Genomic DNA, 72,089 nt, shown 5'->3' on the forward strand with positions numbered 1-72,089 from the left:
ATTCTTATCGTCCTCTTTCCTTTGTGCTAACTGATTTATTCTTTGTTTCTGCAGTTGAAATCATGTGGCGTGCCAAGGCTACCGAGCAGCTTAAGTTGAGAGCTACTGAGATTGAGGCGGCGAAGAATAAGGAGGTCGCCGAACGAGGGTTGGTCCTGGCTGGCTCGGCAACTGGAGGGGGTGAGGGGACTCAGATTGTCCCCGAAGCCCTAACCGCTTCTGTTTCTCTCGACGAGGCTGGGGGAGATATCGCATCCTCTGCTCAAGCCGAGGTAGAGGGCCGCTCGGCGGATGAGGCTCCTCTAGCGACTCGAAAGCGCAGACGACAAGAGCAAGTCTCTCAGCCGACCCCATCTGATGAGCAGCGTTCCGAGCGGGGTGATGATGCTCCCATGATCTCTGGGGCGATTTCCACCGAGAGCACCCCCACGCCGCTCGGCTCTCCCCGGGCTACCTCCGATGTGCCACCTACCAGTCCTCCTCGGACCCTGCGTCGCTTTAGACGATTGGGCGACCGTCCTTCCTCACTGGCGAGCCGTCTGGCGAAGCAGCTGCGCCTCAAGATGATCCGAGCGGCCCGCGGGTAATAAAAACTGTCCTGCGATTTCCGTCAGAGGAATACTTATTGGCTGCTGATCGGCCCACGGTTCCCGAACAGCAAATCACTCTCACAGGTCCCCTCGCCAAAGCCTGGGAGGATGCTCGACTCCGCATTGCGCTTATGACCCCCAGCCAACTAGACGACAACAATTTGCAGCAGGCGACTGGGGTATATCCTTTGTCTTGTTGGTTAATTTGGTTTAGCTTTTAACTTGATCACATCTATTCACAGAACTGGGTGGAGCAGATCACCATCAGCAACCGCCTGGCCGAGCTGGAGGATGAGCTGAAAAAGCTCAAAACCTCGGGGGAAAGCAGAGGACCATCCACAGTTGCTTTGGAGAAAGCCAAGAAGCTCTTGGAAGCCGAACGGAATAGATCTTCTGACTTGACGAGTGAAGTGGCTCAGCTCGAGGCTCTGGTCAAGCAGCGCGATAAGGAAATAAAGCTCGCGACTAGCCGGAAGCTCAAGGCCATCGACGATATGGACTTGATGAAGGTGGAAAACCGGGGGTTGGAACAGCGCGTGAAGGACTTGGACGCCACACTGACCACCGAACGGGAGAGCCGCTCAGCTGATCAGGCTAAATTTGAAGCAGATTTGAAAGGTCTCCAGGCTGCCCTTGACGCTTCCTGAGCCACGTTCAAAGAATATCAAGACGGGGAGCCTGGCCGGTCTGCTGAAGTGCGAAAAGCTTTCGTCCGCTCTGATGAATTCGGTGAAAAGTTCAGCGATAAGCTGTCCCTGACCTTTGAAGAGGATATAAAGGTGGCGGTTGATTACTTGAAGACTAAGGGCCACCTACCATCCGAGCTGTCCGTCCGCCCCTAGAAGATCTGGCTGTCATGATGGGCTCTATCCCTTACGCCCTTTTTAATTTCGATGAGTGAGGAGTATTTGAACTGCTTTTTGTATGCCCGTTATTCGGTGTGAACACTCTTGTTATTACTACTTTTGTTTGGCCGCCGTTCGGCGCAAATGAACTCTGTTTTTGCATGTTATTTGCTCGCTAGACTAATATTCATCCTTAGCCTTTGTTTCGATCATAATAATTTTTTTCACGCTAAGTATTGTTTATAAGGGAGCCGCTCGTCTGTATGATGGCCTTATCCTCGCCTTAATAGCAGGACCTATTACAGGGGGGTAATCACAACCGGGTCGTACCATGCGAAAAGATATCTGGCCGGGGGGGTTTATAGACGGCGGTTCGTCGCTCGATTTTTAACGTCGGAGCTCGACGGTCTTCCGCTCAGAAGATTTATAGACGCCGGCTCGTCTCTCGATTTTTAACGTCGGTGCTCGACGGTCTTCCGTTCGGAAGATTTATAGACGCCGGCTCGTCTCTCGATTTTTAACGTCGACGCTCGACAGTCTTCCGCTCGGAAGATTTATAGACGTCGGCTCGTCTCTCGATTTTTAACGTTGGAGCTCGACGGTCTTCCTCTCGGAAGATTTATAGACGCTGGCTCGTCTCTAGATTTTTAATGTCGGCGCTCGACGTTCTTCCGCTCGGAAGATTTATAGATGTCGGCTCGTCTCTCGATTTTTAACGTCGGAGCTCGACGGTCTTTCGCTCGGAAGATTTATAGACGCCGGCTCGTCACTCGATTTTTAATGTCGGAGCTCGACGACCTTCCGCTCGGAAGATTTATAGACGCCGGCTCGTCTCTCGATTTTTAACGTCGGAGCTCGACGGCCTTCCGCTCAGAAGATTTATAGACGCCGGCTCATCTCTCAATTTTTAACGTCGGAGATCGACGGCCTTCCGCTCGGAAGATTTATAGATGCCGGCTCGTCTCTCGATTTTTAACGTCGGAGCTCGACGGTCTTCCGCTCGGAAGATTTATAGACGCCGGCTCGTCTCTCGATTTTTAACGTCGGAGCTCGACGGCCTTCCGCTCGGAAGATTTATAGACGCCGGCTCGTCTCTCGAATTTTAATGTCGGAGCTCGATGGTCTTCCGCTCGGAAGATTTATAGACGCCGGCTCGTCTCTCGATTTTTAATGTCGGAGCTCTATGGCCTTCGACTTGGAAGATTTATAGACGCCGGCTCGTCTCTCGATTTTTAACGTCGGAGCTCGACGGTCTTCCGCTCGGAAGATTTATAGACGCCGGCTCGTCTCTCGATTTTTAACGTCGGAGCTCGACAATCTTCCGCTCGGAAGATTTATAGACGCCGGCTCGTCTCCCGATTTTTTACGTCGGAGCTCGACGGTCTTCCGCTCGGAAGATTTATAGACGCCGGCTCGTCTCTCAATTTTTAACGTCGGAGCTTGACGGCCTTCCGCTCGGAAGATTTATAGACGCCGGCTCGTCTCTTGATTTTTAACGTCGGAGCTCGACGGCCTTCCGCTCGGAAGATTTATAGACGCCGGCTCGTCTCTCAATTTTTAACGTCGGAGCTCGACGGTCTTCCGCTCGGAAGATTTATAGACGCCGGCTCGTCTCTCGATTTTTAACGTTGGAGCTCGACGGCCTTCCGCTCGGAAGATTTATAGACGCCGGCTCGTCTCTCAATTTTTAACGTCGGAGCTCGACGGTCTTTAAGGCTAATTTTGACCCTGCCGTTCGGCGAAGCTATTTGCCATGATTTAATTATTTCTGCTTCCTGCATTACAAGGACATAGGCGACCAAAACATATATAAAATTACATCAGCGCACCTATCACCCAGCTCGGTACGGCTGGAGATGATTCGCGCTCCATGGTCGATCTAGCCGCCGTCCGTCTTCATCCTCCAAATAATAAGCGCCCGAGCGGAGCTTTTCAATGACTTTGAAGGGGCCCGCCCAAGGAGCCTCCAGCTTGCCGACGTCGCCGACCGGCTTAACTTTTTTCCAGACAAGGTCGCCTACTTGGAATGCTCTGGGGATTACGCGCCGGTTGTAGTTTTGCTTCATCCGTTGCCGGTACGCCATCAGCCGGACGGACGCCTTGGCTCGCTCTTCCTCGACCAAATCCAGCTCCATGTTCCTCCGCTCGGCGTTATCATCATCATAATTCTGGATCCGGACGGACTCGACGCCGACTTCGACAGGAATAACCGCTTCGCCGCCATACACCAAATGGAAAGACGTGACGGTCGTTCCTTCCTTTGGGGTCGTGCGGATGGCCCATAAGACACCTGACACTTCATCCACCCAGCTTCCTCCCAAATGGTCGAGCCGAGCACGCAGAATAAAAAGAATTTCCCGGTTGACCACTTCGGCTTGACCATTGCTTTGGGGATACACCACGGACGTGAAGTGTTGCTCGATGCCGTAGCTTTTGCACCAATCTTCGAGCAACTTTCCCGCGAACTGCCGCCCATTATCGGAAACAAGTTAGCGGGGGATGCCGAAGTGGCAGATGATATGTTGCCATATAAACTTTTTGACCATCTGCTCGGTGATCTTGGCCAGTGGCTCGGCCTCCACCCATTTGGAAAAATAATCGACAGCCACCAGTAGAAACTTCCGCTGACGGGTGGCCATAGGAAATGGGCCACAATATCCATCCCCCACTGGTCGAACGGACATGAGACGGTAGCTGCTTTCATTTCCTCCGCCGGTCGGTGGGAGAAGTTGTGATACTTCTGGCATGAAAGGCACGTCGCGAAGGTCCGAGCGGCATCCGCTTGCAGGGTTGGCCAAAAGTATCCGGCCAGCAGGATCTTCTTAGCCAGCGATCGTCCGCCTGGATGCCCTCCGCAAGATCCTTGATGCACTTCTTGGAGGATGTACACTGCGTCTTTCGAGCTCACGCATTTCAACAGTGGGCGAGAGAAAGCCTTCTTGTAGAGTTGGTCTCCAATAAGCGTGAACCGACCGGCTCTCCTTCTTAACAGCTGGGCTTCATCCCGATCGGACGGTGTAGCGCCCGAGCGGAGAAACTCCATGATGGGTGTCCTCCAATCGCTTGGAAACACGAGGCCTTCCATCCGGTCGACGTGCGCCATCAAAGATACTTCTTCAATTGGCTGCTGGATGACGACTAGCGTTATTGAACTTGCGAGTTTGGCTAACTCATCTGCCGCCTGATTTTCCGCTCGGGGTATCTTCTGGATAATGACTTCTCTGAAATTGGCTTTAAGCTTTTCGAAGGCTTCAGTGTAGAGTTTGAGCCGAGCGTTGTTAATCTCAAAAGTACCAGATAGCTGCTGAGCGGCCAACTGAGAGTCTGAATGCAGTGTCACCCGTCTGGCCCCCACATGCAGGGCGGCCTGTAAGCCGGCTATAAGGGCCTCATATTCTGCTTCATTGTTTGTAGCTCTGTAGTCCAGTCGGACGGATAGGTGCATCTTTTCTTCTTGGGGAGAGAGCAATAATACACCAATCCCGCTCCCGAGTCGAGTGGACGATCCATCAACAAATATTCTCCACATGACTTCGAGCTCTGGCCTTTGTACTTCTGTGATAAAATCTGCCAAGGACTGCACCTTTATCCCCGAGCGGGGTTGATATTGAATGTCGAATTCGCTCAACTCCATAGTCCATTTGATGAGCCGTCAAGACGCTTCTGGGTTCAACAGCACTCTTCCCAAAGGGCTATTCGTCCGGACGATGATAGTATGCGCCAAGTAATAGGGGCGAAGGCGCCGAGCAGCGAGGACCAAAGAAAAAAACAGCTTCTCGAGCCCAGTGTAGCGAGATTCAGCATCTTTTAAAATATGGCTTAGAAAATATACAGGTTCTTCTCCGCTCGCCCTCACTAGTGCCGAGCCGACTGCTTGCTCAGTTGAAGATAAATATATACAAAGTGGCTCACCCATAGCTGGCTTGGCTAGCACAGGCAGAGAGTTCAAGTATGTTTTCAGATCTTTGAACGCCCGATCGCATTCTTCGTCCCAGTGAAACTTAGTGGCTTTGCGCAAGATTTTGAAAAAAGGTAGGCTCCGGTCGGCAGTCTTGGAGATGAATTTGGACAAAGCAGTTATCCGATCGGTCAAACTCTGCACTTCCCTCAGATTTCTTGGGGGCGGCATATCTTGCAGTGCTTTCACTTTACTGGGATTTGCCTCGATACCCCGCTCGGTCACTATGTATCCCAAGAAACGCCCGCCTTTTGCTCCGAACAGACACTTCTGGGGGTTCAGCTTAACTCCATACTGCCGCAACGTTCGGAAAGTCTCCTCCATGTCTCTTAAGAGATCGACCGCTCGGACAGACTTGATCAGAATATCATCCACGTATACTTCCAAATTTCGTCCGATCTGCTCCTTGAACACTTTGTTCATCAAACGCTGGTAAGTTGCTCCAGCGTTCTTTAGTCCGAACGGCATCACATTGTAGCAATACGTACCGTCGGCTGTAACAAAGCTAACTTTCTCCTGATCTTCTCGAGCGAGCGGCACTTGATGGTAGCCCTGATAAGCGTCGAGCATGCATATCAACTCGCAGTCAGCTGTGGAGTCCACCAGTTGATCGATCCGAGGCAGAGGATAAAAATCCTTTGGGCACGCCTTGTTAAGATCCCAGAAATCGATGCACACTCTCCACTTGTTGCCCGGCTTGGAGACTAGTACCACGTTCGCCAACCAGCACGGGAACTGGACCTCGTGTATGTGGTCGGCCTCCAGGAGTTTTTTGACCTCCGCTCGGATGATGGCATTTTATTCGGCGCTGAAGTCCCTCTTTCTTTGCTTCACCGGCCGAGCGTCCGGTCAGACGTGGAGCTCATGCTGTGCTATACTCGGTGAAATTCCGGGCAGCTCATGCGTCGACCAGACGAAGACATCACAGTTTCTCTGGAGGCATTTGACCACTTCCTCTTTCTGGCTTGCCTCCAGATCAGCCGCAATGAATGTGGTAGCCTCCGATCGGGTCGGATGGATCTGTACTTCCTCTTTTTCTTCATACACCAAAGAGGGAGGTTTTTCAGTTATGGCATTTACCTCAATCCGGGGTGCCTTCCGAGCAGAATTGGCTTCTGCTCGTACCATCTTGACGTAGCATCGCCGAGCTGCCAGTTGATCTCCTCGTACTTCTCCCACTTTGTCTTCGACTGGGAACTTGATCTTTTGGTGGAAAGTGGAAACGACCGCTCGGAATTCACTGAGAGCCGGTCGTCCCAATATTACGTTGTATGCCAACGGAGAGTCCACCACGACAAAGTTTGCAGTCCGCGGCCTTCTGAGCGGCTCCTCTCCCAGCGAAATGGCCAGCCGGATATGTCCGACCGGCAAAACTTCGTTGCCCGTAAACCCATAGAGGGGGGTTATCATGGGCAGTAGCTCGGCTCGATCAATTTGTAGTTTGTCGAAGACCTTTTTAAATATGATATTGACCGAGCTTCCTGTATCAATAAAAACGTGGTGAATAGTGTAGTTGGCTATTACCGCTTTGATGAGGAGAGCGTCATCATGCGGCACTTCGACTCCCTCCAAGCCTTTGGGCCCGAAACTGATTTCGGGTTCATTCGCCCTTTCTTGGCTGCAGCCGACCGCATGGATCTGGAGCTGCCTGACGCTAGCCTTCCTTGCTCGGTTAGAGTCTCCTCCGGTCGGCCCACCAGCTATAATGTTGATTTCACCTCGGGAAGTGTTGTTTCTATTTTCTTCTTCCTGAGCGGATGACCTAGGCTGCTCCCTAGACCTCCGAGGATTGTCCTCACGCCTCGGAGTGCCGCTCGGGAGTCTGTCTTTGTCGCCTGTCGGACATCATCCGATCGACTTCCCGAGGTCTCTGTCGCCTGTCTGATGATGGCGATCGACGGCCGACACTCCGGGGAATGGGGTGGGCGATTACAGGAAGACTCCGGTAATCTCTGGTGTTATGCGTGTCCATCCGGTGGAATGAACAGAACATTGGGGTCCATTTCTTCTTTGGCTTAGGCCGCTCGACAGCTACCTCTTGCACATGTGACCTAGTATGGGGGGAGCGGATTGCTTCGGCCCTCAGTCCTCTGGGCGGGTGATGAGCAGTGTGAGGCTTCCGCTCGGCAGGTGTAGCCCACTCGGTTGGAATTTTTTTTCTTCGGGCCGCTTGGCTTCCTCCACATTGATGTATTCATTGGCCCGGTGTAGCATATGGTCGTAGTCTCGGGGCGGCTTCCGAATGAGCGATCGGAAGAAGTCCCCGTCCACGAGGCTTTGTGTGAAGGCATTCATCATGGTTTCCGAGGTGGCCGTAGGAATATCCATGGCCACCCTGTTGAACCGCTGGATATAGGCTCGGAGCGATTCGCGGGCTTCTTGTTTGATGGCAAACAGACTGACACTAGTCTTCTGATAGCACCGACTGCTTGCAAAGTGGTGAAGGAAGGCCGTGCGGAAGTCTTTAAAACTTGTGATGGATCCGTCCGGCAACCTCCGAAACCACCGTTGAGCCGATCCCGAGAGGGTGGTTAAAAAAACTCGACACTTCACTCCATCTGTGTATTAATGAAGGGTAGCTGTGTTATCGAACTTACCCAAATGATCGTCCGGGTCGGTGGTTCCATTGTATTCACCGATCGCCGGGGGCACATAGTGCTTTGGCAGAGGGTCTCGTACGATGGCTTCTGAAAACTGATGGTTGATCTGCTCGGGAGAAGCGTCCGCTCGGGGGGCCTTGCATTTTCTGTTGTCTCGTATTGGCACTTCGTCCGATGAAGATCCTCGATCATGATTAACAGCTGCTGCTTCCAGAGGCGTGCGGAATAGGGCCCGATGAAACGGAACCGTGGCCTGAGGTGCTTCCGCTCGGCCCCCTGATACTGATGTCGCTTGCTGCTCAATCCGCTCAGCTTGTGCCTTCTATTTTTGTTCCACAAGCTTAGCTGCCCTCGACTCGATCAGAGCGTCGAGTTTTTCCGTGGAGAGCGTCACCGTATGCGGTCGTCCAGCTTCGTCCATTACTTCCGATCATATGCAGGAGCGTTCCCACAGACGGCGCCAAATTGATCCTGTCCGAGTCACTGAATCAACGGACGCTGGGTACGGGGCGTTCTCCAACTGCTGACGTAGATCTCTGACCACTTGTCCCGACTTCTGGCGAACCTGCAAAGAAGTCGAGCTGGGAAGGGGTTCCCGGCAACGACCCTCCGACGCTCAAGTCAGGCAAACAAAAAACAAGAAGGTGGCTTCCAGGATCAGAGATTTTCATACCTCCGGTGAAGTATAAGGGCTCTTATATAGAGCTATGGGAGCTTGGTGCACATAAACCGAGGTGTACACGTGTCATACACCATACCGCAACATGGGCTTATCAGAAGAGCATGTCTAACGCCATACTGCTACAGTCTAAGCGTTGCCTTGATGGGACAGTAGAACCTTTTGTCGTACGATACTGAGTATGGCCTGGACTTCGAACATGCCTGTTGTCAGCAACAGAGGTTACTAAGATGATGTCCCCACTGTCCCATACTCTTTGACTTCCTCTTCCCGGATCGACCATCAAGCCGCTTGGCCAGAATATTCGCCTTTGGTCTAGCGTAGTTGGTCGTCCGTCCGGGAGGGTTCAGAGTCGTCACCTGCTCGGCTCTCATAGCCTGACACCCTGGCCGAGCAGGCAGACTGCTCGGCCCTTACTCTTGCTTTGCACTGCGGCCGAGCGGTCTATCCGCTTGGCCATATGATCTTCTTTCCTTCATTGGAAATCTGGGCTCACGGCAAGATGGTTGTTCTCTCGGATGAAGGTCATTGCCTAGTGATCGGCATGTCCCGCCCACTCGTCGAGCCCATGGGGTTGACCCCCCTTTGACTGTTGACCACCACGTGTAGTTGACATTGCCCTCATGAGGGCCCTCCGGCCTTATCACCGGATCAGTAAACACTTAGACGCATTCAATAGTATCCTCCCCAACGGAGTTACTGCTATTGTTTTACGTGACCAAAGGAATACCAACTATTAATTTGTCATAAAACCCCCTCTTATAAATGTCTGAATTTGTATACGTCCACACTAACGTGGCATACAAAATTCATAGTGTTTGAGGTAATTTTATTTGTCATAAAATTAGGTTGACAAAATAAAATAGGTAATACCTCCTCTTACAAATATTTGAATTTGTATACGTCCACACTAACATGGCATACAAAATTCATGGTGTTTGAGGTAATTTAAGGTTGACAAGATAATTAATGAGTAAGACCCTCCTCTAACAAATGTTTGAATTTGTATATATCCACACTAACGTGGCATGCATAATTCCCGGTGTTTGAGGTGTTGGTGAATTTAAATAATATTGTTTGAGGAATTAATGTTATTTTAAATTCAAAGTTTCGACCAAATATTTGATCAAAGAAATACCAACTATTAATTTTATTTGTCATAAAAATAGGTTGATAAGATAATAAAATTAATGGATAAAAGTGTTGGTGCGATTAGCACTAACGGTCTAACCCAAGTTTTGATAAATGACAAAATAGGTTAAGTTAGTTTTATTGTTGATCTAACACTCTGATCGAGTGTGCAGGAGAAGCCCAGACAGGTCGACGGGCTGACCGGATGTCTGGCACGAAGCCCAGCTAGGTCAACGGGCCGACCGGATAGCTGGTACGAAGTCCAAACTGGTCGATGGGCTGACCAGACGTTTGGCATGAAGTCCAGCCAGGTCGACAAGCTGACCGGATAGCTAGCGCGAAGTCCAGATGGGTCGAAGGGATGACCGGACATCTGGCAGGTAATTGAAGGTAAGTCACTGGAGTTGAGTGGCTGGGAGGACGCGTTCCCTAGAAGGGAACTTAGGTGTTGATCCGACTTAGAACCATTTCGGAACTCTAAGTCGAGATCGTGACTAGATTCCGGTCTCGAAAAGATAGAATCTAAGTCATACTCTTTCCATTGAATTATGAACTGTGCTAATGATCTATTTTGCAGGAAATATAATTGCCTCGGACTAAAGTTTTTCTTGCGGGAAGGAGTCTGCTGGAAACTTGGGTCCGGGCGCCCGGGAGGTACCCAGGCGCCCGGAGGTTTGGGCGCCCGAGAGGTACCCGGGCGCCCTGAGGCGGAATTTTATCCCCAACGTCGCTATGCCACATGGAGCTTGCTGGTTGGGTCAGCTACGTCATGGTCGAGGCACCTTAAAGGTTCCAGGTGCCCCGAACCCTCCTATATAAGGAGAGTCAAAGCTAAAGCTCCAACAACTCACAACTCAGAATTCTCTCTCCTGTGCTCCTGCGATGCTGTGAAGCTCCGACAAACACGCTGCTCTTTTAGTTTCTTACTTTATCGGTATTGCTTTAATTTTTCATTAGCATTGGCTGAGTTTATTTCTGGTATAGAAAAGACTTTATAGGATTGCAAGCGATTATTGAAATCTCAAGCAATGGACAAGCAAAACTTAGAGCTTCTGTTGCAAAGAAGTGAGTCCAAGCTCCAAGTGGAGAGAGCAATGAAAGAGAAAGTCCTTTCAGATCTAGCTCACAAGACTACTTTACTAGAAGAGCTGAGGCTTAGACATGAATCCCATTCTCTTGAGATAACTCAATAGCTATCTGCTAAGAATTTCATGCTACTGTTGGTTGCTACTCGGAATATCGTACTAGTTCCTCTGTACAAAAATTTTGTACAAGTCATGAACCATACCTAACAACCTATTGTGTTCTTTAGAAATTAAATATGGAACCGCAAACAAAATTTAACATAATTGATTCCAAATTTAACTTATCTGTTCTTAGAGGTTTAGACTTTGATCGCAAACAATACTTAACATTATAGATCCAAATTCACCCATGTTACAAATTTAATTAAATATTTATTTCAGAGATCGGCTCCTAGGTCAAACATGGCGAGACACTTGGCCTTCTTGGGTATGGGAACATCCACCACTACCTCGACAATGCCTCTCAACGAAAATCAATATTTAATTTCCTTATAGTAACTCTAGGTTTAACCAAAAAGAACAATCGAATCACAAGATTGAAAAAAAAACAAAAGAAACACAACTTTGAATCACAAATCCAAAAATCTAGAATCACTAGCCTCTTATGTTTGGTATTTCAAAATCCATACAAAGAAAACTAGTATGATGAAGAATAGAATTACTAGTTATACCTTTTTTTGCAAGCAACAACCTCTTGATCTTCTATCGTATTCCTCTTCTTATCTCGGACGTTGTGTGGGCAACAATCTACTGAGATGAGAACCACCAAGACACCTTCCATCTTGCAAGTTTCGGCCACCAACCTTCAAGCTCCAAGGGATGCAAGAGCAAAGCCTCCTTTCTCTTCTTCTTCTGCTAGCAAGAACCAGCCACCACAAGAACTCCAAGAGAGGGATGCACCAACCACTAAAGAAGAAGAGAAGAGAAGAAGTATAGGGTCGGCCACACCAAGGAAGAGAGGAGAGGAATACTAGATGATATGTTGTGAGGTGAAGCACTCTACCCTTTCTTTTATATTCCTTAGTCTTGGCAAATAAGGAAATTTAATTATTATTAAAATTCCCTTATTTTCCTTGCCATTGGTTAATAAGGAAAATTTAATTAAAAATTCCTTTTAACCCTTCTCATGGTCAGCCCCTTCAATTGCTCCAAATGAGGCAAGTTTTAAATACAAAATTAAAACTTCCTTATTTGTTTCTGGAATTTTTTAAAATAAAAATTTCTCTATTAATTTTCCCTTCATGGTCGGTTATAAAAGGAAATTTTATAAATTAAAATATCTCTATTAAAACATGTGGATGATTTTCAAAAAGGAAAGTTTTCTTCAAAATTAAAATATTCCTTTTAACTACAAATAAAGAAAGATATCAAACCTTTCTCTTAATCCTTTGTAGAAACTATAAAAGGAAATATTTAATTTTTAAAATCTCTTTTAAATCATGGCTTCCACATAAGGAAATATTTTTAAAAATAAAATCCTTTTAATTTTATATGGTCGGCCACACCAAGCTTGGGCTCCAAGCTATGGTCGGCCACCGTACTTGGCTCAAGCCTTTGGCTTGGCCGGCCCAAGCTTAGGCTCCAAGCTTGCTTGGACAACCACCTAAGGGTGGGTAGGAAGTGGGTATTTGATGGATATAATTCTCTATATATAAGAGGCTACAATAGGGACTGAGAGGAGGAATTGGTCTTGGTCTCCCGATGAAATTAAGCTTCCCGTGTTCGCCCCGAACACCCAACTTAATTTCATCAATAATAATTCATACCACTAAAGAATTATTATTGAACTATCGCACCAATCCCAAATTACATTTTGGGCTCCTTATCATGAGTGTATTAATCTACCTGTGTTTAAGATGTCGAATGTCCACTAATTAAATGAGTTACTGACAACTCTCTTTAATTAATATCTTAGTCCAAGAGTAGTACCACTCAACCTTATCATCATGTTGGACTAAGTCCACCTGCAGGGTTTACATGACAATCTTTATGAGCTCCTCTTGGGGACATTATCAACCTAGATTACTATGACACAGTTTCATTCTATAATCAACAACACGCCATATAAATAATATCATTTATCAACTTATCGGGCCTATTGATTTATCAAACTAAATCACACCCTTTGATAAATTAAAGAAATGAATATTAAATATATGTGCTTGTTATTATATCATGATTAAGACCATACACTTCCATAATAACAAAGGTCTTGTTCTTTTATTTAGTCAGTATAAAAAGAACTTACCTTAAATGGTCTAGCTCAATACACTTTGAGTGTACTAGTGTAATTTTATAGTCAAGATAAACTAATACCAAATTACATTATGATTATTCCAATAGTTTGTTCCTATCCATCTTAGTCGTGAGCAACTGTTTATAATTTATAAAAAACTGATAACATTATCTTCTGTGTGTGACACCACACACCATGTTATCTACAATATAAATTAATTGAACAACTACACTTAGCATAAATGTAGACATTTGACCAATGTGATTCTTTATTTCAAAATAAATATTTACAAAAGGATAGACTTTTAATATACACTCTAACAGCTACTACAGTAACAAACGGAGTTAGATCCACGAGAATCCCATATAGAATCCCTACAAGCCTAGTTGGACACTGTAATGACTGAAATAAACACCTCTCGGGTTGAATTATCCACTTATAAAGCTAGGGAGGATGAACATATAGATGCAAGGAGGAGAGCTTATATAAACTCTATTGATTTTAAAAGAAAATTATCTAAGAGATTTTTCAGGACACTCAACCATGCTATGGGGGGAGTGATTCGACAACTATAGGAGAGCAGTCATCTATCCTCAGAACCTTCTCACCAATCTATATACCAATACTGACTCCATAGAGAGCTCCCAAGGGATCTTTTGAGTAAGTTTTATTGAAGTATTTCATGCGGGGACATGCAACTGTGTAATTATTAAAAGAAAATCACAATTAAATATTGAGCTATGTATGAAGTAGTATTGGGTGATACCTATTCTTCTTGTGTATCTTTAAAACCACTGATATTGCTGATAAGATTAGATCCAATGTGTGTTCCTTGTGTAGTATATATACATTAATCTTCAAAAAATACTAAGCAAGACAATAACAACGAGTAGAATAACCTAGCTTCCATATATCGCCAAGTAGTTTTCATAATGAAATCTCGGACGGAATAATAAGTCGGCTAAACATATAGTGTCGAGCGACATAAACCAACCAGACTTATATAAGTAATTTTCATAAAGAATTCCTAGACTGAATAATGAACTGGATAAACATATATGCTGAGCGAAATAACCAACCCAGCTAATTATAAGTAGTTTTCATAAAGAATTCCTAGACTAAATAATGAACCAGACAGACATATATTGCTTAGTGAAATAAATGACCCAGCTAGTTATAAGCAATTTTCATAATGAATTCTCAGACTGAATAATGAACTGGATAGACATAATTGCTGAGTGAAATAAATAGCCCAACTAGTTATAAGCAGTTTGTTGGTGCAATATCCTTAGGTCAAGGTTGACCTGGTTGACTGAGCTTGAGTTGGCTCAAGCTTGAGTCTTGATATTTAGGTTTTGATGTTTGACAATACATGGAGATTGTAGATGCAATCGTTTGATTGGGGAGATTGTTGATACAATTCCCCTTTGGTCAAGGACTGACCAGTTATATATGAAGAAGAGTCAAGTAGGTCAAAGGGTTGGCCGAATACTTGACTGGGAAAGTCCTAACTGGAGGTTAGGCAGGTGAAAGTCCTGGTGAGTAAAGCTAGGTAGTTGGGAGATCCTGGTGAGTGAAGCCAGGAGAAAGACCTAGTGAGTGAAGCTAGGCAGTTGGAAAATCCTGGTGAGGGAAGCCAGGTGAAAGACCTAGTGAGTGAAGTTAGGCAGGTGAAAGTCCCGATGAGTGAAGCCGGGCAGTGAGAAAATCTTGGTGAGTGAAGCCAGGTGAAAACCCTAGTGAGTGAAGCTAGGTGAAAGTCCTGGTAAGTGAAGCTAGGTAGATGAAAAGTCCTAGTGAGTGAAGCTAGGCTGATGGAAAGACCTGGTGAGTGAAGCCAGGCATGTAGAGATCCAGGTGGGACAAGATTGAGCAGACACCTGGTGTTGGGAAGCCCGAATAGGTCAAAGGATTGACCAAATACTTAGCACGAGGAAATCCAGATAGGTCAAGGGTGACCGGACATCTTGTAACGACCCGACCCTTTGGCCTCTTGGGAGGCCCTTGTGGTCGCCTAACTGGCGACCCTTATGTCATCGACCCATTTGACGACCTCTCATGTCATCGACCGATGACCTTTTGGCCGTGCTGTTACTCACTAGGACTTTCCACCCCTAGCAGTGGATTTTTGCCTCCCCCGGGATTCGAACTCTAGACCTCCAGGCATAAGTACTAGAGTTTATGAATCCTGGTAACCAAGTGAGATGCTCACTTGGTTACCAAGATTCATAAACTCTAGTACTTAAGCCTGGAGGTTTAGAGTTCGAATCCTGGGGGAGGAAAAAAATTCGCTGGCCAGGGGTGGAAAGTCCTAGTGAGTAACGGCACGGCCAAGGATCATCGGTCGACGACATTAGAGGTCGCCAAATGGGTCGACGACATAAGGGCCGACGGTCGACGACATGAGAGGTCGCCAAATGGGCCGCCAAATGGGCCGCCAAATGGGCCAAGAGGACCGGGTCGTTACACATCTGGTGGAAGTCCATGTGGGTTATGGAGGATCGGACACTTGGCATGAGACGGTAAGTCTGAGTGGGTCAAGGTTGATCGAACACTTGGCATGATGGGAAAAGTCCAAGTGGATCAAAGGATTGACTGGACACTTAGTGAAGAAGTCCCAGTAGGTCAAGGTTGATTGAATGCTAGGCACAAGGAGTTCCAACAGGTCATGGTTGACCGGATATTAGGTTTGGGAGCCCTAGACTTGACTCGTACAAGCTAGGGTTGGTAAATTTGATTAAGTGATAAAATTAGACCAAGCCCAATCGATTGGCTGATCGATTGGGCACAGTGCTGTTGTAATGACCTAATTTTCCTCATTAGGAGTTCTAAAAGTTCTTAAAAATATTTAGAAATATTCTAGAGATTTTTAGAGTATTTTTATGTAATTATTGGAGGTCGTTTGGTATTTTTACTAAATGAAGGAAGTTTCGACAAAAAAATGTCCAAGCCGAGAATTGAACCCACGATCTTTGACTCGGTCAAAACCCAGCTGACCAGGTGGGCAAACAGATTTTTCTATTTAGAAAAGGTAGCGAATTTATTTAAGATAGTTAACAGAATATTGGATTATAAAAGGGATAAGTTGGTCTTGGATTTGTCTGTTTAGAAAAGGTAGCGAATTTATTTAAGATAGTTAACAGAATATTATAAAAGGGATAAGTTGATGTTGAATTTGTCTATTTAGAAAAGGTAGCGAATTTATCTAAGATAGTTAACAGAATATTGGATTATAAAAGGGATAAATTGATCTTGGATTTGTCTGTTTAGAAAAGGTAGCGAATTTATTTAAGATAGTTAACAGAATATTATAAAAGGGATAAGTTGATCTTGGATTTGTCTGTTTAGAAAAGGTAGCGAATTTATTTAAGATAGTTAGCATAATATTGGATTATAAAAGGAATAAGTTGATGTTGGATTTGTCTGTTTAGAAAATGTAGCGAATTTATTTAAGGAGTTAACAGAAATATTAAGTTATAAAAAGGGATAAGTTGATGCTCTATTTTCCCGTGACTTAAACTATTCTCTCCTTCTCTTCTACATACGATGGCGGAGCTCGGGCAGAAAACGAAAGGGAGTTAGGGCATCATCTCCGGCGGTCGGCCAAGGTCCTAGAAGCCCTTTTTGTTCGGTTGTGAGTCCAAGAATCAAGGTAAGTGCTTCTCACCTGCAGTAGGAGTAGTTTCAGACCTTTGTTCTTCTTGAATTCGAAGCATAAGAAGCGCTTATAGTGCAGATTTTTAATTAAGCCTATAGTGCAGATTTTAATTAAGCTTATAATGCAGATTTTTATGTAGAGCTTATATTGCAGATTTTAATTAAGCGCTTATAGTGCAAATTTTTAATTAAGCCTATAGTGTAGATTTTAATTAAGCTTATAAAGTAGATTTTTATGTAGAGCTTATATTGCAGATTTTAATTAAGCGCTTATAGTGCAGATTTTTAATTAAGCCTATAGTATAGATTTTAATTAAGCTTATAGTGAAGATTTTTATGTAGGCTTATAGTGCAGCTTTAATTAAGCTTATAGTGCAGATTTTATGTTTGCATAGTATGCAGAAATAGTGTAGCATAGAATGTAGAATCTTGATTAGAATAGTATGTAGAATTTTGATTAGCATAGTATGCAGATTTTTGTTTATGCATTTCGAAGTTAGAATTTGTTTAAACATTTCAGTTTTTAAAGAAGCATTCTTTTATTAGAGGTATTAACAAGTATAAGAAAGATAAAGAAAAGAAAGAAAAAGGACAAGGCCTTAAGTAGATCCTAAAGTCAAGACTTTAGGGATTTTGGCACACAAGGTGCTCGTTAAAATGCCGAGGCATTATATATTAGAAGTATTAAAAGATAACAAGTATTTTACTTTTATCAGTGGCACTGTACTGGACTCTCAGTTGTCCTTGGGTTGTGCTCCCATAGTCATCCCTAGGTTTAGATAACCTAGTATGCAGGACTCTCAGTTGTCCTTGGGCTGGGCTCCCATAGTCGTCCCTAGGTTTAGATAACCTAGTAAACCCTACTAGATTCGGGACCAGCTATCTCGGGTCTAGTTAGGGATGCGCGCATAGCAAGTACAGTTGTTGGGCCCAAGAAGAAAGTTGATTATTATTTTGAAGTATTAAAGTATAAGTTTTCAAACAAAAGAAATAAGCTTCACATAAGTTTAAAATTCAGCAAGTTTAGCTTTCTTATATACTGACATGTTGTTTAGATTTGCTTACATGTTTAGTATTTCAGTATGCTATGTTTCATTTGCTAATAGATGAGCATTTAGTTTCTAGATTTCTTCCAGCTTACATGCATACTCGAGTTTTGTGAGTTAGATAGCGCTTACTAAGCAATTTTGCTTATAGATGCATTTCCTCTTACTGCAGATAAGGGAAAGGAAAAGCTATAGTAAAGGAAGGTGACAAGGAGGTGCAGATGGATGTGTGATGCCTGGACTATAGAAGCCTTGGGATTTAGCATAAGAATTTATTAACAAAGAGTTGAGTAGAATGTATTAGATGAGTCATTTAGTCTTCTGCTGCTAGTTAATTATATGTTTTGAGTTCTTCGAGAGTTTTAGGAATTACTATCAACATGTGTGCAATGTTAGTTAAGTAAAGTTAGTAATCCAGTAGCGCTTCGCCCTCACAGTCCAGTAGTGAGGAGGGTGGGGCATTACAAGTTGGTATCAGAGCAGTTCCTATTCTCCAACATCACACATCAGCACCAACCTTGTCGTCTTCAAGTAAGAAAGTATTTAATTTTTAGTATGCTTTTCTTTATTCTTTACAGTAAAGAGAAATCCTTAGAAGTATTAGATTATATGTACAGAATAGGGAGATGTTTAGAAGTGCTTCTAAAGTTAAGAATTTTGCTTAGTTGTTTTACATAACAAGATGTGTTTTGGGATGGTGGTATGATCCGGGGACCTAAGCCCGGTGAGCGCGCCAGAATCAAACAAGATGTGTTCTGGGATGGTGGTATAATCCGGGGACCTAAGCCCGTGAGCGCGCCAGAATCAAACAAGATATGTTCTAGGATGGTGGTATGATCTGGGGACCTAAGCCTAGTGAGCGCGCCAGGATCAAACAAGATATGTTCTGGGATGGTGGTATGATCCGGGGACCTAAGCCCGGTGAGCGCGCCAGAATAAAGGGGAACTCCGGTCCTAAGTTCGGACCCCTACCAACCTAGCGCTAGGGTAGTTGTCTGATCAACAACTTATATTACGGTACTACTAAGTGCAACTAGGCCACCACAATAGTATGTTTATAAGTATGCATGCAAGTATGTTCAAGTCATGTTATATTTATATTTACATTTATGTTTAGGTCCATGTTATGTTCATGTTATGTTCTTGCCTATGCATATGGACATGCTTGTGATCGAGTCTATCATTATGTTTAGTTCATCTACCATGCTTACGTTTATGTTGTCATGCTTATGTCACTATTTATGCTTATGTTCATTGAAAGTAGATTAGGAGGTCCTAAGATACCTTTGATGTGGTTTTCCTTAGTACATTAGATTATGGACGCTAACTAATGCATGTAGAAGGTAGAGAGCATGCTATAGAATTATTCTAAGTTCGAGGACGAACTTTTTATAAGGTATGGGGGATTGTAATGACTCAATTTTCCTCATTAGGAGTTCTAAAAGTTCTTAAAAATATTTAGAAATATTTTAGAAATATTCTAGAGATTTTTAGAAATTTTTAGAGTATTTTTATGTAATTTTTGGGGGTCGTTTGGTATTTTTACTAAATGAAGGAAGTTTCGACAAAAAAATGTCCAAGCCGAGAATTGATCCCACGACCTTTAACTCGGTCAAAACCCGGCTGACCAGGTGGGCAAACAGATTTTTCTATTTAGAAAATGTAGCGAATTTATTTAAGATAGTTAATAGAATATTGGATTATAAAAGGGATAAGTTGATCTTGGATTTGTCTGTTTAGAAAAGGTAGAGAATTTATTTAAGATAGTTAACAGAATATTATAAAAGGGATAAGTTGATATTGGATTTGTCTGTTTAGAAAAGGTAGTGAATTTATTTAAGATAGTTAACAGAATATTGGATTATAAAAGGGATAAGTTGATCTTGGATTTGTCTGTTTAGAAAAGGTAGCGAATGTATTTAAGATAGTTAACAGAATATTATAAAAGGGATAAGTTGATCTTGGATTTTTCTGTTTAGAAAAGGTAGCGAATTTATTTAAGATAGTTAGCATAATATTGGATTAAAAAAGGGATAAGTTGATGTTGGATTTGTCTGTTTAGAAAAGGTAGCGAATTTATTTAAGGAGTTAACAGAAATATTAAGTTATAAAAAGGGATAAGTTGATGCTCTATTTTCCCGTGACTTAAACTATTCTCTCCTTCTCTTTTGCATACGATGGCGGAGCTCGGGCAGAAAATGAAAGGGAGTTAGGGCATCATCTCCGGCGGTCGGCCAAGGTCCTAGATGCCCTTTTTGTTCAGTTGTGAGTCCAAGAAACAAGGTAAGTGCTTCTCACCTGCAGTAGGAGTAGTTTCAGACCTTTGTTCTTCTTGAATTCGAAGCATAAGAAGCGCTTATAGTGCAGATTTTTAATTAAGCCTATAGTGCAGATTTTAATTAAGCTTATAATGTAGATTTTTATGTAGAGCTTATATTGTAGATTTTAATTAAGCGCTTATAGTGTAGATATTTAATTAAGCCTATAGTGCAGATTTTAATTAAGCTTATAATACAGATTTTTATGTAAAACTTATATTGCAGATTTTAATTAAGCGCTTATAGTGCAGATTTTTAATTAAGACTATAGTATACATTTTAATTAAGCTTATAGTGCAGATTTTTATGTAGGCTTATAGTGCAGATTTTAATTAAGCTTATAGTGCAGATTTTATGTTTGCATAGTATGCAGAAATAGTGTAGCATAGAATGCATAATCTTGATTAGAATAGTATGCAGAATTTTGATTAGCATAGTATGCAGATTTTTGTTTATGCATTTCAAAGTTAGAATTTGTTTAAACATTTCAGTTTTTAAAGAAGCATTCTTTTATTAGAGGTATTAACAAGTATAAGAAAGATAAAGAAAAGAAAGAAAAAGGCCAAGGCCTTAAGTAGATCCTAAAGTCAAGACTTTAGGGATTTTGGCACACAAGGTGCTCGTTAAAATGCCGAGGTATTATATATTAGAAGTATTAAAAGATAACAAGTATTTTACTTTTATCAGTGGCACTGTACTGGACTCTCAGTTGCCCTTGGGTTGGGCTCCCATTGTCATCCCTAGGTTTAGATAACCTAGTATGCAGGACTCTCAGTTGTCCTTGGGCTGGGCTCCCATAGTCGTCCCTAGGTTTAGATAACCTAGTAAACCCTACTAGATTCGGGACCAGCTATCTCGGGTCTAGTTAGGGATGCGCGCATAGCAAGTACAGTTGTCGGGCCCAAGAAGAAAGTTGATTATTATTTTGAAGTATTAAAGTATAAGTTTTCAAACAAAAGAAATAAGCTTCACATAAGTTTAAAATTCAGCAAGTTTAGCTTTCTTATATACTGACATGTTGTTTAGATTTGCTTACATGTTTAGTATTTCAGTATGCTATGTTTCATTTGCTAATAGATGAGCATTTAGTTTCTAGATTTCTTTCAACTTACATGCATACTCGAGTTTTGTGAGTTAGATAGCGCTTACTAAGCAATTTTGCTTATAGATGCATTTCCTCTTACTGTAGATAAGGGAAAGGAAAAGCTATAGAAAAGGAAGGCGACAAGGAGGTGCGGATGGATGTGTGATGCCTGGACTATAGAAGCCTTGGGATTTAGTATAAGAATTTATTAACAAAGAGTTGAGTTGAATGTATTAGATGAGTCATTTAGTCTTCCGCTGCTAGTTAATTATATGTTTTGAGTTCTTCGAGAGTTTTAGGAATTAATATCAACATGTGTGCAATGTTAGTTAAGTAAAGTTAGTAATCCAGTAGCGCTCCGCCCTCACAGTCCAGTAGTGAGGAGGGTGGGGCGTTACAGCTGTGACAAATGGCAGCCAAATCGATCAACCAATCGATTGGAAGCTTATATTGCGTGCACAATAGCTTTCCCAATCGATTTGCTGATCGATAGGGCTCCCCAATCAATTAGGGCCAGGTTTCTCACACAGACATGAGAGCATAGAAGAAGGCTGAATCGGTAAGCTGATCGATTCAACCTCCCTAATTTATCAGTCGATCTATTGGGTAGTGACCGTTGCGTAGGATTAAAGTCGTTGGCAAGCAATTTCTTCAGCAGTTCTTCGCGAGCGTCTTCCCGATCCTCACAAGAGCTTCTCCACAACCCTCCGCTAGTTCTTGATGTTAGAGTGTATACTAAAAGCCTAGCTTTTTGTAAACATTTACTTTGAAATAAAGAATCACATTGGTCAAATGTCTACATTTATATGCTAAGTGTAGCTGTTCAATTAATTTATATTGTAGATAATATGGTGTGTGGTGTCACACACAGAAGATCATGTTATCAGTTCCTTATAAGTTATAAATAGTAGCTCACGACTAAAATGGATAGGAACAAATCATTGGAATAGTCGTAGTATAATTTGGTATTAGTTCATCTTGACTATAAAATTGCACTAGTACACTCTGAGTGTATTGAGCAGGACCATTTGAGCTAGTATATTTTTATACTGACTCTTTAAAAGAACAAGACCTCTGTTATTATGGAAGTGTGTACTCTTAATCATGATATAATAACAAGAACGTATACTTAATATTTATTTCTTTAATTTATCAAAGGAGAGAACAAGCCTCACCCAACAACACATCTATTATTCCTCTCCTCTCTTCCTTGGTGGTGGCTGGCTCTCTTCCATTGCTCTTCCTCTTCTCTTCTTCTTTGGTGGCTGGCGGCATCTAGTCTTGGAGAGATTTTGGTGGCCGGATTTTGCTTGGAGAAGAAGGAGAGAAAGGAGGCTTTGTTTCCTAGCATCCTTTGAAGCTTGGTTGGTGGCCGAAGTTTTTCATCTCTAGGAGATTGTTGGTGGCCGAAACTTGCAAGGAGAAGAAGGAGGCTTGGGTGGATTCTCATCTTGGTAGATCGTCGCCCACACGACATCCGAGATAAGAAGAGGAATACAATAGAAGATCATGAGGTTTATAAGTTACAAAAGGTATAACTAGTTATTAGTTTCCGCATCATAACTAGTTTATTCTTTTGTTTAGATCTTGAAATACCAAACACAAGAGGCCAACGATTCTAAGTTATCGAATTTATGTTTCAATTTTGTGTTTCTTTTGTTTTTCGATCTTGTGATTCGATTGTTCTTAGTGGTTAAACTTATGGTTACTATAAGGAGATTAAATATTGAATTTCGTTGAAAGGCTTTGTCTAAGAAGTGGTGGATGATCCCATACCCAAGAAGGCCTAGTGCCTCACCATGTTTAACCTGGAAGCTGATCTCTAAAATAACTATTTAATCAAATTTGTAATATGGGTGGATTTGGATTAATAATGTTAAGCATCGTTTGCGATCTAAGTCTAAACCTCTAAGAATAGATAAGTTGAATTTGGAATCAATAATGTTAAGTTCTATTTGCGATTCCAAATTTAATTTCTAAAGAACATAATAGGTTGTTAGGAAAGGTTCGGGGCTTGTACAAAATTTTTATACAGGGGAACTAGTACGATATTCCGAGTAGCAACTAACAATTGGTATCAGAGCTAGGGTTTGCCTCTGTGTGTTTGGTTTTTAGTTTAATTATGCACATGTCATACATATTTTAGGCAGGATAATAGTAGGATATGCTAACTCTGTGGTTCTAGGCTCCAACTATTATGGCTTATTGTGATTGTGTGTGATTGGACCCTTGGACATGTCAAGGGCACTTTATGTGTGTGCATGATTGTATTTATTAAATACAGCAGGAGTTGTATTAGCCCTAGGATTTTACTTTTTTGTTTGATCTAGACTTCATGTACATTCCCTTATGGAATATAGGATAAATATATGTAAAATTCTATTTTTATCGCGCGTATACTTGCGAGGCATGGTACTATTGGAGGACCAGAGGCGCAGCAGAAAAGAAAGCTCAATGGACCCGACGACATAAACCCTAGGGCTAGCAGCACATGGAGGACAGTGATAGAAGAAGTCATAATAGTTGGTAAATTAATTTCCATATTTATTGCTTTTATTTACTGTGATGTGTGTGTGCATGTGATGTGCGCTTGCATGATAAAATTCCTCACCTTAAATAACTAAGTGGGAGAGGGATTTTAAATAAATTCCATGGTCTCCATTACTGGTTTGCAAGTGATGCAAACAAACTTGCGTGTTGGCTCTGAGTGCCTTCCTCCACAACAGATGAGTTTGTTTGCGGGTCACTAGATCAAACTTCCTTTTATGGATGATTATAGGAAATTATTTAGGAGCGTGTGATCTTCTCCAACTGAAGGGGTACAATCCTATTTAATGGACTAAGTATCAAGTAATGGTATACATTAGACGCATTCAATAGTATCCTCCCCAACGGAGTCACTGCTATTTTTTGCGTGACCAAAAGAAAACCAACTATTAATTTTATTTGTCATAAAGTTATGATGATAAGATAATAAAATTAATGGGTAAAACCTCCTCTTATAAATGTTTGAATTTGTATAAGTCCACACTAACGTGGCATACAAAATTCACGGTGTTTTGAGGTGTTAGTAAATTTAAATAGTATTATTTGAGAAATCAATATTATTCTAAATTTAGAGTCTTGACCAAAACTTATTTTGTGATTCTTAGGATGACTTTCAACCCACTAGCTATTATTCTGAAAGAGAACAAACTTACTGGTCCCAACTACATAGATTGGAAAAGAAACCTGGACATTGTCCTAACTGCTGAAGGCTATAAGTTTGTACTGTTAGAGGTTTGCCCTAATGTGTCTAATAGTGATTCTAGTGAAGAGGAGATTGAGTATCATAAGAAATGGGTAAAGGCAGATGAGATGGCGCGGTGTTACATTATGACTTCAATATCAAATATGTTGTAACATCAGCATCAGAACTTGCCAACTGCCTATGACATGATGAACAATCTCAAGGAACTCTTCGAACACCAGAATCGGGTTGCTAGGCAAGAGGCAATGAGAAAATTAATGATAGCCACCATGTCAGAGGGGACACCCGTTAGGGATCATATCCTAAAGATGATGACTTACTTAAACAAGATACAAATCCATGGAGCTGAAATCGATGGGGAAACCCCGGTCGATATTATTCTCCAGACACTACCCAAAAGTTTTGGCAGTTCTACCTGAACTACAATATGAATAAAAGGATTTATTCATTGGCAGAACTACTGACAGAACTTCAGGCAACAGAAGGGTTATTTCATCATAATTCTCAAATTCACTTTGCTGAAAATGTTTCTACTTCTAAACCAAGAGGCAAGAAGAAGAAGAAGAAGCAGGCTAGCACAGCAAAGAAGGTAAATATATCTCTAAGTACTGAACCAAAAGCTGGAGTGAAGAAGCCAAAGGGCAAGTGCTTCATCTGCAAGCAGTCGGGATATTGGAAGGCGGACTGTCCTCGTAGGAGAGAGAATAATAAAGGTATATCTTATCCTCTAGTAGTTGAAACATGTTTAGCGGTGTTATCTACCAGCACCTGGTGTGTAGATACAGGAGCCACTGATCATGTCTACAATACATTGTAGGGGTTTAAGGAAACTCATCGACAATATGAAGGAGAGATAACCATCTACATGGGCAATGCTATGAAAGTGGCGATTGTTGTAATGGGAGACATCTACTTATCATTCGATAGGAATAGAACTTTGATTTTGAGAAATTATCTTTTTGTACAAACTTTTAGAAAGAATAAAATTTCAGTTTCTAAACTGTTTGTGGATGGATATTCTGTTTCTTTTGATGACAAAGTAGTTATCAAGAAAAATAGGGTTATTATCTGTTCTGGTACATTAGTAGGTAATTTATATACTCTAAATCCAATTTCTCCCACAAAGCAACAAATGGAAATTAATAACACATCTTCTAATTCTAATAAGAGAAAGGAACCTTCAAATATGAACCAAACATATCTTTGGCATCTAAGACTTGGTCATTTTAACTTGAGTAGGATTCAAAGGCTAATAGTCGATGGAGTCTTGGGTTCATTAGTGTTGGAAAACTTTCTAACTTACGAATCTTGCTTGGAAGGTAAAATGACCAAGAGACCTTTTAAGGCCAAGGGGTATAGAGCCAAAGATGTGTTAGAACTGATTCATTCTAATTTGTTTAGTCCTATGTCTATCCTGGAAAGAGGTAGTTTCGAATATTTTGTCTCTTTTATAGATGACTATTCGAGATATGAGTACATTTACTTGATGCGCCGCAAGTCTGAATGCTTTGATAAGTTCAAAGAGTACAAGGATGATGTGGAGAAACGTCATGGTAAAAGTATCAAGACACTACGGTCTGATCGTGGAGGTGAATACCTCTTTGGAGAGTTTAGAAATTACTTATCAGAGGCCGGGATTCAATCCCAATTGTCTGCCCCTGGTACACCCCAATAGAATGGTGTGGTAGAACGAAGGAATATGACTCTTATGGAAATGGTTAGATCGATGATGAGTTATTCAGAATTACCAAATTTGTTTTGGGGATATGCTCTGGAAATAGTAGTGTACATTCTGTTGGATCGTAAGCGTTTGATAGAGGGGGGTGAATATCGATTAAAAAAAAATCGTAGAGTAAGCACAGTGGAAAAGTAAACGAGCCAAAGAGAACACGAGGATTTACTTGGTTCGGAGCCTTTGGCGACTCCTACTCCAAGGCCCGCACACAAGGGTGCTTTCGATGGGCAACTACTAATAATTCGAAAACTTATTACAAACTAAGTACAGGAATTTTGTAGTAAAAGAAAAATCGACAATTATAAAAATAAGATAGGAAAGAGAAAGAACTTTGTCGGAGATCCTTTTCACAGCATCGCAGGAGCACAAAAGAGTAGATTTTGAATTGTTGTTGGAGCTTCGGCCTTGACCCTCCTTATAAAGGAGGTTCGGGGCGCCTGGAACCTTCAGGGTGCCCTGACTATGATGTAGCCGAGCCAACTAGGGAGCTCCACGCGGCGAAATGACATTGAGAATAATTTTTCACCTTCGGGCGCCCGGGTCCCTCCCGAGCGCCCGGACCTCTGGGCGCTTGGACCTCTGGGCGCTCAGAACCATCCCGGGCGCCCTGACCCCATTTTTCTAGCAGCTTCCTTCCTGCAAGAAAATATTAGTCCAGAGGCAAACATATATATCTTGCAACACAGATTATTAGCACAGTTTAAAGTTAAACAGAATATTAATTAGATTTCGTCTCTCCAAGACCGGAATCTAGTCATGACTTTGACTTAGAGCTCTGAAATGGTTCTAAGTCAGATCGGTGCTTAGGTTCCCTTCCAAGGAACGTGTCCTCACAGCCACTCCCCTCCAGTGACTTACCTTCACTTACCGGCCAGACGTCCGGTCAGCCCTTCGACCCGTCCGGACTTCGTGCCAGATATCCGGTCAGCCCATCGACCTAGCTGGACTTCGTGCAAAACGTCCGGTCAGCCCGTTGACCCGTTTGAACTTCGTGCCAGCTATCCGGTTGACCTAGCTGGACTTCATGCCAGACATCATGTCAGCTCGTTGACCTGTCTGGGCTTCTCCTGCACGCTCGGTCAAAGTGTTAGAAAACAACAAAACTAACTTAACTTATTTTCTCATTCATCAAAACTTGAGTTAGACTGTTAGTGCTAACCGCACAAACAATCTCCCGCTTTTTGATGTAATGACAACCTGGTTAAGTTAGGGAAAATTATGCATGTAAGAAACAAGCATAAGGTTCTTAAGTTAGTTTTTAAATTTTGTTCTGTTTGTGTTTGTTTAACTAAATTAACCACCTAACCCTCCCTTTGGCATTCATCAAAAAAAAATTAACATAGAACAGCAAGGTAACTCGTAAAAAAAATACAAGGTAAAAGAAATTTAGAAATGTAAGTCAGATTATCTTGGGGGAGTTTAAGCTAAAAACGTAGAAAAATAATTTTAAGCTTTTAACTTTTATCTTTTGCAAAAAGTAGCTACGTTTAACTTTAGAAAAATAATTGTAATTTTAACTTAATCTTTCGAAAAGAGTTTCGGAATATGGAAACATAATTTGCAAAGATAGTAAAAAATATTAGGGTTAAGTTCAATTTATAAGTCAAGTTTTTGGAACTAAGTAAAATCAAGTTTTAGTTTGTAAATATCACGCCCCAAGAGTAAGGTTGTCCGACGAAAATCGGACAGCACCTCCCCTGTAGTAGTGACATATAAACCAACATACATAGCCAACAGATATACACATGCAAAATATAGCCAACACGGCAAGAACTAAACACAACCACACAGATAATAAGCAGCCCACTCGGCTGGTAAATCAAACACAACGGAAAATGAAATAGCAAGTACCATAATACCAAAAGAACTCACCACGGGCCGGCTCGGCTTGACTCCTCGACAAAGCAAAACCAATCACAGAATAACATCAAGTCCCAAAAAGGGTTATTACAATACCAAACTCCAAAGTTTAACTCACAACCAGAAATCTAAACAAAACCGGAAATCCGTCCTTAGAAGCAACGTGGGACTGGCAGTTGGGATCCGCCCCCCCCTCCCCCCCCCCAAGTGTACCGGCATCATTATTGGCTACCTGGTGAAATTACCAATGTACGAGGTGGTGAGTATAAAACTCAGCGAGTAAAGAATAGATAGTGCATGAGTACATAAATAGCCAGGAGTACAACAAGATACAGTCTCGAGGAGATAAATAGCAGATACTACTGGGTATACAAAGCATATATACATACCTGATACCATATTCTAAGCTAGTAGTATAAGGTCTGAGGTAACATAAACTGTTACAGTATTGCTCATAACTACCAAGATCACAGATAAGGTATACTGTCACAGTAATCAATGTCTAAGCATATAAACAGGTATATGATAACAGAAACTGAGCAAGTAAGCATATAACAGCATAATCAAGAATAATAGAGAAATAACGTATGCACGGATGGTCACTCCCGCCCACCCTTCAAGTACCATGACCCGAGTATGGATGAGAGGTCGGGTCAATGACAGACTGTACACCCTCCAGCTACCACTACTCTCGAGTGACCGAGGGGACAGTTGCATAGTAGCTGAATAGCCACGTCTGCGATGAGGTCCCTGCTGCCCTCGACTCCAGCTATCACTACCCAATAAGTGTGTGAGTGGGGGGCACGACAGGACAAGCGGCACGCTCCAAGCTACCACTACCCATGAGTGGCCGAGCGTGCGGCTCAGGCCAATGACCGTCTCAACCACAAGGGAGCCAAGGTCATCGGCGATGCATGTAATGACATGATGCGTACAATGCAACAGTCATCATATATACAAAAATCAGGTATTCTACATGAAGCCGCATGCTCAATACAAAGAATAAATAAACAGTAGTCCAAGCAGGTAACATGGTATCTAGTACTGCTAATTATCAGGAATAACAACGGAAGACTGTATAGATACGAATGTGAGCATCTCGAAGATTGAGTGGATAAAGTATCAAGAACAAGACATAATACGAGTGGAGTCAAGGTAAAGCTCTACTTTATCCGAACTACTCATGCACTAAGAACAATAGCTAAAGAATCAAGTCAAGAAGTACTCGCCTCTAAGTGTAGGCTGAATCCAACGTCAATCTCGTCGCGTCGCTCGTCCCGATCAAAGTCCTGTGTCAACGTACCAATTTTAACTAAATACATATGCAACTGATTAACTATATTACTATACAAGACAAGCGACTTTAATCGGAGTTCCATTCATTAACCAAATAAAGCCACACGGATCTATCCAAAACCAATCGCAAACCCTAGTTTTTAGACTATCATCATTAGGGTTGCAAATCATGGTTTAGCCCTAATCCTACTGGACAACCACAGTATAAGTTCAACAAGTGTCCAACTTACCTTAGAACACAAATCGTTTCCTGTTAGCCTCTGCCCGAAAAATGAAATCACCGGCAAATTGCTTGCTGGTGAAGTCCGCTGCCACAGATCACCCAACCGAGCTCCTACAGGGCTACATACACCACAAGCACCTCAAATCAATACATAATCACCATTGGTGCACAACCCCTGTACCACAGATCCATGTTCGAGGCTGACAATGCCTTACCTAACAATTCATGGCCAGAAATCCCACTGCTGAGGATGCCCCACCGGCGAGGTATTCTACTGGAGGTTCTACCCGAGTCCTGCATCGAGAGGCACTGCTAGGAAATAGCTCACGTTACCTAATTCTCCCCATTGACCTCAAATCGCAGATCCAAAACAATAAATCCCTAATCGAGACAATCCATACCTCAATACCTTGATGCCTGAAGCCTCCACCGTCGACGAAGAGAGTCCGACGGAATCAGCTTGGCCCTAAGCTCGGGAAAACGAGTTAGCTGCCTAGAGCATAAACCCTTGCCACTCTGGAGCTCTGGAACAAGAGATCCCCCTCCAACATCCACAAATCTCGGCTCTCCTTCCCCAATCGAGGATGCTCTGTGGGGTTTCAAGGGCAGACCCCACCGGTGAGACCCCCGATAGCGCATAGAGAAAGTCGGAGACTCGCCTTTTGCGACCCGGTGCCGGTGGTCGAGCGTGTGTGCGCACCGGAGCTGAGGCCGTCGGCGGATAGGGTGCTCGAGAGTAGCTCGGCGTCTTCGGGAAGAATGGACATGAAGGAGAAATGAGGTGGCGTTTTTAGGGCTTGTTACTGTAGATTCTTATTTATATTGGTAGGGTTTAATTACTCCACCTAATTAACTCCCTAATAATCCCCTCAAATGGTGATTTCCATTATCCCTTTAAACTCAACAGATTTTAACTCCTTAATCTCCACCATACTATCTCCAATTAAATCCATAAAAATGTCTAAAAATTCCCATAAATTATTATAGGTTATTTACTTTGCCGTATCTCACAGTAAAACTTAACAAAGTAAAATTTATTTTTAAATCTGACTTTGTAACCTTTTAGATAAATTTCCAAAAATATGTTTTGAAACCCAAATATAATTTTCAAAATGAAGAATCCAATTTTCAAAACCAACTTTTTAAAACTAAGTTTGGAATGTTTAAATCAAAAACTAAGAAGGTGTCATTAAATTTGAAAAGTTTAAAATTTGAAAATAAAGCTAATTTTCAAAATAATTTTTAAAACTGTTGGATCCAATTCTTAAAAACAACTTAGTTTTATATGAGTTAGTTTTCAAATAAAGGTTTATCAAATTAGATTTACAAAAATAAGTTAGATTTTTTAAACACATTGAAAATATTTTTAAGAAAATATTTTCCAAAAAATAATTTCAAAATAAAGGGAAAATAAGTATGAAAATAATTAATTCTCCCCCTGAACCTGACATATTTTTTTTAGGTAAATATATTAAAAAAATTTGAACCTCCCCCTGAATTTGATATTTACTTAATTTATTACTCTCCCTTAATTTATCTTCCCATGAATTTATTACTCCCTTGAATTTGTTACTCCCCCCTAATTTAACATTAATATTTGGGTATGTTAAATTTAACATATTTTTAAGTCTAAGTGTTTTAGGGGATTTAGTAATACATATATTATTTATATAATTATTTCTATATCCTTGGTATAAATGTTCATTTAAGTTTGATTAATCAATTATTCTAAAATTAATTGACTTTAGATTCAGGTGTAATAAATTAAACTTTAGTTTAAGGTTAAATAAGATAAGTTGTTATTAATTCAATAACATTTAATTAATAATTTATTGAATAACTTTTACTTGTACAATTTTAATACTTATTTAATTAAAATAATTTATATTTCATATTAATTGTTTGAGTTGATTAATGAAAGTGTTCGTTATAATTTAACTGTTCATTTACTTCCTTTTAAGTCGGATTAACTTAGTTTAAGGTCAATAGTAATTTGAAGTTAAATTTATTAAAGTTATTAGACAAAGTTAAGTAAAGTTCTATTTAAGTCAATCTTTAATTATGTTTTAATTAAAATTTTCATTAATATTTTAATGTAAAGTCAAGGTTGATTAAAAAAAAGGTTTACAGTCAATTTGATATTTTAATTAGGTTAAATCTAGCTCCTAATCAAGTCAAGCTTAGTTCTCAAATAAGGTTAGACTTAAATAATTAAGTTTTAATTATTAACTTATTAATTACTTTAATGTTTAAATTTTGAGTGATCTAATCATTTCATGAAATATCTAACTTTTAAATTATTATTATTTTTTTAAAAAAATTAAAATAATTTTAAAGAAATTTAATATGATTTAAAGTAATTTTAAAAATAATAAAAGGATTTAAGTTTAATTTTAATTTTAAATCTTAAATTAAGTTTAAATTTCAAGTTTTAAATTAGGTATATATTTAAAGTTTTTAATTTATAATTTAACTATTAGATTTAAGTTTTAAATTTAAATTTAAATTTAACTTTCAAATTTAAGTTTTAATTAATTTAACTTTAACTTAATTAAAATTTAATTTTAAAGTGTAATTTTGATTTAAAATTTATGTTTTATTTTAAATTTAAATTTTAAGATTAAAGATTAATTTTTAAGTTTAATGTTTAACATAATTTAATTAGTTTAATTTTAGTTTAGAAAATTTTAAATTTAATTTAATCAGTATCAATTAATTTTAAGTTTTAAAAATATTTAAAATAATTTTTTAAGTTAAAATAAATTTTAAGTTTAAAATAATTTTTAAGTTTAAATAATTTTTAAAAAAATTTTAAATAATTTTTAAAATATTTTTTTAAAGGAATTTTAAAATGATTTTTGAAATGATTTTTATATAATTTTAAAATAATTTTTAAAAGATTTTTTAATTATTTTTTTAAAAATAATTTAAATAATTTTTTTAAAAAAATTAAAAAATTTTTAAAATGATTTAAAAATAATTTTTAAAATATTTTTATAACTATTTTTAAATTGTTTTTAAATGCATTTTTAAAAGGATTTTAAAATAGATTTTAAATAATTTTAAAATAATTTTTAAAAGTATTTTTAAAATAATTTTTAAATAATTTTTAAAAGAATTTTTTTAAAGGATTTTTAAAAGAATTTTTAAAAGGATTTTTAAATAATTTTAAAAAGAATTTTTTTAAAGGATTTTTAAATAATTTTTAAAAGGATTTTTAAATTGATTTTTTAATTAATTTTTAAAAGGATTTTTAAAAAGATTTTTAAAATAATTTTTAAAAGGATTTTTAAAATGATTTTTAAAAGGATTTTAAAATAATTTTTTAAATAATTTTAAAATAATTTTTTAAATAATTTTAAAATAATTTTTTAAAGGATTTTAAAATGATTTTTAATTAATTTTTAAAATAATTTTAAAAAGGATTTTTGAACAACAACAACAACAACCAAGCCTTTTCCCACTAGGTGGGGTCGGCTGTATGAATGCTTTTATGTCATTGAGCTCTATCTCCTATTATATCATCATCTATATTTAAATAAATTTTATCTTGTTTTATTGTTACTAACCAAGTCTTTTTTGGTCTTCCTCTCCCTCGTTTGATATGCATGTTTATCATAGTTTCACATCGCCTAACTAGAGCATTTATTGGTCGTCTAAGTACATGTCCGTACCATCTTAAACGTGTCTCTCGGAATTTGTCCTCAATAGATGCAACTCCGACTTTCTCTTTAATGCTCTCATTCCTTATTTTGTCCATCTTCGTATGTCCACACATCCACCTTAACATCCTCATCTCAGCAACTCTCATCTTATGCTCATGTGCTCAAGTCATTGTCCAACATTCAGCTCCATATAACATAGCAGGTCTAACAGCTTTTTTATAGAACTTACCTTTAAGTTTAAAGAGATACTTTACAGTCACATAAAACACCCGACGCTCCCCTCTATTTCACCCATCCTGCTTGTATTCTATGTAAGACGTCTTTCTCAATCCCTCCATCATTTTGTAAAAATGATCCTAAATATTTAAATCTCTCGGTTCTGGGCAACTCGTCCTCTCCTATCTTAACAATTATTTCATTACTTCTAATATTGCTAAATTTAAATTACATATATTCTGTCTTTAATCTACTAAGCTTAAAACCTTTCCCTTCTAGTGTTTCCCTCTAAGATTCTAGCTTAGCATTTACTCCTTCACGTGTCTCATCTACCAAAATAATATCATCTACAAACAACATGCACCACGGTACTGTGTCTTGAATGTGCGCAGTGAGTTCATCCATAATTAGTGTAAAAAGATAGGGACTTAGGGCTGATCCTTGATGTAACCCTATCTTTATTGGAAATGCTTCAATTACTCCACCTGAAGTCTTTACTCTGGTCGTTACATCCTCATACATATCCTTAATTAATTCAATATATGTTACGCTAACACCTCTCTTTTCTAAAATTCTCCATATAATTTCTATTGGGACTCTATCATAAGCTTTTTCTAAGTCAATGAATACCATGTGTAGATCTTGTTTTTGCTCCCGATATTTTTCAATTAATTGTCTAAGGAGATGTATAGTTTCTATTGTCGACCTTCCAAGCATGAACCCAAATTGATTTTCTGTCACTGTGGTCTCCTTCCTTAATCTTTTTTCTATTACTTTTTCCCAAAGTTTCATAGTATGACTCATTAGTTTAATGCCCCTATAGTTTGCACAATTTTGTATGTCTCCCTTGTTCTTATATAAGGGAACTAGAGTACTTATCCTCCATTAATCAGGCATTCTTTTCATTTTCAATATCATGTTAAATAATTTTGTAAGTCATTCAATACCTTATTTCCCTAAGCACTTCCATACCTCTATCGGAATATTATCTGGTCCAATGGCTTTTCCATTGTGCATCTCATTTAAAGTTTGTTTTACTTCTGAAGTTTGAATTCTACGATAAAAATTAAAATTTCTATGCTCATTTGACCTAATTAAATTACCTAAGTTAAGTTGGTCACCTAAACCTTCATTAAAAAGTTGATGAAAATACCTCTTCCACCGCTCTTTTATTTCTCCATCATTTACTAATACCCTATTACATTCATCTTTAATACATTTTATTTGGCTAAGATCTCTTGTTTTCCTTTCTCTCACTTTAGCTATTCTATAAATATCTCTTTCCCCTTCTTTTGTATCCAATTTTTGATATAACCGTTCAAAAGTTTCACTTTTTGCTTCACTCACTACTTTCTTAGCTTCTTTCTTGGCTATTGTATGTTTCTTAAGTTTTCCTCGTTCTTACAAATATATAATTCCTTATAAGCTATTCATTTTTCCTTCACTTTCTTTTGTACTTTCTCATTCCACTACCAAGATTCTTTACTTAGTGGTGCATGTCCCTTTGACTCACCGAGTACAATCTTAGCTACTATTTTCAACTTTGATATCATCTTATCCCATGTTGTATTAGAGTCATTGTATGTAACGACCCAAATTTCCTCATTTTGAGTCCCAAAAATGATTCAAAAATATTTTTAAATGCTATAGAAAAATTCTAAAGATTTTTAGAGTATTTTTATGTAATTTTTGTAGTTCGTTTGGTATTTTTACCAAAAGAGGAAGAAGTTTAAAAAAAAAGAAAAAAAATGTTAAAGCCGGGTTTTGAACCCAAGACCTCGGACTTGGCCCGAGTCTTAATCGAATCCAACCAGCCAACTGGTTTGCGACCTGTTTGTGAACATATATGGGATGAAATATATATAAGCAGTATTTAGGAACAGAAATATTCAAGATAAAAGGGTTGCGGAAAAATGATTTGGCTGAGTTTCGAACTCGCGAGCCGCGCCTTAAGCAAAACGCAGCCAACCAATTGCGCCAGCGAGCTTTGCTAATTTTGGAAGGAGTGAAATATTCTTAAGCAATAGTTGTTAATAAAAAAAACCCTATTTACAAAAGAGGGGAAAGTTTTCCCCGAGCCCTAATTTCCCTTCTCTCCTCTCTTTGGCGTGCGATGGTGATTCTTCTCGGGCGAAATCGAGGCAGCGAGCAATCACGTCTCCGGCGGCCGGCGAGGTTGTTCTCCGAGGGGTTTTCTTCACTTCTCGTCAAGGAGAAGCTTTGAGCACGAAGAAGAGCCGAGATTTGAAGCTTTACCCGAACCCTGGATCTCCTCCTCTTCGGTTGTAAGTCCAAGAACAAGAGGTAAGCTGCTACTCACCTGCGGTAAGAGTTGTTCCGATTTTAATTTGGTGTTTTTCCTTGTATTTTTGAGCATGTCGTGATCATGAAGGGTTTAAAAAGGGTCTCTGCCGTGAGTTGCTTGCTTCGGATTTGGTTTCTTCTTGATTTCATAGCATGTGGTAAAGGATCTTATACCTAATGTCTTAGAGTTTATATGTCAGATCACAGTATGCGACTTTGTCGATCAAAGGTTCAGCGGTCTTTGACGGTAGAAAGGAAAAGAAAAGGAAATAAATATAGTGCATAGATAAAGATTGTGGGTTAGATTGTTTTTTTAGCCCCATGATTAACATGTTAGGTCTTATGCTGCCAGGAATTCGTAGTTTTATATTTGTTCTTGTTTTCCTTGCTGCAATGAAAAGAACAACCCCTCTTGGAGCTTGTTGCAGTCCGGATTGTAATGGCTGTGTTTTCCTTGCTTGGTATTTGTTTTATTAGATATAGGATGTATCAGTGCATGATCCAGGATCCTTGAATAGAAAAATGATCAAATAAATTTTCTTCATGGATATGCTGTAATGTTATGGAATTGTCAAATTGATCTACGATTACATCATGTCAGATATTTGTTTATGTAGAGGTGACATATTGTACAATGTAAATGAGGTTTGTTACAGAAGTTTACTGATAGAAGTTTGAAATTTAAATCTGCACAGTAGTAATGTTCTTAGCATGTTATTTAGAAAGTTTCTAACCAGAAACCTCAACTAAATTTACTATTATCTCATTGTCTATTGGTATTCTATCTTGTCTTAGCCTCTTATGATTCAAAAGCATGCAACTTCACTGAATTTGATTTGTGGAAGTGTCAACTTAACTAAGAAATTAGTAGGATTGGATAGAATAACTAGAACCATTGAAGGAATGAGGTAGTCATGATAGTTATAATATTTCCTTGGCTGGAATTTAAGGGCAGCAAGTATTCCTTGTTTCTGGTTTTCGGATTTTCCCTCTGTATATCATTGGGATGGCTAGAAGTTCAAGTGTAACTAGTGTGTTTTGTTTTCTTTGTCTTGGATTTCCTTTGTTGTTTGTGGGCAAGTTAATTTGAGACAATTATAGTGTTTGCACTAATAATTAATTAAAGGCAATGAGTTAGGAATCATTACTATCATTAGAAGTTGTACATGCCAAATTGGTGTTAATTCCAATCATACCTTCAACTATGTTCGTATGTTTCACCTGCCAAACCTTTGAGAGGAACCTACTGGCTGAATATTATGGTGTAAATGTCACGAACAGCCCCTTTAGAGCTTAAGTGCAGAATTTTCCATCTTGTTCTTTAGTGGTGCAGTTTGGTTCTTCATTAAGTGTAGATTTAGTTTAGTTCTTTAGCAAATGCAGATTTTCAATAAGAGTATATTTCCTAGTTATGTTTGCTATGAGTTGAGCATGACCAGTTTTCTTTGCAATTAGATATGCACGAGTATATGGTTTAGTTTCTTTAGAGTGCAGATTTGAAGTTTACTACTTCCTTAACGAGCAAGAATAGCTCTTTAATTTAAAGCATGTGTTTCATTAAATCTTTTTAGAAGATTATAAGTAGTTATAAGTAAAGAAAGGACCAAGGTCTTGATAGGATCTCTAAATTTCAGAATTTGCGATCAGCAGCACGCCAAGTGCTCGAAGAAATGCCGAGGCATTCTATAATAAAAGAATTAGAAGATAAGAAACATTTTAGTTCTTTCCTTGCTTGTGGAAATTTCCGGTGTAGATTAAGAGGTTTCAAGTATATTCCTTTGTAGATTTGTGAGGTTCTGTTGGGTTAAAGATGTTCTTTACATGATATAATAAGTTTTGAGGAAGTCTTTAGGCACGCTTTTTTATTGTATTTGTACAGAATTGAGGAAGTCTTGCAGTTTAGAACGAGTTAGATTAATTTGTAACATGTTAGTTTTAGATTTCATGAAAACATTTCAGTTGTAGATTTTCAGTTTTAGTTTATATATATATCTATGCAACGAACTGCCTTTTATTTCAAGTATATATAAAGTTAGATTTATCTTTAAGCTTTTAGTTTCCTTTTGTTCTGCTAATAGTGTAACGACCCAATTTTCCCTATTTTAAGTTCTAAAAGTCCATAAAAATATTTGGAAATACTTTTAAAATATTCTAGAGATTTTTAGGAATTTTTAAAGTATTTTTACGTAATTTTTGGAGATCGTTTAGTAGGGTTACAAAAAGAAAGAAGTTTTAAAAAAATGTTGAAGGTGAGATTCGAACCCACGATCTTGGGTCGGACTGACCCAAGCAAAACCGGCCCAACCAGCTGAGCTACACGGTTTTTGTTAATCATATATGGAGCGATATATATTTAACTAGTAGTTAGGAACAGTAAAATAAATTGGAAATAAAAGGGGCGCGGCTGAGAATTGAAGCCCAGACCTGTGGCTTCGAGCAAAACTCAACGGACCAACTGCGCCAGCGGTCTTTGCTGATCAGATATGCAGCGACAAGTATATAAGGTAAAGTTAGAAATGAAAATAACCTAAGGTATAAGATTTAAATCTTATTTCGAAAACCTAAAATTTTCTCTCAAAATTCTTTTCCTCTTCTCCTTGCGTGCGACGGCGCCGCTTCTGCCGAGCGAAGGAAATACGAAGCTTTAGCTTCGTCTCCGGCGGCCGGCGAAGGTTTTTCCCGATGAGATCTTCACAATCGCGAGTCCCCTTCATCGAGGAGAAGGTGTTGCCGCAAGGGATCACAGGAATCTTCACCTATCCAGAACCCTAGACTTCTCCTTTCCGGTTGTAAGTCCAAGATCGCTCGGTGAGTTGCTTCTCACCTGCAGTAGGAGTAGTTCCGCGACATTGATCTTCTTTTCCTTTTGATTTCGGAATTTGATTTCATTCCTTATCATCCACAGCATGTCTTTTTGTTTCGGATTTATGCTAGTCCTTGTGTTGATTTCGGAGCATGTTTCATGAAGCTTGTATTTTTTTTCCTTTGTTGCTGCCGTGAACCCAAAAGAAAGAAGAGAAGGATAGTTTAGGTTAGGCATGAAGAACATATTCGAATCTAGGTTATCAATGATAATTCTCTTACCTTTGATGTCATGAGTTTGTTAAAGAAGAGGAGAAGGAATTTGCATGGGTAGGCATGTTGTTTAGACCTTTGCTTAGATCTACTTCTTTTATTGCTTTTTCTGGTATTATTATGTCCCCACGGAATGGAGCTTTGGAATTTATTCTTAGCTTGGGTCTGAAACAAGTGATTTTTTTTGCTTGTCATGTTCAAGGAAGTATAGATGGATTCGGGTTTAATGAGGGCATGAAATTGTAAACGTTGTATCTCTTAAAGCGTGAGCCTTTGATGTGCACTTTTGTATATCAAGTAGCTTGTGAGGTTGGATCACATATATAGCATTGCAGTTTAAGCCTTTTAACAGTAGCTTTTATTTGTTATCACATTTATGTGTACATCCCTTCCATGCTATTACTAAATAACAGTAGCTTTGTTTGTTATCAAGTGAACATGTACAATCTTAATAGTAGCTTTGTGTGAACACCAGTAGCCTTAACAGTCTTCATTGCTATTAGTTGAACATCAGAAGAATTCATTTGCTATTAATTAAGCATGATCAGTTCCCTTTGCCACTAGATGTGCACGGTGATACTTTTTAGTCTCTTTTGCTTTTAGAATATCTTGAGCATGCAGTTATTAGTTTCTTTGCTATTACATAAGCATGAGTTTCTATCTTTAAGAACTATAAGCAAGAAAGACTAAGGTTTAGACTTGATTTCAATTCCAGAATATTGAATATCAAAAGCGCACACAAGGTGTTTGCTTAAATGCCAAGTAAGGGCAAGTATAAAGAAGTTATAGTTAAAAAGAAAGTATTTTACTTTTAAAGGGCATGTACCGGACACAAGGTCCAAGGGATGGGCTCCAAGATGCCCCTAGGAACAAGGCCTAGAAGTATCTTAGTAGTTTCGGGATTAGCTACCTCAATTCTTATTAAGAATGTGCGCTAAGTGGTACAATGTCGGGCCCAAAAGAAGTTTAGTATTATTTTGAAGTATTAAAGTATAAGTTTTAAAACAAATGAAACAAGCTTCAAATATGTTTAGAATTAGAAAGTTTAGTTTCTTGTTGTTTGAAGCATTCAGCAGTAGTTTTATTTGTTTCTTGCTATTAGATTATTCAGCATGTTTAGTTTTATTTGCTTTCAGCATGCTGTTATAGTTTTATTCTTATGAGCATGTTTAGCTTTACATGTTTAGTAGTTTTACATGTTTAGTAGCTTTACATGCTTAGTAGCTTTACATGTTTAGTATGCTTCTCTTATTGGTTTATGAGCATATTTAGCTATACAATGACTAGCATTTCAGTTAGCATGATTTCCTTTGCTATATACGAGCATGAGTAGTTTTATATGTTAGCATTCAGATTTAGCATGTTTTTATTTATATACTTGCATATCGAGTTTTTTGTGAGTAGATAGCGCTCACTAAGCTTTATGCTTATAGACTGCATTTCCTCCTACTGCAGATAAAGGGAAAGAAAAGATACAGTGAAGGAAGGCGACAAGGAGATGCAAGAGGAGTGTGTGATGTGTGGACTATGGAGGTCCTTGGGACTTAGCTAAGGAATTCATTTAGTTTAAGAATGTGATTAGTTTGATTTCTTATTAAGTTGATAAGAAAAGGATGTAGTAAGAAGTTATGTTTTCGGTTTTTCATTACCTGCATGATTTGAATTATTAAACTGCATGGTTGTGGTTAGTTTTAATCTCTTATTAAACTGCGTGGTTGATTGAAATATATTTCCAGCCGCCTGTGGCTGAGTATATTATGCTTGTATTATGGAAAATGGTCACCGGTACAGGGGAGACTTTGCCGAAATTTTTCGGTAGGGTTTTCCTAGAGATTTTTAATAAACCGGTTAAGTAGAGTTAGTAGATAAGTAACGGTCACTCTTAGAGAGTAGTAGTAGTAGTAAGAAGGGTGGTCGTTATAGTTGGTATCAGAGCAGTTCCCATTCTCCAGCATCACACACACATCAGCATCATCCTTGTCGTCTTCAAGTAAGAAAGTATTTAAGTTCTTTCTTTATTGCTTTCCTTTATTATTATTTGCATTATAGAGTGATTGCTTATAAGTGCTTAAGTAAGATAAGAGTTTTTGCTGTTTTCTTTCTTCATATACAAATATGTATGTATAGAAAGGGTAGAGAAAATATCAAATCTTTTATTTGCATAACTAGATGTCAAGAAGAGGACACCCCCTAACCGTTCGTACTGAGAACCAAGATCAGGAGAATGAAGAGTTTAGATCAACTGAGCCCAATCTCTCTAAAGTTGTTACCCAACTCCAGAGACAAGTAGCGAGCAGCAGCAAGTGATTTCCAATTTAATGGCCAATCAGAAGCCAGCTCCTTCCACTCCCCCAACCATTAATGTGGAGACCCCAGTGGTGATTGAAGTTCCATCAGTTGCCCTGGAAGTCACCACAACACCTAGAAGACAAGAAGCATACCTCATCCAGTGGCTGAAGCTGAAATCAGAAAGCTTCTCAGGCACGATTGAGCCCTGGGATACCTAGGCTTGGTTCAAGACACTTGAGAGCACAATGGAACTTCTTGACTGGCCAGAAGTCGAGAAGGTTAAGTGTGTCTCTTTCTGCCTATTTGGAGATGCTCGTATGTTGTGGGAGCGAGTGGAGAGTAAGAGAGCAGTCAACCAGATGAGCTGGGTTGACTTCGAGATAGAGTGTTTACGAAAAAAATCTTCCTTCAACGGATCACCAATAAATAGTATGAGGAGCTTATGGAATTCAGACAAGGTGACCTACCAGTAGAAGAAGCAGTCAAAAGATTTAACAGGCTAGCTTACCTTTGCTTAGAGTTAGTAAGTACAGAGAAAGAACGAGTCAGACGAATGCTGAGACCAGAAATAACACTTAATGTGAGTAATGAAACTCACCGACCATAGATTGGTGAATAGCTAATCAGCAGGGCATTAGTGAGCACTATCTGAATAGCAACAAGACACAACAAACGCAACACGAGCCAGTCAAGATAGAAGACAAGACAGTGGGGAAACAGAGAACCCAGTCAAGTAATCAGAACTGGAAGGACAAAGATAACAAGAAAGACCCAAGCAGGAGGAAGTTCGGGTAGTCTGTGAGTATCCAGAGGTATTCCCCAGAAGAGCTACCTAGACTACCTCCCAACAGAGAAGTGGAGTTTGAGATTGAATTGGTTCCTGGTACCGGTCCAATTTCAAAAGCTCCGTATCACATGTCTCCAGCAGAGCTAAAAGAGTTACAAGAGCAACTTCAGGAGCTACTTGACAAAGGCTTCATCCGCCCTAGTCACTCACCTTGGGGAGCTCCTGTGTTGTTTGTCAAGAAGAAGGATGGATCTATGCGGATGTGCATAGATTATAGGGCTCTGAATCAAGTGACCATCAAGAACAAGTATCCACTGCCCAGAATCGACGATTTATTTGATCAGTTGAGAGGGACAACAGTGTTCTCCAAGATAGACCTGCGCTCTGGGTACCATCAGTTGAAAGTGAAGGAAAAGGATATACACAGAACGGTTTTCAGGACCAGATACGGACACTACGAGTTCATAGTCATGCCTTTTGGTGTGACTAATGCACCTGCAGTTTTCATGGACCTGATGAACAGAGTGTTCAGAGAATACCTTGACAAATTTGTCATTGTGTTCATCGACGACATTCTAATCTATTCAAGGACCCTAGAGGAGCATGACACGCACTTGAGAATAGTTCTGCAGACTCTTCAACAAAAGCAGCTCTATGCTAAATTCTCAAAGTGCGAATTCTGGTTGGAGCAGGTATCGTTTCTAGGTCACATCGTTTCTAGAGAAGGCATACAAGTAGATCCAGCCAAAATAGAAGCAGTCAACAATTGGAGCTAACCCAAGAATGCCAGGGAAATCAGAAGCTTCCTTGGTTTAGCTGGGTACTATAGGAAATTCGTGGAGGATTTTTCCAGGATAGCCTCTCCACTAACAGCCCTCACCCGAAAGAACAAGAAGTTTGAATGGTCAGATAAATGTGAGCAGAGTTTCCAAGAGCTCAAGAAGAGACTGACCAGTGCTCCTATTCTGACTGTTCCAGAAAGTGACAGGGGTTTTGACACCTACAGTGATGCTTCCAAGATGGGCTTAGAAGCTGTACTCATATAGGAAGGAAAAGTTATAGCTTATGCTTCCAGACAACTCAAAGACTACGAGAAGAACTACCCCACTAATGATCTTGAGCTGGCAACTGTGGTCTTTGCACTAAAACTCTGGCGACATTATTTGTATGACATTCAGTGCAGAATTTTCACAGATCATCAGAGTCTTAAGTACTTTTTCACTCAGAAGGACTTAAACATGAGACAGCGTAGGTGGCTAGAGTTGGTCAAAGATTACGATTGTGAAATCCGCTGCCACCCAGGCAAAGCTAATAAAGTGGCAGATGCACTAAGCAGAAAATCCAGTGCATCCCTGATGTCTTTGTCATCATTAGCCCTACCACTGCAGAAAGAGTTGTCAGACTTTGGAATGAAAATTATTTATGGGCAACTCTCTGCATTGACCTTAGAGTCTATCTTGCTTGAGGATATACAGAGAAAGCAAAGTGAAGATCCAAATATCCAAAAGATCAAGCAAGGGATACAAGAAGAAGGAAATTCGGAGTTTCGAGTATCAGACAGTGGAATTCTTTATCAGGGGAGCCGCCTTTGTGTCCCTAATGATGAAGAGCTGAGAAAGAAAATTTTAGAGGAAGCTCATAGTACACCCTACTCGATGCATCCTAGTTCTACCAAAATGTATCAAGACGTGAAACAGAGATTCTGGTGGTCTGGACTCAAAAGAGATGTAGCTAAATATGTCAGTACCTGCCTGACATGTCAGAGGGTTAAAGCAGAACACCAGAGACCAGGAGGAGTTCTACAGCCTCTTCCTATACCAGAGTGGAAGTGGGAAGACATATCCATGGACTTCATAACAGGTCTCCCAAGAACCACAAATGGATATGATGCGATATGGGTGATAGTGGACAGATTGACCAAGTCTACTCATTTTCTAGCCATCAGGGGGTCTCACTCTATAAAGCAGTTGGCACAGCTATATGTTAAAGAGGTGATCAGACTTCACGGGGTTCCTAAATCTATTGTTTCTGATAGAGATGGGCGCTTCACCTCTCACTTTTGGGAGTGTGTTCAGAATGCACTAGGCACCAAACTCAAGTTCAGCACAGCTTTCCATCCACAGACTGATGGACAGACAGAGCGAGTAAATCAGATTCTAGAAGATATGCTCAGAGCTTGTGCACTAGATTTCAAGGGAAGTTGGTGCAAGTATCTGTGCTTAGCTGAGTTTGCCTACAATAATAGCTATCAGGCCACCATCAAAATGGCACCATATGAAGCGTTGTATGGCAGGAAGTGCAGATCACCCATTTGCTGGCAAGAAGCAGGTGAAAGAAGAGAGATGGAAGTGGAACTGGGCATACAGACAGAGCTGATAGATGAGACTACTCAGGCTATTCAGAAGATCAGACAGAGAATTGAGACTGCCCAGAGTAGACAGAAGAGTTATGCTGACACACGCCGTAGGCCACTTGAATTCCAAGTAGGGGATTCAGTCTTTCTCAAGGTCGCTCCTATGAAGGGAGTGATGAGATTTGGCAAAAATGGCAAATTAAGTCCTCGTTATGTAGGACCTTACCTGATCACAGAAAGGATTGGGAAAGTAGTTTACAAGCTGGATTTACCACAAGACATGTCAGCAATACACAATGTATTTCATGTCTCCATGCTAAAGAAGTGTCTCCATGACCCGAGCCAAGTGATTCAACCTTAGTCAGTGCAGATCCAAGAGGATCTTAGTTATGAGAGCAGACCTAAACAGATAGTGGACAGAGCGGTCAAGAGAATAAGAAATAAAGAAGTGCCACTAGTGAAGGTTATCTGGCAGAACTAGAAGCACGAGAAAGTCACTTGGGAGCGGGAGGACAATATGAGACAGAAATATCCAGAGCTATTCTAAGTTCAAGGACGAACTTTTTATAAGGTATGGGGAATTGTAATGACCCAATTTTCCCTATTTCAAGTTCTAAAAGTCCATAAAAATATTTGGAAATACTTTTAAAATATTCTAGAGATTTTTAGAAATTTTTAGAGTATTTTTACGTAATTTTTGGAGATCGTTTAGTAGGGTTACAAAAAGAAAGAAGTTTTAAAAAAATGTTGAAGGTGAGATTCGAACCCACGATCTCGGGTCGGACTGACCCAAGCAAAACCGGCCCAACCAGCTGAGCTACACGGTTTTTGTTAATCATATATGGAGCGATATATATTTAACTAGTAGTTAGGAACAGTAAAATAAATTGAAAATTAAAGGGGCGCGGCTAAGAATCGAAGCCCAGACCTGTGGCTTCGAGCAAAACTCAATGGACCAACTGCGCCAGCGGTCTTTGCTGATCAGATATACAGCGACAAGTATATAAGGTAAAGTTAGAAATGAAAATAACCTAAGGTATAAGATTTAAATCTTATTTCGAAAACCTAAAATTTTCTCTCAAAATTCTTTTCCTCTTCTCCTTGCGTGCGACGGTGCCGCTTCCGTCAAGTGAAGGAAATACGAAGCTTTAGCTTCGTCTCCGGCGGCCGGCGAGGGTTTTTCCCGATGAGATCTTCACAATCGCGAGTCCCCTTCATCGAGGAGAAGGTGTTGCCGTAAGGGATCATGGGAATCTTCACCTATCCAGAACCCTAGACTTCTCCTTTCCGGTTGTAAGTCCAAGATCGCTCGGTGAGTTGCTTCTCACCTGCAGTAGGAGTAGTTCCGCGACATTGATCTTCTTTTCCTTTTGATTTCGGAATTTGATTTCATTCCTTATCATCCACAGCATGTCTTTTTGTTTCGGATTTATGCTAGTCCTTGTGTTGATTTCGGAGCATGTTTCATGAAGCTTGTATTTTTTTTCCTTTGTTGCTGCCGTGAACCCAAAAGAAAGAAGAGAAGGATAGTTTAGGTTAGGCATGAAGAACATATTCGAATCTAGGTTATCAATGATAATTCTCTTACCTTTGATGTCATGAGTTTGTTAAAGAAGAGGAGAAGGAATTTGCATGGGTAGGCATGTTGTTTAGACCTTTGCTTAGATCTACTTCTTTTGTTGCTTTTTCTGGTATTATTATGTCCCCACGGAATGGAGCTTTGGAATTTATTCTTAGCTTGGGTCTGAAACAAGTGATTTTTTTTGCTTGTCATGTTCAAGGAAGTATAGATGGATTCGGGTTTAATGAGGGCATGAAATTGTAAACGTTGTATCTCTTAAAGCGTGAGCCTTTGATGTGCACTTCTGTATATCAAGTAGCTTGTGAGGTTGGATCACATATATATCATTGCAGTTTAAGCCTTTTAACAGTAGCTTTTATTTGTTATCATATTTATGTGTACAGCCCTTCCATGCTATTACTAAATAACAGTAGCTTTGTTTGTTATCAAGTGAACATGGACAATCTTAATAGTAGCTTTGTGTGAACACCAGTAGCCTTAATAGTCTTCATTGCTATTAGTTGAACATCAGTAGAATTCATTTGCTATTAATTAAGCATGATCAGTTCCCTTTGCCACTAGATGTGCACGGTGATACTTTTTAGTCTCTTTTGCTATTAGAATATCATGAGCATGCAGTTATTAGTTTCTTTGCTATTACATAAGCATGAGTTTCTATCTTTAAGAACTATAAGCAAGAAAGACTAAGGTTTAGACTTGATTTCAATTCCAGAATATTGAATATCAAAAGCGCACACAAGGTGTTTGCTTAAATGCCAAGTAAGGGCAAGTATAAAGAAGTTATAGTTAAAAAGAAAGTATTTTACTTTTAAAGGGCATGTACCGGACACAAGGTCCAAGGGATGGGCTCCAAGATGCCCCTAGGAACAAGGCCTAGAAGTATCTTAGTAGTTTCGGGATTAGCTACCTCGATTCTTATTAAGAATGTGCGCTAAGTGGTACAATGTCGGGCCCAAAAGAAGTTTATTATTATTTTGAAGTATTAAAATATAAGTTTTGAAACAAATGAAACAAGCTTCAAATATGTTTAGAATTAGAAAGTTTAGTTTCTTGTTGTTTGAAGCATTCAGCAGTAGTTTTATTTGTTTCTTGCTATTAGATTATTCAGCATGTTTAGTTTTATTTTCTTTCAGCATGCTGTTATAGTTTTATTCTTATGAGCATGTTTAGTAGTTTTACATGTTTAGTAGTTTTACATGTTTAGTAGCTTTACATGCTTAGTAGCTTTACATGTTTAGTATGCTTCTCTTATTGGTTTATGAGCATATTTAGCTATACAATGACTAGCATTTCAGTTAGCATGATTTCCTTTGCTATATATGAGCATGAGTAGTTTTATATGTTAGCATTCAGATTTAGCATGTTTTTATTTATATACATGCATATCGAGTTTTTTGTGAGTAGATAGCGCTCACTAAGCTTTATGCTTATAGACTGCATTTCCTCCTACTGCAGATAAAGGGAAAGAAAAGATACAGTGAAGGAAGGCGACAAGGAGATGCAAGAGGAGTGTGTGATGTGTGGATTATGGAGGTCCTTCGGACTTAGCTAAGGAATTCATTTAGTTTAAGAATGTGATTAGTTTGATTTCTTATTAAGTTGATAAGAAAAGGATGTAGTAAGAAGTTATGTTTTCGGTTTTTCAATACCTGCGTGATTTGAATTATTAAACTGCGTGGTTGTGGTTAGTTTTCATCTCTTATTAAACTGCGTGGTTGATTGAAATATATTTCCAGCCGCCTGTGGCTGAGTATATTATGCTTGTATTATGGAAAATGGTCACCGGTACAGGGGAGACTTTGCTGAAATTTTTTGGTAGGGTTTTCCTAGAGATTTTTAATAAACCGGTTAAGTAGAGTTAGTAGATAAGTAACGGTCACTCTTAGAGAGTAGTAGTAGTAGTAAGAAGGGTGGTCGTTACAAATAGGCAATGAACACTGAATGACTTGGATTAAGTATTGGTTTATTAGGCTAATTGGAGGTTGATCCGGTAGTGATTTTGGTTTATTTTATGATGAAGTAGGATGAAGGAGTGTGGATGAAGGAGTGAAGATCAGTATATGTAATATGTTGTTTTGGTGAGTATCATGTATTAAGACTAAAAGATGATTTGAAGTGATGTAATGAATTTAACAGGTGAGAAGTATGTGAGTGTTTTAGATATGCAAGTAGTAACTTCAGAGTAGAAGTTTAGTTTAGAAGATGAGAAAAGAGAGTTAAATGTTAGATCAATTCTGAGCATGATTTCTACTCTTTCTAGATGACCCTAAATGTTGGTACAATATTTGTTTAATGACAAACCTTTCTTCTAGATAGGGTAATGGTTAGTTCATATAACTCTTTATCATGACTAAAGGAGCAAGATTATAGAATGAGTAGAGTTGAAGTTTACCTCATGCTAGCTAAATTTGTGTAGTTGTGAATCATCGATTTTAGGATATTTGAATGTTACTGCACTATTGAGGTTTAATGTAATTGCTTCACCTAACTGCTTAGGAGGTTTGAAATTATGGAACAGCTAAAGCTATAGTCTTTATTTTTAAAATACAGATAGTTTATAGAAAGCATTGTAGAACAAGGCTTTAAATTTCTTTTAAATATGCATGATTGTGTGTTACCTAGTTGATTTCACTTATAGATGCATATTTAAAAATACCCTAACAGTATTTTGAATTTAAGAAAAGTATAAGAAAGATAAAGAAAAGAAAGTAAAAGGCCAAGACTTAAGTAGATCCCAAAGTCAAGACTTTAGGGATTTTGGCACACAAGGTGCTTATTAAAATGCCAAGGCATTATATATTAGAAGTATTAAAAGATAACAAGTATTTTACTTTTATCAGTGGCACTGTGTTGGACTCTCAGTTGTCCTTGGGTTGGGCTCCCATAGTCGTCCCTAGGTTCAGATAACCTAGTATACCCTACTAGATTCGGGACTAGCTACCTCGGGTCAAGTTAGGGATGCTCGCAAAGTAAGTACAGTTGTCAGGGCCCAAGAAGAAGTTGATTATTATTTTGAAGTATTATAAGTATAAGTTTTTTTTTGAACAAGTAAAATAAGTTTCACATAAGTATTAAAGAATAAGTCTTTAAGCAAGTGAAATAAGATTCAGAAGGTGTTTAGAATTCAGTAAGTTTAGTTCTTTATGCTAGCATGATTGTATAGATTTACTTTATATGTTTAGCCTTTCAGTATGTTTCTTTCACTAGTATATGAGCATGAGTAGATTTCCTTTTGAGCATTCAGTTTTATATTTCAGTATATTCTCATGCATATCGAGATTTTGTGAGTTAGATAGCGCTTACTAAGCATTTTGCTTATAGATTGCATTTCCTCTTACTGCAGATACAGGAAAGGAAAAGATATAGAAAGGAAGGCGACAAGGAGGTGGTCGAAGGATGTGTGATGCCAGGACTATGGAAGCCTTGGGACTAGGAAGGAGTTTCCTTTAGTTTTCTTTTTCTTTTGCTATGTTAGAAGTATTTGAGACAGTATATGTTATTTTGATGTGATTAGGACATAGTATATGAATTGTGTTCTTGTGTGATGATTTGTGGTATTGTTTTCTTTTGGTTTTGACACTTATATAACTACGTGAGAGTTTGTTATCTGTTCCAGCCACCTGTGGCTGTGTATATAGTGTTTTTATATCAGTTTAAGGTCACCGGTACAGGGGAGATTTTGCCGAAATTTTTCGGTAGGGTTTTCATGTGGTTTTTAATCATACCAGTTAAGTAGAGTTAGTAGCTAAGTAACGGTCACTCTTAGAGAGTAGTAGTAGTAAGAAGAGTGGTCATTACAATCGTATATTTCACCTAATGCTTGTACTTCTACCTTCTCTTTAAATATATTTTGTTTCCCATCCTTTAACTTCGACCACTTAATTGTAGGAATTGTATATATTTTCTTTCCATTGATACTATGTTTGAGGCATATATCCAACACTACTACCCTATGTTGGGTAGTTAAGCTTTCTCCAGGGATGACTTTGCAATCTTTACAAATCTTTCTATCCTTCTTCCTAACCATAAAAAAGTCAATTTGCGATTTATTATTCCTACTTTTGAATGTGACTAAGTGTTCTTCTCTTTTCTTAAAAAACGTATTAGCTAATATAAGGTCATATGCTATCGCAAAATCTAATATAGTTTTCCCTTCCTCATTCCTCGTTCCAAACCCATAACTCCCATGTACTCTCTCATATTCCTCATTTTTCACTCCGACATGCCCATTTAGATCACCTCCTATTAAAATCATTTCACTTGGTGGAATATTTTGGAATATTTCATCTAAGTCCTCCCAAAACCTTGATTTGGTAGCTTCATCTAATCCTACTTATGGTGCATATACGCTAATTATGTTCATAGTTTCTTTCGCCATTATTATCTTAAGGGGCTATAATTCTATCCCCTTTTCTAACTACTCCTACAACTTCATCCTTTAACAAATTATCTACAATGATACTCACTCCATTTCTTGCTTTACTCTTTCCAGTGTACCATAACTTAAAACCCGAGTTCTCTATCATCTTTGCCTTCTTGCCTATCCATTTTGTCTCTTGTATACACAAAATACTAATTTTTCTCCTAATCATCATATCTACTACCTCCATTGATTTACCAGTGAGAGTTCCTATATTCCATGTTCCAAATCTTAGATTATTAGTTTTCCTATCATATTTGTTCTTATCTAACATATGGTGTGAGAACTTTTTCCTATTTAACATTGCACCCAAGTTCTCATGGAGATATAGCGGTCCTTGTTGAGACATTATAGTCGGACCCTGTAACGCGAACTCTTGCATATTTATCACTACACCCGAGTTCCGGAGATGTAGCGATCCTTACCGAGACGTTACAGTCGGACCCTGCAACGCGTTCTTTCCGGGGAACAATCTAGCATTAGCACAATAGTTTAATGGATTCATTCATTGAATATTTGCTATAGTTTAACGCTAGCTGGCAATCTAACGCAACCCTCCTCCTTTATCCGGGCTTAGGAAATAATTTTTAAATAATTTTAAAAAGAATTTTCAAAAGGATTTTTAAAATAATTTTTTATATAATTTTTAAAAGAATTTTTTTAAATGATTTTAAAAATAATTTTAAAAATAATTTTTGAATGGAATTTTTCAAATAAATTTTAAAAGAATTTTTAAATAATTTTTTAAAGTATTTTTAAAATGATTTTTTTTAATAATTTTTAAAAGTATTTTTAAAAGGATTTTAAAAAATATTTTTAAATAATTTTTAAAAGGATTTTTAAAATAATTTTTTAAATAATTTTTAAAATGATTTGTAAATTATTTTTAAAAGAATTTTTAAAATAATTTATAAAAGAATTTTTAAAAGGGTTTTGGAAATAATTTTTAAAAGGATTATAAAATAGATTTTTAAAAGGATTTTTTAAATGATTTTTAAATAATTTTTAAAATAATTTATAAAAGGATTTTTAATATAATTTTTTAAATAAATTTAAAAAGAATTTTTAAAATGATTTTTTCAATACTTTTTAAAAGAATTTTTTCAAATGATTTTTAAAATAATTTTAAATGATTTTCTAAATAATTTTTAAAATAATTTTTTTAATTATTTTTAAAATGTTTTTTAAATAATTTTTAAAAGAATTTTAAAATGATTTTTTAAATAATATTTAAAAGAATTTTTTAAAAGGATTTTTAAAATGGATTTTAAAAAAAAAAATAATTTTTAAAATGATTTTAAAATAATTTTTAAAGGATTTTTAAAATGATATTTTTAAATAATTTTTAAAAGATTTTTTTAAAGGATTTTTAAAATAATTTTAAAAGAATTTGTAAAAGAATTTTTAAATGGATTTTTAAAATGTTTTTAAAATAATTTTTAAAATTATTTTAAATGATGTTTTAAATAATTTTTAAAATAAATTTTTAAATGATTTTTAAAATGTTTTTAAAATAATTTTTAAAAGAATTTTTAAAATGATTTTTAAATAATTTTTAAAGGATTTTTTAAAAGGATTTTTAAAATGGTTTTATAAAAAAAATTAAAAGAATTTTTAAAAGGATTTTTAAAATAATTTTTAAAGAATTTTTAAAAGGATTTTTAAAATGATTTTTTTAAATAATTTTTTAAAGATTTTTTAAAGGATTTTTAAAATAATTTTTAAAGAATTTGTAAAAGAATTTTTCAATGGATTTTTAAAATAATTTTTTAAAGAATTTATAGAAGGGTTTTTAAATAATTTTTAAATGAATTTTTAAATTATTTTTTAAATTATTTTTTAAAACAATTTTAAAAGAATTTTTTATATGGATTTTTAAACTGATTTTTAAATAATTTTTAAAAGGATTTTTAAAATGATTTTTAATTAATTTTTAAAATTATTTTAAAGGAATTTTAAAAAGAATTTTATTTAATTTAATTTAGTTTAATTTAAATTTAATTTAATTTAATTTAATTTAATTTAATTTAATTTTAATTTAATTTAATTTATTTTATTTTAATTTATTTTAGTTTAATTTAATTTAATTCAATTTAATTTTATGTTTGGTCTTTAGTCATCTCACCCGAACTAGGTTTTCAATCAGGGAATCGTATAATTTTTGTTAGATGAGTTAGATTTAGTTTTAGCGTTTAGTTTAACTTTATGTTGAATTCAGGTTTAGCTTTGGGTAGGAGTGTAATCGAGCCGAGCCGAACTCTTTGATGTTTGAGTTTGGCTCGTTTATAATCGAGCCGAGCTCGAGCTTTATTTAACGAATATATTTATGGCTCACGAGCTTATTCGAGCTTTTATCGAGCCTAAACGAACTTAATAAATATAAATTATAAATTTAAATATTCATTAAAAACTAAATTATATATTTAAAAAAATTATAATATTTTTGTTAAAATTTATAATTTTATTCTAATAAATAAATTTAATATATTTATCTATGTTTTTCATAAGTAGAGTGTAAAATCTATAAATTCAATATCAAAACTATTATTTTTTATTTAAAAATTGATTTATGAGCTTAACGAACATGTTCACGAGCTAACGAGCTGAATATTGTGAAGCTTGAGCTTGGTTTGTTTATCTTAATGAGCCTAATTAAACGAGCTCAAACGAGCTTTTATCGAATCGAGCTTCGAATAGCTCACGAGCGGCTTGGCTCATTTACACCCCTAGCTTTGGGCTCAATAAATAGGCATTCTTCGGATAAACTTCTGGGCTATGGTGAGTCACTTGGACATCATTAGAGTAACCATGCCTTTGAGGTTTTCCAAATAGTACTATCCATTGAACTTAATACAAAACCTTGGTCTAACTGGTTAGGATCCATAAAGGGTAGCTTCGGTTAGTCCTTAGTCATCTCACTTGAATTAGGTTTTCAATCAGGGAATCGTATAATTTTTGTGAGATGAGTTAGATTTAGTTTCAGGGTTTGATTTAACTTTATGTTAGTGTAATGACCCAATTTTCCCTATTTCGAGTTCTAAATGTCCTTAAAAATATTTGGAAATGCTTTTAGACTATTCTAGAGATTTTTAGGAATTTTTAGAGTATTTTTATGAAATTTTTGGAGGTCGTTTGGTATTTTTACTAAACGAAAGAAGTTTTTACAAAAAACATCCAAGTCGAGACTCGAACCGTGGACCTCGAGTTAAGTAGAGGTTCGTTTAACCAACAGACCAACTGCGGGTTTCTTAGTAAAACCCGAACCAAATAGTATTTAAGTTATAATTAAAACCAAAATACCTAGATTTAAGAGGGTTAAGTTATTTCTTTTCTCTCGATCGAAACCCTTTCTCCTCTCACGCTCTCGACGGTGCAGCTCTTCACGGGCGGAAAGGCAGCGAGCATCTAGGCGTCTCCGGCGGCCGGCGAGGGGTTTTTCCGAGAGCCTCTCACACCTTCGAGACCGTCTCACTAAGGAGAACAAGTAGATAGGAAGAGGCAGTCGAGATTTGAAGCTTCACCCAAACCCTAGATCTCTCCCTCTTCGGCTGTGAGTCCAAGGAACCGAGGTAAGTGGCTTACTCACCTGCGGTAAGGGTAGCTCTCGATTTCTTGCTTCTTCTTGTTGTTTTCTTTGGTATATGCCGCTAGGAGGGTGTCCTTGAATTGCTGCCGTGAGTTGTTAAGGAAGATGGAAGGGGTTTTTGATTGGATTAGATTTTAGACTTTGCTTATTCTTGTTTTCGAATTATTCTATGAAAGATATGGTGATGGGTTTGCTGTCGTGAAGTTCAAAGAAGGATATGAATGGTTTAAAAAAAAAGGTCCCTGCCGTGAGTTCATTAAGGATACAAGAGGGGAATGGTTTAGGGTTTGATATGTAGTTATCTTATGCTATTAGTTTCCTTATACCGTGTGGATCATAGCATTTCTGCTATAGGGTTTCTCTGTTAAACCTGAACGTATTGATTTTTGTGATAACAGCAGCAATTTTCCTTATGCTCTGCTTGGTAAGGATTAATTTAGAATGGGTAAGTGTATCAAATGTATGCTATTGGATTCATGGATTAAGGCTATGAGCAATAGGTTGTTAGAGACAATTTAGATCTCTTCTACTCTATAAAAGTGTAAGCTTTGCTTAGGTTTTACATGGGTATCAAACTTAGATTTCCTTGTTACCTTAATTAGCATCACAGTTTTAGCATTCCAGTTTTGTAGCATTATTGCATCCTTTCCTTACCTTTTTGCTTGATTGGAATTAATGTAGAAGTTACAGATTCTTGTCCATTAAGTTCAAGTTTAGTATATCATGTATCAATTATTGGCAGCAGCGGTACCTTGTCCATGTGCTTTGCTTTGTTGGAAGTAAATTAGAATGGGTAGATCCATTAAGTGCAGAATTTTATTTCATTAAGCATTTACTTCTTTGATTATGCAGTTTATAGTGCTTTGCTATAGATTCAAGCATGAGCAGATTTTTCTGTTCTTCCCGTGCTTTTATATGTACATGAACAGATTTCTGATTTTTTTTCCTTGTTGCTTTTAGATGTGGATGAGTAGAAATAGCATATATATATACATATATAGCATTTAGTTTAGACTTTCCTTTCTATAATGAGTAGTTATAAGTGAGAAAGGACCAAGGTCTTGATAGGATCCCTAAATTTTAAGTATTGGGATCAGCAGCACGCCAAGTGCTCAAAGAAATGCCAAGGCATTTTATTATAAGAACATAAAAAGATAATAAGTATTTTATTTTAAAGAAAGGCTAGTACCAAACTTCCAAGGTTGTCGTTAAACAAATCCAGGTGACCAATTCCAAGGTCTTGGCCCTGGTAAGACCAAGGTCTTTACCCTCGTAGGACTGATGACTAGCTATCACAGTCCCTATTAGGGAGCACGCATTGGTGCTAAGCCTGGGCCCCAAGAGAAGTTGATTATTATTTTAAAGTAATAAAGTATAAGTTTTGAAACAAATGAAACAGGCTTCATTTATGCTTAGAGTCAGCAAGTTTAGCTTCTTTTAATTCAAAGCATGCAGTATTAGTTTTATTTGTTTCCTGATTAGTTGTATAGTATGATTAGCTATTAGAATTACATGAGTAGATTCCTTAGCTTTCCTTTGCTATTAGATTAACTTGTGCAGTTATGTTTATGCTTTATTTTATTTTAGAGCATACAGTTTCTAGTTCTTCTTGTATACATGCATATCCGTGTTTTTGTGAGTTAGATAGCGCTTACTAAGCAAATTTTTCTTATAGATTGCATTTCCTTTTACTGCAGATAAAGGAAAGGAAAAGATTTAGCAAGGAAGGCGACAAGGTGGTGCGAATTGATGGATCGAAAGTGCTAGAGGGGGGGGGTGAATAGCGCTTGTGGCTATTTCGTTTTTCGAAATCGTAAATCGTACGTAAAACTAATAGAGTAATAAGCAGCGGAATAAAGACAGTCAAACAGAGAGACACATGGAATTACTTCGTTCGGAGCCTAAGGCGACTCCTACTCGAAGGCCTGTGATCCTTGATCGCTTCCGGTGAGCAACAACTATAATATCGTGAATAAGTACACGGAAATAAGTACAACTGGAATTAAAATAATCCCGACAACAAAATAATAACTGAAGCTTTAGGTCGTCTGCAACTGTAACAGCACTTTAGAGTCGTTTCTTGAGCAGCACACAGCAGAAGGAAGGCTTGTTCAATTGTTGTTTTGAAGCTGCACCTCAACCCTCTTTTTATATGACATTCAGGGCGCCTGGATCCTTTTCGGGCGCCTGGAGTGTGACGTGGCCAACCATCCAAGATGCTCCACGTGGCGAAGTCGCGGCAGGGATAAAATTTGATCCCGGGCGCCCGGACCTGTTTCGGGTGCTCGGATCCATCCCGGGCGCCCGGACCACCTTTTTCCAGCAGGTTCCTCACCTGCAAACAAAGGTTAGTCCGAGCAAAATACCCTGCAAGATAGGGTTAGAATCTGATAAAACACAGTAAGGAATAAACGACAGTCTTCGGACTGTCCGAGTCTGACTTCGGATTCCCAACCAGAAACCCTAGGTCGACCCGACGCCTACTGTTCCCTCTACGGGGAACGCGTCCTCACCTACTCCCCTCAGGAGAGATTACCTGATGCCAATCCGGTCCTCCAGACCGACTGGACTTTCCGCCTAGGGTTACCACCCCCTAGGACCTAGGGTTACCGCCCCCTAGGGTTTTTCTCCACCTAGGGTTACCACCCCCTAGGACCTAAGGTTACCGCCCCTTAGGGTTTTCCTCCACCTAGGGTTACCGCCCCCTAGGACCTAAGGTTACCACCCCTTAGGGTTTTTCTCCACCTAGGGTTACCACCCCCTAGGACCTAAGGTTACCGCCCCTTAGGGTTTTCCTCCACCTAGGGTTACCGCCCCCTAGGACCTAAGGTTACCACCCCTTAGGGTTTTTCACTTGCCTAACCGCAGCTAGGACTTTCCTGAAACCCTCATTCAAACATGTTAGATCACACACTAACTTAACTTTGAATCCTTTGCCATTATCAAAACTAAGGTTCGATCGTCGGATGCTTCCCGCACCAACAATCTCCCCCTTTTTGATTATGGCAACCGAAATTCAATGTTAAGTAAAAAAATATGCAGTTATGTATAAGCACAAGAAACACGATAAGCGTGATAGCAAGATAAGCATAAACATAGCTCCCCCTTAATATAAGTTATTCTCTTCGAATTTTTTACTAATAGCCATAGCTCCCCCTTAATACAAGCTCCCTTTAAACTATTTTCTTTGAATTTCTCTACTCTTTCTTTGAATTTGAATTTCTATTTTTATTTCTTTCTTTGAATTTCTCTACTCTCCCCCTTTGCCATATATCAAAAATGAGCTAGTTTTGGAAAAACTTAATTTTTCAAGACAAAATTTAGCAGAAATCATTTTAACTTAGGCAAGGAGCAAGTGAAAGACAACACCTTAAAATAGAAATATTTTTCAAAATTATATCAATTGATTTTGTTTGAAGAGATTAGCTGTGAGATACGGCAAAATAAAATAACCTATAATGATTTATGAAAATTTTTAGGTATTTTTCTGAAATTATTTAGAGGTTGTATGGAGGAGTTTAAGGGGATAAAATGTTTAAGTCTAATGAGGTAATGGTAATCACCATTGAAGGGACTTAATAGGGAATTAAGGAAACCCTATAGGTAGGGCAACAGTGCCCTAACCTCACTGTGCCACTTTCCTCCGTTTCCGTCGACGCCTTGTCATTTCACCCGATTGCGCCGACGGGCTCAGCAGCGACGACCGCCCACGACTAATCGCCGGCGCCGGGATTGTGAGACCAGTCTTCGGTCTCCTCCACGCCTGACCGGAGATCTCCTTGGTGGCATCTTTCGTTGAAACGCAGCTCTTTGCAAAGGATTCTCGGCCGGGGGAGGAGAGGCGGGCACCGGAGACGCTGAGGGTCGAAACGCCGGAACCCTGAGCTCGAGCATTAGCTGAGGGTGCATTCCAAACGGTGGTCACGACGTTCCCAAGCCCTAACGCCAAGCTGATTCCGTCGGAGTTCTCTTCGTCAACGGCAGAGGTTCCCGGCATCAGGGAGTTGAGGTATGGATTGTCTCGATTAGGGATTTATTGTTCTGGATCTGCGAAATTGAGGTCAATAGGGGGAATTGGGGTAACGTGAGCTGCTTCTTAGCAGTGCCTCTCGGTGCAGGACTTGGGTAGAACCTCCAGAAGCATACCTCGCCGGTGGGGCATCTTCAGCAGTGGGATTTCCGGCCATGGATTGTTAGGTAAGGCATTTTCAGCCTTGAACATGGATCTGAGGCATAGGGGTTGTGCACCAAAGGTGATTATGTATTGATTTGAGTTGCTTGTGGTGTATGTAGCACTGTAGGAGCTCTATTTGTGGTTCTTGGCAGCAGTTATCACTAGAGGACCTGTGCCGGCAATTTTTACCTTCGGGCAGGGAATCACCAGAGGTAAGTTTTGATATAAGATAAGCTGTAACAGTGATAGTTGGGTTTAAGGAATGAATGCATGATTTGCTAGCTCAATTTTGATAGGACAATGTAGGGGAGTTGTGGTAAGGTATGTGTATTTGTTAGAAATTTGAAATGTGGAAATAATTGAGAGGTTTGTTTGATTGATACCTAGAAGATTTATCTGTAGGGTTTTGTTTAAGGGATGTGTTATTCAGTAGATTGTTCACCTGTGTCAAGAAAACAAGGTGGTGATTTGGAAATTCTAGCAGTGTTAAGATCCTACTGGAAATCTTGTGATGTGAAGGCATAAATTAGGGCTATGGATTGGTTGGGAGTAGATCAATGACAATGTGTTTAAGTAATGAATAAATCTAGATTAGTTATCTGTCTCATGTGTTGGATCAACTAAAATTGATATGTTGACGCATGACTTTGATCGGGACGAGCGTCGTGACGAGATAGACGTCGGATTCTACCTACACCTAGAGGCGGGTACTTCTTGACTTGCTTCTTTAGATATCGATCTTAGTGCATGAGTTAGTTTCATATACGTAGTATTTATCTTGACTCCACTCGTCTTATCTCTTGTGCTTGATACTTTATCCACTCAATCTTTGAGCTACTCGTTTCTGTATCTATACAGTCTCTCGTTGCTATCGATGATATTTAGCAGATACTATATTACTAGGTATCAGATACCAGATACCAGATGTCAGACATTAGATATTAGGTATTGGATATATAGACACCTGATACCATGTTTATATGCTTTGATTGCTGTTTATTTACACACCTTACTGAGCATGCTGGCTTCATGTAGCATACCTGTTTCTGTTTATATATATATATGATGACTGTTGCATTGTTTGCATCATGTCATTGCATGCATTGCCAACGACCCTGTCTCCCTTGTGGTTGAGGCGGTCGTTGGCCTGGGCCGCACGCTCGGCCACTCATGGGTAGTGGTAGCTGGAGCGTGCCGCTTGTCCTGTCCTGTCACACTCGGTCACTCATGGGTAGTGGCGGCTGGAGTTGCGGCAGTAGGGACCCCCGTCGCAGACGTAGCTATTCAGCTACTATGCACCTGTCCATCCGGTCACTCGAGAGTAGTGGCGGCCTTTGGGTGGTACAGTTTGTCATCGATCCGGCCTCTCGACCATACAGGGGTCGTGGTGCAGAGAGGTGGGCGGGGTGACCATCCGTACATACGCTGTTGTTATTATATCTGCTGATTGCTTATTTATGCTGTTGTTGCTTATCTATGCTGCTGTTATTAGATTATGCTGCTGTCGTTTATTTATGCTGTTATGCTTACATAGGTTGAGATTTATACCTGTGATATGTGTTTAGACACTGATTTACTTACTGTTGACATGTATATACCTCACACGATACCATGTAGTTATGAGCAGTACTGTAGCAGTTTATGTTATCTCAGATCTTACACTGTTAGCCTAGGATATGGTTTCAGGTATGGATATATACTTTGTTTACCCAGTAGTATCTGCTATTTATCTTTCCCGAGACTGTATCCTGTTGTACTCTTAGCTATTTATGATACTCATGCACTGTCTACTCTATTACCCGCTGAGTTTTTATACTCACCACCCGCATTGGTAATTTCACCAGGTAGCTGATAGCGATGCTAGTACGCTTGGAGGAGGATCCCGACTGCCGGTCCCACATCACTTCCGAGGATGGTTTTACAGTTTTGGTTTTCATTTTATTGTGAGTTAAACCTTTGAATTTAGCATTGTAATAATTGAGTTGTGAACTTGTTATTTTGTATTGGGTTGTTTTGTCGATGAGTCAAGCCGGGCCGCCCCGCGGTGAGTTTTTGTTATTTTATCTTTGTTATTCTTGTTTTCCGCTGTGTTTGACTTTACAGCCGTGTGGGCTGTATATTATCTGCGTGGTTGTGATATATATTTGTATATGTACTATCTGTGATGTTGTATACCGGTTCTATTTGTCACTGCTACAGGGGAGGTGTTGTCCGATTTTCGTCGGACAACCTTACTCTCGGGGCGTGACATTAGCAACCAGGATTTTTTTTTAACTTAGTGTATTTTGAGGAGCTTTCAAAATTTGCACAGAAAAGTTTTCAAACAAAAAAATTTTAACTTCAAAAATTTTCAACCAAAATCTTCAAATTCAGAAATTTTCAAAAAATTTTCAACTTCAAAAATTTTCAAAAAAAATTTTTGCTTCAGAAATTTTCAAACAAGATTTTCAACTTCAAAAATTTTCAAGAAAAATATTCAGGTGTTTAAAGAAAATTTCCAAGGAAAGTTTTTTTAAAAAAAAATTTCAAAGTTTTAAAGTAGAGAACACTTGAAAGTTTTAAATTTGGAGAAAGTTTTTGAGAAAGCTGCTTAAGGCATGTTTCAAGAATACTTAAGGCAAAGGAGAAGCGATGACCTTATTTTTAAATAGCTTGCCATTTGTTTTAGTAAGGTATCAGAGCCCTAAAGTCCAAGCATGAGTCAAGATTTGTTTTGATCAGGTATCAGATCTTTTAAGTACAGACATGCTTAAACTTATTATTTCCTCTAGAGAACATCTTGCCAATTAGCTAAGTTTAGAAAATAATTTAACTAAGTTTAGTTAGAGAAAACTTAATTAAGTACTTAGCTTTGAAAACATTTAGCTTATAGAGGAGTTATAATTTGAACGTCAGGTCATAAATAATTTTAATTTTAAAGCTAAAAATAGCTTGAATTTTCGAAGATATGCCAAAAATAGTTTTTAATTTTGAGGTCAAGTCAAAATTTTTTAAAAAAAACAAATTTTAAAACCGACTCAAAATCACTCGTCCTTAATTAATGCCTTAATAAATTTTTGAGTTCAGGAGTTCAAACATGAGAGGTTAAAAAATTATTTTCCTAATTTTCCATCTCACTCATTCTAGATTAACAAGCATGTTTAGCATATAAGTGAGTGTGAGATGGAGTTTAATTTACAACATTGAAAATATCAGTTAGAATTCCAAATAGGTGACCATTATTTTGAAGATTTAAAAATTAATTGAGTTTAGAATTTCAAAGAATTTAATAACTTTTGAAAAGGGTTTTGGAATTAATTTTTCAGAGGATATTTCAAATGATTTTTCAAATAATTTTTGAAATAATTTTGAAATTAATATTTTAAGGGATTTTTCAAATGATTTTTCAAAAGATTTTGAAATGATCATTTTTCAAATTAAGTTTTAAAATAATTTTGAAATGATTAAGTTTTGAAATTAAGTTTTAAAATAATTTTAAAATGATTTTGATAAGATTTTTCAAATAATTTTGAAAGAAGTTTTAAAAGATTTTGAACTGATTTTGAAAAGATTTTTCAAATAATTTTGAAATGAAGTTTTAAAAGATTTTGAACTGATTTTGAAGAGATTTTTCAAATAATTTTGAAATGAAGTTTTAAAAGATTTTGAACTGATTTTGAAGAGATTTTTCAAGTAATTTTTTAAATAATTTTGAAATTGAGTTTTAAAGATTTTGAGCTGATTTTGAAAAGATTTTTCAAATAATTTTTTAAATAATTTTGAATTTGAGATTAAAAGATTTTTGAAATAATTTTGAAATTGAGTTTAAAAGATTTTTGAATTAATTTTGAAATAATTTAGTTTTCAAATGATTTTTCAAAAGATTTTGAAATGATCATTTTTCAAATAATTTTGAAATGAAGTTTTAAAAGATTTTGAACTGATTTTTCACATAATTTTTAAAAGAATTTGAATAACTATCAGTTTGAATTTTTAAAATCCCTTAGTCATCTCACCCATCTAAATTTTCAATCGGGGAATCCTATAATTGTTGTGAGATGAATTATGGTTGAATTTAAGGGTCTGGTTTAACTTTGTGTTAGATTCAGGTTTAGCTTTGGGTTCAACAAGTAAGCGTTCTTTGGATAAACTTCTGGGCTATGGTGAGTCACAAGGTACTCATTAAAGTAACCATGCCTTCGAGGTTTCCCAAATAGTCTTACCCATTGAGTTTAATACTAAACCTTGGTCTAACTAGTTAGGATCCATTTAAGGGTAGCTTCGGTCAGTTCCACCTGGCCAAATGCACCAGGTCGAAGCCATATCTTCCTAGACATGCGATGCCCAAGCTTCCCTAACGTACTATCATCCAAAAACTTCACCAGTACTGTGTTTCAAGTTAAATCTAACCCTTTTAATCTATCCTTACTTACCCTGTCGGGTAATCTACTCTTGTTTACCCATTTCGGGTAGATTAAGTTCGGTTACCCAGTCGTGTAAATAGATTTCAGAGTTGCCAGCTATTCTGGACCCTCCTTGAATTTTTGAATTAATTTCGAATTTTGAATTTTGAATTTTAATAATTGATTTCGGATTTGAATTTTGATAATTAATTTCAAATTTTGAATTTTGAATTTTAAATTCGAGTTTGAATTTGAATAATTAATTTTGAATTTTAATAATTAATTTCGAATTTAGAGTTTTGAATTTTAATAATTAATTTTAAATTTTGAGTTTTAAATTAATTTCGAATTTTGAATTTTGAGTTTTAGTTTTGAATTTAATTTGAATATTAATTTGAATTATGTTCTTAATATTGTTTTTCTATTAGCTCCCCCTGGATCATAGCCTCGATATGGTCTATCAAGGTAATAGACTTGATCCTTGGGGACCCAATAGTGACCATTTTCAACTTAATTAACCAAGTTGGATTTTGGCACCCATGCTTGGACAATTTTTCTATTTGGTTTTATTAAGGATAGGTAAGATTTATACTTCTTTTTATATCCTAGTCCAGTTCGATTGTAGATTGCCCTTTGAGTTCCAAGAATTAAGTCAAGATTCTTGGATCCCAAGGAAAATCACTCTAGAGTTGTTTTCAAATCCTTGACTTGACTTTTCAGATTGGAATTCTCTTCCTCAAGTTTTTGAACTTGAGTTGAGGTTCCAGTCTGAACTTGATCAGTTAAGGATTCGTTATTAGGCGTTTCTTTAAGGAGTGTTACCTCCTTTAGAAGCGCTTTAATTCGAATCTTAGACTTAGCTACTTTATGCATTAAATAATTAATTAAACTATATAACCGACTTTTACTTACAGAGGGGTTTGGCCCTTCGGAAACGGATGCGGATCCGTGGCTTCTCTCGGACTCAGCTTCTGATTCGTCCTCACTTCAGGATCCGTTGGTGAAGTCCCGGGCTGTCAAGGCAAGAAAGTTCGTCTGTTCTTGTTCTTCATCGTTGGATTCTTCGGAAGAAGACTCGTCCCATGTTGCCTTCAATGCCTTCTTTCTTTTGGGTTTCATTGGATCCTTCTGGTTCGGGCAATTCGCCTTGATGTGACCCTTCTGATTGCACCCGTAGCATGTCACTTCGAATTTGACCTTCGAGCTTGGTTGGGCTTCTTTAGACTGAATGACCTTTCTGAGATCCTTTTTGTTGAAGCCCTTCTTTTTGCAGAGCTTCTTTACTAAGCTGACTATTTCGATTGTGAGTTCATCGTCGTCTTCTGAGTCTGGTTCTTCTTCTGACTCAGGTTCGGTTCTTCGCTTGACCTTTGACTCACGCGATCTCCCTATTCCTACAACCAAAGCCAACCCTTTCTCGGTCGGGCGTGCATTAGTCTGTTCGTGAAGTTCGAATTCTGCAAACAGTTCATCTAATTTAATGGTAGACAAGTCCTTGGAGACCTTGTAGGCATCTACCATGGATGCCCACAAGGTGTTCCTTGGAAAGGCGTTTAGAGAATACCTTATGATGTCCCGGTTGTCTACCTTCTGTCCAATCGCATGAAGACCATTGAGCAGATCTTGAATCCGAGCATGGAGTTGGGCGGCTGTTTCACCTTCCTGCAATTTGATGTTAAATAATTTATTAAAAATTAAGTCTCTTTTACTTACTTTGGTGTCGGATGTCCCTTCATGAAGTTTAATTAGCTTCTCCCACAATTCTTTGGCGCTGTTGAAGGGGCCGACGCGGTTGAGTTCTTCTTTTGATAGGCCACACTGGAGGGTGCAGGTTGCCTTGGCATTAGCTTCCACTTTCTTGATTAAGGATGCATCCCAGTCCTCGTACGGTAGTGGTTTGCCGGTGGTGTCAGATGGTAGTTCAAATCTGGTTTTGACAATCATCCAGACTTCAAAGTGAGTCTGGAGATATGCCTCCATCCGACCTTTCCAGTACCCGAAGTCGTCTCCGGTGAATAGCGGCGGGCGGGCAGTACTGTAGCATTCTTGAAGGGCCATTTCAGTTTTACCTAAAGCGAAAAACAACCACAAAAAAAAATGTCCCAGGACTTGGTCCTGGCTTAGTAGTGCGGAAGGAAAAAAAATGAATCACGAACTCGGGTGGTGTTGCACCAATCCGAGAAAAATCGATTCGACGGAAAAATAATTAGAATATAGCTATGAGGCTAAATTCTAATCGACTCCGAAAAAAAATGCCACGACAAAAATATTTTGAATGGTGGTTGCACCGATTCAAAATGACCCCGCTCTGATACCAATTGATGGATCGAAAGCGCTAGAGGGGGGGGGTGAATAGCGCTCGTGGCTATTTCGTTTTTCGAAATCGTAAATCGTACGTAAAACTAATAGAGTAATAAGCAGCGGAATAAAGACAGTCAAACACAGAGACACAGGGAATTACTTCGTTCGGAGCCTAAGGCGACTCCTACTCGAAGGTCCGCAATCCTTGATCGCTTCCGGTGGGCAACAACTATAATATCGTGAATAAGTACATGGAAATAAGTACAACTGGAATTGAAATAATACCGATAACAAAATAATAACTGAAGCTTTAGGTCGTCGGCGACTGTAATAGCACTTTAGAGTCGTTTCTTGAGCAGCACACAGCAGAAGGAAGGCTTGTTCAATTGTTGTTTTGAAGCTGCACCTCAACCCTCTTTTTATATGACATTCAGGGCGCCTGGATCCTTTTCGGGCGCCTGGAGTGTGACGTGGCCAACCAACCAGGATGCTCCACGTGGCGAAGTCACGGCAGGGATAAAATTTGATCCCGGGCGCCCGGACCTTCGGGCGCCCGGATCCATCCCGGGCGCCCGGACCTTCGGGCGCCCGGATCCATCCCGGGCGCCCGGACCACCTTTTTCCAGTAGGTTCCTCACCTCCAAACAAAGGTTAGTCTGAGCAAAATACCCTGCAAGATAGTGTTAGAATCTGATAAAACACAGTAAGGAATAAACGACAGTCTTCGGACTGTCCGAGTCTGACTTCGGATTCCCAACCGAAAACCCTAGGTCGACCCGACGCCTACTGTTCCCTCTACGGGGAACGCATCCTCACCTACTCCCCTCAGGAGAGATTACTTGATGCCAATCCGGTCCTCCAGACCGACTAGACTTTCCGCGTAGGGTTACCACCCCCTAGGACCTAGGGTTACCGCCCCCTAGGGTTTTTCTCCACCTAGGGTTACCACCCCCTAGGACCTAAGGTTACCGCCCCTTAGGGTTTTCCTCCACCTAGGGTTACCGCCCCCTAGGACCTAAGGTTACCACCCCTTAGGGTTTTTCTCCACCTAGGGTTACCACCCCCTAGGACCTAAGGTTACCGCCCCTTAGGGTTTTCCTCCACCTAGGGTTACCGCCCCCTAGGACCTAAGGCTACCACCCCTTAGGGTTTTTCACTTGACTAACCGCAGCTAGGACTTTCCTGAAACCCTCATTCAAACATGTTAGATCACACACTAACTTAACTTTGAATCCTTTGCCATTATCAAAACTAAGGTTCGATCGTCGGATGCTTCCCGCACCAACACAAATGTTGTGTGATGCCAGGACTGTGGGAGAGAACTGGGAAGCTATGAGTTTTCATATTTAGTGGATAAGAAATAGTTGAGTTGTACTTTATGGTTTGTGTCATTTGAGATTGTATTTTTATTCCTTGTTTTTATTGAGTTTATTCGTGTCTTAGATTGCATGCTGTGATGAGTCTCTGTGTAATAAGTACTTATTTTAGTGTTTGACACTTATTAAACTGCAAGAGTGTTTGATACATGTTCCAACCGCCTGTGGCTGAAGTATATATTTTTTGTATCTCAGTTTATGGTCACCGGTACAGGGGAGACTCTGCCGAAATTTTTCAGTAGGAACTTCTATGGGGCCGTGATAAATTTAAGTGTTGCTAATAATAGCATAAGTATTACTAGTAAGTAGAGTTAGTAGTTAAGTAACGGTCATCCTTAGAGAGTAGTATAGTATAGTAAGAAGGGTGGTCGTTACAGTTGTTATCAGAGCAGTCCCCATTCTCCATCATCACACATCAGCATCAGCCTTGTCGTCTTCAAGTAAGAAAGTATTTAAGTTTTCCTTTTATGTCTTCTTTATTATTTGCAGTATAGAGTATCTGCTTATATGCGCTTTAGTAAGATAGAAGTTTTGTTTCTCTTTTATCTATATACCAAGGTTTGTTTAGAAATGATAGAGAATATATCAAGTCTTTCTTTTTCTCTACATAACTAGATGTCAAGAAGAGGACGCCCCCGTACTGCTCGTACTGAGGACCGAGCACAGGGGAACGAGGAGCCCAGAGCAGCTGAACCAAATCTTTCTAAAGTTGTTGCTCAACTCCAGAGACAAGTAGCAGAGCAACAACAAGTGATCGTCAATCTGATGGCGAATCAGCAGCCAGTCCCTCCCACTCCTCCAACAATCAATGTGGAGACTCCAGTGGTGACTGAGGTCCCACCAACCACCCTAGAAGTCCCCACAGCACCTAGAAGACAAGAAGCATACCTGATATAGTGGCTGAAGCTGAAGCTAGAGAGTTTCTCAGGCACGACTGAGCCCTAGGATGCTCAGGCTTGGTTCAAGACACTGGAGAGCACCATGGAGCTTCTTGACTGGCCAGAAGTCGAGAAGGTCAAGTGTGCTTCATTCTGCCTATCTGGAGATGCTCGTATGTGGTGGGAGAGAGTTAAAAGCAAGAGAGCAGTCAATCAGATGAGCTGGGCTGACTTTGAAGCAGAGTTTTATGAAGAATTCTTCCACCAGCGGTTCACCAATAAGTATTATGAGGAGTTCATAGAATTCAGATAAGGTGACCTGTCAGTGGAAAAAGCAGTAAAGAAATTCAATAGGCTAGCTCATCTCTGCCCAGAGCTAGTAAGCACGGAAAAGGAACGAGTCAGACTGATGCTCAGAATGTTGAAGCCAGTGATAGCACTTAATGTGAGTAGTGGAACTCACCAGCCCCAGACTGGCGAAGAGCTGGTCAGCAGAGCATTAGTTGCTGAGCACTATCTGGACAGCATCAGGGCACATCGAGCGCAGCATAAGTGTAACGACCACCCGTCTTAATACTCTACTACTCTCTAAGAGTGACAGTTACTTAACTACTAACTCTACTTAACCGGTATAATTAAAAACCACGAGGAATCCCTACCGAAAAATTTCTGCAGAGTCTCCCCTATACTGATGACCATAATCATTAATACATAACATAATATACACAGCCACAGGCGGCTGGAATATTTATCAAACAACCACGCAGTTTATAAGACACAACAACTAAAAAAAAAAAACTATTCTAGCAATAACAAATGAATAAAACTCCAACAGTGGAAAATAACCAAACTAACAATGCGGAATGAAAATACAATCTAAACAGACATAACCCATAAGGTACAACTCAACTATTTCTATCCACTAAACATGAAAACTCAAAACTTCCCAAGTCTCTCCATAGTCCTGGCATCACACATCCATCCGCACCTCCTTGTCGCCTTCCTTTGCTAACACTTTTCTTTTCCTGTATCTGTAGTAAGAGGAAATGCAAACTATAAGCAAAATGCTTAGTAAGTGCTATCTAACTAACAAAAACTCGATATGCATGTGAATATACTTAAAACTAAAACTGAATGCTCAAAAGGAAAACTACTCATGCTCATCTATTAGTAAATAAACAAACATACTAAACGGCTAAACATGTAAAGCTACTAATGCTCTTCTAATAGCAAAGAACAGTAAGTTAATCTAAATAACATGCTAACATAAAAGGAAACTAAACTTGCTGATTTTAAAACAAGTGAAACTTAATTCATTTGTTCTAAACTTATTCTTTTATACTTTTATACTTATGTGAAACTTATTTTATTTGTTCAAAAACTTATACTTATAATACTTCAAAATAATAATCAACTTTCTTCTTGGGCCCGGCAACTGTACTTGCTATGCGCGCATCCCTAACTAACCCGAGATAGTTGGTCCCGAATCTAGTAGGGTTTACTAGGTTATCTAAACCTAGGGACGACTATGGGAGTCCAGCCCAAGGACAACTGAGAGTCCTGCATACTAGGTTATCTAAACCTAGGGACGACTATGGGAGCCCAACCCAAGGATAACTGAGAGTCCAATACAGTGCCACTGATAAAAGTAAAATACTTGTTATCTTTTAATACTTCTAATATATAATGGCTCGACATCTTCTTTGGCACCGTGTGTGCCAAAATCACTAAAATCTTGACTTTGGGATCTACTTATACTTGTTAACACTTCTAAAAGAATGCTTCTTTAAAAAGAAACTGAAATGTTTAAGTGAATTCTAACTTTAAAATGCTTAAACCAAAAATCTGCCTACTATGCTAAGAAAATTCTGCATATTAAGCTTAATAAAAATCTGATCTAAGATTAGAGTTCTGCATGAAACACTTATCAAAATTTGCAAGCAATACTTATAAAAATCTTGCGTACAATACTTATAAAAATCTGCACTATATTAACTTGCAAGTTTTAATCTAGAACTGTAATGCTAAACGAAACTAAAACTGTAAAACATAAAAATTTGCATACTTTAAGAACTAAAACTAAACTACCTGTTTATAACACATGCACCCAAACTAAGGCATAAAACTCATGACATGCCAATCCAAATTTGCATACATGAAAACATAATGCACAACAAGGAAAAATCTGAACCTTACCAGCCACATTAATCCGAATTAATGCAAGTCTACATAAACTAAACAAAATATGCAAATCTAACAAAAAGGGAACCATCTAATCACATGCTTAAACTATACTATTTACTTCCTTTCTTTGTGATTCACGGTAGCAAACAAGCAAGAATCCAGCCCAACCTTAAAACTGAATTATGCAACATTAATTGTTCTTCATGCTCTAGGACAACAAAAATCTGAATTCTAGCTACAAAGCTTGAGGTAAAACCACATGCTTGAACTTTACCCATTCTGATCTTTCTTTGAAGGTCATGGCAGAATCAATGAATCCCATGGTCAACGAATAAAATTCATAAAAACTTAGCTAAGCTAGAAACCAAAACAGGATTCAAATCCAACCACACTGCATCAAAACCCGAACTGCCCAAAAGCAACAGGAGCAATCCCGAAACTACTCTAGGGTTTTCAACAAGCTCCGAGAGAAACAAGAAGCTAACAAAAATCCGAACTACTCCTACCGCAGGTGAGAAAACACTTACCTTGGGTTTCTTGGACTTACAGCCGAAGAAGAAGGCTTCTAATGCTTCTAGGGCTTGCGGAGGATCTCGCAAACTCGCCCTCTTCCTCGTGCCTATGGATTCTCCTCGATGAGAGGAGCTCGGACTTGTGAAGAACCCACGGAGAGGTCCCCCTTGGCTGGCCGCCGGAGAAGCCCTAAAGATCGGCTGCATTTTTCGCCCGAGAGAAAACGCCGTCGCCGAGAGAGGAGAAAGGAAAAGTTAGGTTTTGTTTTTGATTTTCGAAACTCACTTAAGCCCTCTTTTTATAACCTAAGGTAATTTCCGTTATCAACTATTGCTTAAGAATATTTTGTGCCTTATTTTTTCACGAAATATCTGCGGGCCAGTTGGTTGGCTGCGTTCCGCTTAAAACTTGATTCGTGGGTTCGAGTCTCGGCTGCAACCATTTTATTTCCTATTTATTCTCTGTTTCCTAACTACTGCGTAAATAGAATTTTTCTCCTTTTTTAATAACAAACGATCGCTAGCACACTTGGTCAGCCCCGTTTAAACCAAATCCCAGGTTGCAGCTTCGCTTCCTCAGCCGCGCACTTTTTATTTTCAATTTATTTAAACGTTCCTAAATACTGCTTATATATATTTCATCCCATATATGTTCACAAACAGGTCGCAGACCAATTGGCTGGTTGGATATGGTTAAGACTCGGGCCAAGTCCGAGGTCTTGGGTTCAAAACCCGGCTTCAACACTTTTTTTTCTTTTTTTTTTAATTCTTCCTCTTGGTAAAAATACCAAACGAACTCCAAAAATTACATAAAAATACTCTAAAAATCTCTAGAATATTTCTATAGCATTTCTAAATATTTTTAAGAACTTTTAAAACACCTAATGAGGAAAATTGGGTCGTTACAATCCTCCCTACCTTATAAAAAGTTCGTCCTCGAACTTAGAATAATTCTGGATATCTCTGTCTTATACTGTCCTTACGCTCCTAAGTAACTTCCTCCTGCTTTTGGTTCTAAATGACTTTCACTAATGGTACTCTTTGTTCTTTAGTCTCTTAACTTCATGATCCTCTATTATTCATATTGCATCGTACCCATTAGTGGTCCTTGGAAGGCTTGATATCTTCTCTATCCTTTCTAAACATACTTATGTATATGAATATAAGAGAAACAAAACTTCTATCTTACTAAAGCGCATATAAGCAATTACTCTATACTGCAAATAATAAAGAAAGCATAAAAGAAAAAAACCTAAATACTTTCTTACTTGATGACGGCAAGGTTGGTGCTGATGTGTGATATAGGAGAATGGGAACTGCTCTGATACCAACTGTAACGACCACCCTTCTTAATACTCTACTACTCTCTAAGAGTGACCATTACTTAATTACTAACTCTACTTAACCGGTATAATTAAAAACTGTAACACCCACTAAGCTTTTAAGATAAATATGAGAATGATGAATTTGCCTTAGAAAAATATTAGTAGAATGTTGAACCAAAAAGAAATAAAAAGAAATAAAAATAGGGAGTGGTCAAGGATTGAACCTTGAACCTCTCATGATGTAAATGATAGGATTAATGGGTAATAACCAGTTGGGATAGGAATGGTATATTGATAGCAAAGGAGGGAAACTCATGATAAGGATGAGAGTAAAAGCTAGCCAAAAGAAAGCAAGAAAAGAGCAAGAGAAAGGCAACTTGCCTTCCTTCTTTCCTCTCCCTCTTCCTCTCCCTTTGCCGTGACTTAAAGAGGACAATTAAGGGGATTGATTCCCCCTTGTTTCATCATGAATGATGAGAACAAATAAATAAAATAAAAAGAAAAAAAAAGGGGGCTAAGGGAGAAGGAAAGCAAAAACCAATTTTGCTACCTCTTCCCCCTTAACATAAAAGGGAGCATGTAAAGGGAAGATTTTATTTTTCTCTCATTTCTCTCATTCTCTCCTCTCCACCACCGAGAGCCTCAGCCCCCTCTCCTCCATTTTCGGCCCCAAAACAAGGTTCCTCCTAGGATACAAGGAAGGCTACCAAGGGAAATCAAAGGAGGAGAACAAGAAGAAGAGACCCTTTCTTCCAACACCACACTTTAGAACCACAAGAGAAAAGGAAGTAAGTATCCCCTCACCTGTGGTACAAGTGGTTTTAATGTGTTTTTGGATTTTATGAGGATTTTAAAACCTAGAAACAAAGTTGTGAAAATTCGGCCAAAGAAAGGACTTGTTGATCCTAGGAATGTTTAATATAAGCCTTGATTCATGATAATTTTTCTATGCTTTGTAAGAGGGTTTTCTCTCATATTTTTATATATATGTGATGCTGGATTAGAGATGTACCTAACCCTAGAGTTTCGGCCAAAAAGGTTTTATAAGAGCTAGGGAATTTATTTGTTTACCTAACTTGCACGAAGC

The sequence above is a fragment of the Zingiber officinale genome, chromosome 7A, assembly GCF_018446385.1.
Source record: "Zingiber officinale cultivar Zhangliang chromosome 7A, Zo_v1.1, whole genome shotgun sequence".
Classification (NCBI taxonomy): domain Eukaryota; kingdom Viridiplantae; phylum Streptophyta; class Magnoliopsida; order Zingiberales; family Zingiberaceae; genus Zingiber; species Zingiber officinale.